This window comes from Tamandua tetradactyla, chromosome 16, assembly GCF_023851605.1.
Source record: "Tamandua tetradactyla isolate mTamTet1 chromosome 16, mTamTet1.pri, whole genome shotgun sequence".
In the NCBI taxonomy this organism is placed as follows: domain Eukaryota; kingdom Metazoa; phylum Chordata; class Mammalia; order Pilosa; family Myrmecophagidae; genus Tamandua; species Tamandua tetradactyla.
The window spans coordinates 8921288-8990510 of record NC_135342.1 but is presented as its reverse complement, the minus strand read 5'-3'; the positions used below and the strand labels follow the sequence as shown (position 1 = coordinate 8990510).

The window sequence follows — 69223 nt, the reverse complement described above, 5'->3', positions numbered from 1 at the left end:
GAGGTCCTCAGGTTATCCCTGGGATGGAGGAGACTTGCCTGGTTCTCTGAGTAAAACCCAAGAACCCCGTGGATCCGACCCGCTCGCCCTCTTAGCCACATCTCGCTCCTCCCCGCCTGAGCACTTCCTGCTTTTTTTAGCCTACAAGCCTTTCCCAAGTCGCACTTCAAACTCCTTAGAGTGCAGCCCCTGTTCACTCGTCAGATGTCTCCATAGAGGTCTCCCCTGTCTTCCCTACCTTCTGCCTTCGTCCTCTGGGCCTCCCTCCAGCAAGAAAAAACCCTCCCGGGGCCTGGGGCTGTCGTTCTGAGTGGCCGTCTGTCTCTTCAGGGTGGGCGCGGGGCGTACCTCACTCCACACGGTCACCCCACCCCTCCCGCAGCCTCGGGACCACCCTGTGGGCGGTGGGAATGGGAAGCCCACTTGGTCATTCCCACCTGAAGGGTGAGGCTGAGCCAGGACCCCCCTCAACGGGTCTGCACACCCCCACCCACTCGGGTCAGGAAACTACTACGTGTTAAGAGTGCATGTGTGAGACTCGGGGTATTTCAGCCCCTGCCTTCCGTGTTCCCAGGCTTGCCCACCCGAGCCCACCGAGGCTGTGGATCTTAGCTGGGGGTTAGGGACGGTTGCCTGCTGTGATGCTGGACTGCTCGGGTTTTGTTTGGGTTGGGGGGTTTTATCTTTTGGGTACCCAGCGCAGAGGAATTTTCAAAAAAAGCCGCTGAGGCTTTTTTTTTTTTTTAACAGCTCTTTAAAACACAAGGAAACTTAGGATTTAATAAATTAATATGTATTCCAGGAGAAATAGCTAGGTTCTATGAGGCTTTGCTTTTTTTTTTTTTTAAATCTCATACAAAACTTTGGGAAAGAACAAATGATTGGCTCCAAATGCCCAAGGAAAATTGTTAGTTTAATAAGTATTTTCTTAAGAAATGTCCATGCAATGACAACATGAATGCCAAATGATGTGCACTTAAGTATAATGAATTGCACTTCCTCCCACAACCCTATGAGATAGGTAAAGAACCATTATTGCTACCATTTTATGGATGAGAAAACTGAGGCATAGAGAATTTAAGAAATTGTTTCAGATCTCTCGAATGGTAATAGGGCAGCTGAAATTCAAATCTGAGCTGACCCTGATGTCCTACTTGAATAAAATGAAAGCTTTATGTAATAGTATAAAAATTATACCTAGTTTGAGATTTGGGATTATTTTGCTACGTCTGAGCTCATTTCAGGGTAGGGGTACAGTCAAACAAAGCCAGGAGATTCTTGAACAATGAAACATTCTTTGCTTTATGTCTTGCCTTTTCTTTCCTGATCATCATTCTCTAATGTCTAAAATGGGACAATCCACTATTTGGAGGAATAAACTGGGGGTGGGGTGGGGTGTGTACACTAACGATGGATTATTAAGCAACTCCTCATAAGAACCAGTTAGATCTCTATGTACTAAGAGGAAAAGTCGAAGATCTATGCTATGCTAACAATGGAAATTGCAGAGTAATATGTTTGGCATGAAGGGGTATGTGTCTGTGGACGTGTGTGTACATGGGTATGTCTGGATAAGAATGTAAGCAGCTCTGGAAGAATATGCACCAAGATAGAACATTGCTTACTTTGAGGGTAGAACAGGTCAAGAGAAAAAACTTTTTTTTTCCATCCCACTTTGTTTTTATTTTGTCTATCTGAACTTTTATAATAGCCAGATGATGCCTTTGTGATTAAAACGAAAGTCATTACAACCAATGATCATGGTTGTTACTAGTTTGCTAGTTGCTGGAATGCAATATACCAGAAACAGGATGACTTTTTAAAAGGGGAATTTAATGAGTTGCTAGTTTACAGTTCTAAGGCCGAGAAAATGTCCCAATTAAAACAAGTCTATAGAAATGTCCAATCACAGGCATCCAGAGGGAAATACCTTGGTTCAAGAAGGCCGATGAAATTCAGGGTTTCTCTCTCAAATGAGAAAGCACGTGGCAAACACCGTCAGGGTTTCTCTCTTGGCTGAAAGGGCACATGGCAAATACGATGTCATCTGCTAGCTTTCTCTCCTGGCTTCCTGTTTCATAAAGCTCCCCAGGAGACGTTTTCTTTTTTCATCTCCAAAGGTCACTGGCTGGTGAACTCTCTGCTTCTCGTGGCTGCGTAATCGTCTGCTCCAAAATGTTTCCTCTTTTATAGGATTCCATAAACTAATCAAGACCCACCCAAATGGGTGGAGACACGTCTCCACCTAACCCAGTTTAACAACCACTCTTGATTAAATCACATCTCCAGGGAGATGATCTGATTACAGGTTCAAACATACATAATCCTATTAGAAATAGGGATTAGAAGAAATGGATGCCCTTACAAAATGGGATTAAGATTAAAAAATGGCTTTTCTAGGGTACATACATCATTTCAAACCAGCACAATGGCATTATTCACAATTGCCAAAAGATGAAAGCAACCCAAGTGTCCATTAACAGAGGAATTAAGAAACAAAATGTGGTCTGTATTAGTTAGGGCTCTCTAGAGAAACAGAATCAACAGGAAATATTCATAAATATAAAATTGATTAAAGTATTTCACGTAATCATGGGAATGTAGAGTCCACAATCCGCAGGGCAGGCTGTGAAGCTCATGATTCTGATGGAGGGTCTGGATGAACTCCACAGGAGAGGCTCGCTGGTGGAAGCAGGAAGAGATCCTGTCTCTTCTGAATCCTCCTTGAAAATCTTCCAGTGATTAGATTAAGCATCACTCATTGCAGAAGACACTCCCCTTGGTTGATCACAAATGGAATCAGCTATTCATGTAGCCGACATGATCATGATTTAATTCTATGAAATGTCCTCATAGCAATAGGCAGGCCAGCACTTACCCAACCAGACAAACAGGTACCACCACCTGGCCAAGCTGATACATGGACCTGACCACGACAGTGGTCTGTCTATCCAGCAGAAAATTATTCAGCCAGAGGAAGGAATGAAGGTATGATACAGGTGACAACATGGCTGAACCTCGCAGACATCATGTGAGAGAAATAAGGCTATAGACACAAAAGAATAAATATTATATGGTCTCATTTATATGAAAACATTAGAATATGCAAATTCATAGAGTCAGAAACTGGGAGACAGGTTACCAGGGGCCAGGGTAGTGGTCAGGGAACGGGGAGTTAATGCTTACTTGGTACAGCATTTCCATGTGGACTGATGGAAAAGTTTTAGTAATGGTGGTGATAGGAGCCCAATATTACAGATGCAATTAGCACCATTAGCTGTCCATTTCTGAGTTTTTACATTCAGTCCTGTTGCACAATCTGTATCCTTTCAGCTCCAATTACCCAATATCTTACTCTATTTCTATCTCCTGATGGTCTCTGTTACCAGTGAAATTCTCCAAGTTTATTCACTAATGTCAGTTGATATCATTGAGACCATACATTATTGGTCCTTTTGTTTCTGGCTAATCTCACTCAGCATAATGTCCTTAAGGTCCATCCATGTTGTTACATACTTCATAAGTTTATTCTGTCTTAAAGCTGCATAATATTCCATCTTATGTAAATGTCACAGTTTGTTTAGTCAACTCTCTGTTAATGGACATTTTGGCTGTTTCCATCTCTTCGCAATTGTAAATAATGCTGCTATAAACACTGGTGTGCAAATGTCTGTTTGTTGTCCTTGCCCTTATGTCCTTTGAGTAGATACCTAGCAATGGTATTGCTGGGACATATGGCAATTCTATATTTAGCTTTTTGAGGAATTGCCAAACTGCCTTCCACAGTGGTTGCACCATTTGACATTCTCATCAACAGTGGATAAGTGTGCCTCTTTCTCCACATCCTCTCCAGCACTTGTCATTTTCTGTTTTGTTGATAATGGCCATTCTGGTGGGCGTGAGATGATATTATCTCATTGTTGTTTTGATTTGCATTTCTCTAATAGCCAGGGAAGTTGAGCATCTCTTCATGTGCCTTTTGGCCATTTGTATTTCCTCTTCTGAGAAGTGTCTGTTCAAGTGTTTTGCCCATTTTGTAATTGGGTTGGCTGTCTTTTTGTTGTTGAGTTGAACACTCTCTTTAACAATTCTGGATACTAGACCTTTATCTGATATGTTGTTTCCAAATATTGTCTCCCATTGTGAGCACCACTGAATTTTGTATTTGAAAATGGCTCAGATGGGAAATGCTGTGTTGTATATATATTACCTGAATAAAAATTTAAAAAGTCCACAGATTTGTATAACATGAACCGTGAACCCTAATGTGAACTATGGACTATGGTTAATGGTATAGTAGTAATATTGTTTCATCAATTGTAACAGAGGTACCCCACTGTGCTGGTTTGAAAGGATATATGCCCCCTAAGAAAAGCCATGTTTTAATATAAATCCCATTTCATAAAGGTAGAATAATCCCTATTCAATACTGTATATTTGAAACTGTAATGAGATCATCTCCCTGGTTGATGTGATTTAGTCAAGAATGGTTATTTAACTGGATTAGGGGATGACATGTCTCCACCCATTTGAGTGGGTCTTGATTGGTTTATTGGAGTCCTATAAAAGAGGAAACATTTTGGAGAGAGAGACTCAGAGAGAGCAGAGAATGCTGCAGCACCACGAAGCAGAGAGTCCACCAGCCAGCGACCTTTGGAGATGAAGAAGGAAAACGCCTCCCGGGGAGCTTCATGAAACAGGAAGCCAGGAGACAAAGCTAGCAGATGATACCGTATTCGCCATGTGCCTGTCCAGCCGAGAGAGGAGCCCTGACTGCGTTCACCATGTGCCTTTCCAGATGAGAGAGAAACCCTGAACTTCATTGGCCTTCTTGAACCAAGGTATCTTTCCCCGGATGCCTTTGATTGGACATTTCTATAGACTTGTTTTAATTGGGACATTTTCTCGGCCTTAGATCTGTAAACTAGCAACTCATTAAATTCCCCTTGTTAAAAGCCATTCCGTTTCTGGTATATTGCATTCCAGCAGCTAGCAAACTAGAACACCCACTAATGCACAGTGTTAATAATAGGGAAAACTATGTGTGTTGCAGGGTGGTATATGGGAACTCTGTACTTCTGCATGATGTTTCATATAAACAACTTACCTAGATAGATAGATAGTCATAATTCTCCAAATTTATTTGTGGGCTTCTATCTAACTTTGGCTAAACCACTTGCCTAACACTGACCTTTGGCCCAGCTTTTCATTCCTGGGGCCTAGACTCCCCAGAACCTAAACCTGCACCTATGGCCGCCACCCACACCCCTCATGAAAAACCCACAGCTGATTCCAAATGATAAGCTCACCATTCCCACCACCCTCAGACCACCAGTGTCTTTCCCATCGAGCATGCATTTGCTTTAAACTAACTAATACTTGACTCATGTGGGAAACCTACTACTCTCCACCCTGGACCACAATAAAGGCAGAAGCTCAAGAGTTTCCCACTCAGTTCACATGCTTCCTATCTGCTGGGTGAGTCCCCCAAGCCCATCATGTTTCCTGTCAATCCCTCATGCCCTACCCCCACCCCACCTCCAGCTCTGGAACTTATGAGGAACAAACTATCTTTTCCCATGTATTATGGCCTGGGTTTCCCAGACCTCTCCCCCGGCCCCAAACTTAAAATCCAACTTAAGCAATTCAAAATATATATAGAACAAAATTCAATAAAGTAAAAAGAGTCTCCTTGAATTCATGCTATCCATTAAAAAGAGGAACCACTCTTTTGCTGCAAGTAGTATGTTGTCAGTTTCTTTGATGTTAGGTATTTTTGTTACTGTCATTCTACATAAATCTTCTTCCCCATTCACATGCATTTCACTTTCCCTTTTTATATCTTCAGTTGCTTCTAAATTCAGAAATCCCTCCCTCATCCAGAAGTTTCATAAATGTATTTTTTCTATCTTCTAGTTTCACTGTGGTTTGTTTTTCCTTCTCTTTAAAATGTGTTGCATTTGTTTTGGGCTAGAGTGTAGAGTGGAATTGAAAAATATCCCAGAAATCATCCCTCTTGCACCTGATAAAGGCAGAATCAGATGGATGGGAGAGAAGATAGTTATCTGTGCAGTGGTTCTGGACAGATGGGGTACATTCACTGAGTCTCTACACCCCTTCTGAATCCACTGGCAGCCATGGTTCCTGGAACCTGTTCCCTCTGTCATAGCACCATCATACTCAGACTCTCTCTCCACCACCCGTGGAGATTCTTCAAAGGAAGTGTCCACAGCTGCCCAGGAAGAAATATTTGTTGAATGAATGAACAAATTTGGGGGAGTAAATCTCTGATACAGGGGCCCAATTCAGATGACCTTTTGTGATATTCCTTATATCTGGCATCTAGCTATCTAGATTGAGGTCCAGCAAGCTTTCTGAAGGCTCCTGATAGTAAACGTTTTAGGCTTTGTAGCTCACACAGTCCCTCTCACTGCATCCTTAAAGTAAGAAGACATCCACAGACAAGGAACAACCAAGTGTTAAAGCAGCATGAAAGTAAGGTTCATTTTTATCTTAATTATTTAATTATATAACCATGCAGATAGACAAGAAAGGAGATTGATATGTGTAGTTTCCTGGTTTTAATTTTTTTTAATTGTGAAATGTATATTTAAAAAAAGCAATAAATTTCTAAGTACATTTTAACAAGCAGTTACAGAATAGATTTTAAAGTTTGGTATGGGTTATAGTTCCATGATTATTTTAAAAATTTATTTATTAATTAAAAAAGCAACAACAAACACAAACATTAACATATGATCATTTTGTTCTACATATATAATCAGTAATTCACAGTATCATCACATAGTTGCATATCCATCATTTTTTAGAATATTTGCATCAATTCAGAAAAAGAAATAAAAAGACAATAGAAAAAGAAATAAAATGAAAACAGAAAAAAAAGATTATACATACCATACTCTTTACCTCTTGCTTTCATTGATCACTAGCATTTCAAACTAAATTTATTTTAGCATTTGTTTCCCCTATTATTTATTTTTATTCCATATGTTCTACTCCTCTGTTGACAAGGTAGAAAAAGGAGCATCAGACACAAGGTTTTCACAATCACGCAGTCACATTGTGAAAGCTATATCATTAGTCAATCATCCTCAAGAAACATGGCTACTGGAACACAGCTCTACATTTTCAGGCAGTTCCCTCCAGCCTCTCCATTACATCTTGAATAACAAGGTGATATCTACTCAATACAAAAGAATAACCTTCAGGATAACCTCTCGACTCTGTTTGGAATCTTTCAGCCATTGGCACTTTGTCTCATTTCACTCCTCCCCCTCTTGGTCAAGAAGGTTTTCTCAATCTCCCGATGCTGAGTCCCAGCTCATTCTAGGGTTTTTCTCAATCCCTTGATGCTGAGTCTCAGCTCATTCCAGGATCTCTGTCCCACGTTGCCAGGAAGGTCCACACCCCTGGGAGTCATGTCCCACGTAGACAGGGGGAAGGTGGTGAGTTTGCTTGTTGTGTCAGCTGGAGAGAGAGGACACATCTGAGCAACAAAAAAGGCTCTCTTGGGGGTGACTCTTAGGCCTAAATTTTAAGTAGGCTTCACCTATCCTTTGTGGCAGTTTTATGATTTTTTGTTTTTTCTTCTAGTTGCCCCAGACACTTGACACTGACAGAAATATTAACATAATGATTCAGCAGTCATATCCACTTGCTAAATCCTATCGTCTCTGTTATACTCCTTCTTTTTAAATAACATATGTGCATAAAAGCAATAAATTTCAAAGTACATTGCAACAATTAGTTGTAGAACAAATTTCAGAGTTTGGTATGGGTTATAATTCCACAGTTTTAGGTTTTTATATCTAGCTGCTCTAAGGTACTGGATGCTAAAAGAAATATCAGTATGATGATTCAGCATTCATACTCATTTGTTAAACTTGACCTTCTCTATATAACTTCACCTTCACCTTTAATCTTTCTATCTCACTCTTAAGGGTATTTGGGCTACGCCTAGTCAAACTTTTTCATGTTAGAAGGGGCTGTTGATAACATGGGATAGGGGAATGGAACTAATTATTGTTCTGGAAGGGCTGGCCCCTCTGCATTTCAGGACTTATCTGATCCAGAGACCCATCTGGAGTTTGCACGTTTTGGAGGCTTACCCTAGAACATGGAACTTTTGTAAAATCTTATGTAACACCCTAGGTGTTCTTTAGGATTGGCTGGAATGGTCCTGGTTGGGGTTGGCAGGTTATGATAGGTAGCAAGGTCTACCTGAAGCTTACGTAAGAGCAACCTCCAGAGTAGCCTCTTGACTCTATTTGAACTCTCTCTGCTGCTGATACTTTATTAGTTGCACTTTTTTCCCCCTTTTGGCCAAGACGGAATTGTTGACCTCACAGTGCCGGGTCTGGATTCATCCCTGGGAGTCATCTCCCACATTGCCAGGGAGATTTTCACCCCTGAATGTCATGTCCCACATAGCGGGGGAGGGTGATGATTTCACTTGCAGAATTGGGCTTAGAGAGAGTAAGGCCAAATTTGAGCATGAAAAGAGGTCCTCCAGAAATAACTCTTAGACATGCCTATAGGTAGTTGAAGCTTCTCCACTATACATAAACTTCACAATAGCAAGCCTCAAGATCAGGCCTGTTGATTTGGGTCCCCATATGTATTTTTTTTAGCATTTTAAACAAAATGTGCCTTTTATTAAGGACAAACAAACATTAGGGGTGCATAGGTGGTTCAGTGGTAGAATGCTTGCCTTCCATGCAGGAGACCCAGGTTCAAGTCCCAGACCATGCAGCACAACCCCTCACTCCCCACACGTACACATAAAAAGGCAAACAAACACCAAGGCCAACGAAAAAAGAGGAGAAATGGCCAAAAAAAAACAAAAGTTTTTTTTTTTTTTAACAAAGAGCCTAAGTTGCCCCTTATTGGGCACCAGGATAAGGCTCATTCCTTTGGGCATCAGCCTGTGTGTCTGTTTCTAAGCGTCAGAATTACCTATGAACAGAGAAACCAACTTTGATATGCAAAGCATCTTTTCATATTCCATTAACTCGTGGACTCCAAAGGTAAGAGAAGAGAACTCCTTTGATATGCCACTTGTAGAGAAGCAGACAGATTCATGGAGAGAGTGCTCCCCCTCTTCCCAAGAAATGGCTTACTACCACTGATCTTGCCATGAACCCAAGATTTTACTTGTGATCATCAGAAAAGTTAGCTGTGACTTTGGGCTGGTGGTGGTTGGAATGTCATTAAAGAGCTCCTTGCAGGTCCAAACAGGCCAGGTAGAGAAAATTGCGCAGAAGACATTGGCCAAGTATAATACAGTAGCTGTGTGTTCGATTGAAGTCACATGAGTGGGGAAATTGCTGGTGTAGACATGGACTTCTACCTCTCCTGGTCCCACTAGCAGGAGTTCACAATTCTTTCCTTGCAAGTGTTGTTTTAGAAATATCCTAACCTTGCTTTCATCTCCAGTACATTCAAGCATTTTGAGTTTGGGGGCAAGTTTGTAATAGGGACTTCCCACTTCTCTGAGGTGCATGCAGTGCTGCTGAACGACAGCACAGGTGGGCGGGGAAATTCATGATGAAGCCTAAGATGCTTGTTAGGCTTCAAGCCTTAGATTTGACGAGCTGCTTTGATGGTGCTCATGCCACAGTTTCCATTTCCCAGCATATTCTTGTGGAGCATCTCCAAGATGTTTGGAGACGGCCTCTGGAAAACCTCTTATGGTCTTTCCCTGGTGAACGCTTTGCTTTCCTTGAAGATGGTGTGGAGGTTTGGAGCCATATGTACCCCTAGAAAAACACGTTCTTATGCTTAATCCATTCCTGTGGGTGTGAATCCATTTAAGTAGGACATTTCAATGAGGTTAATTCAATTAAGATGGATCCTGATCCAGCTCAATCAGAATGGGTCTTACTCTGTTACTGGAGTTCTTTAAAGTGGAATGAAACTCAGATGGAGAACTCAGTCACTGAGGGAGTAGCTAGAAGCCAATCATCAATGGAACTGGGAAGAGAAGGGAGAGGCCAGTAGATGCCGCCATGTGCCTTGCCATTTGACCAAGCTAAGGACCAAGTATCTCCAGCAGCCAGCACCCAGAAGGCCATAGTCTCTGGAAGAAAGCATCACCTTGATGATGCCTTGATTGGAACTTTTTCCTAACCTCCGAATGATGAGCCATTAAATTCCCATTTTTTAAGCCAGCCCACTTCATGGTATTTACTTGAGCAGCCATGGAAACTAAAATAGATGATAATGAGGTCAAGGAGTTCTCTGCACTCTTTCCCCATGGTAGATTCACAGGGGTCCTGCTTGGAGGAGATCCAATTATTCAGATTGAGCCTTGTCTCCTTTCAAGGCTCACAAAGATATGCATTTTTATTTTTGCTTTCAGAGAAGGCAAAAATTCCCACCTTTGATTTTACATTTATACTTTTTTTTCTCTTTTATGCTCAAAAGCTTAGTTTTTTTTTTTTTTTGCCTGGGCAGGCACTGGGAATCGAACCCAGGTCTCTGGCATGGCAGGCAAGAATTTTACCACTGAGCCACCATTGCACCACCCAAGCTTAGTTTTTAATGACATTGACATAATTTATTTGTTTCATCCATATTTTAGGATCTTTATATATATATATATAATGTTTTTAAATTGTATCTTAGGAAACTTCTCTTTGAAGGATTTACTTAATATTAAGCATAATTATATACAATTTAACATCAGAAAATTATAATATATATTATATAATTACATATCTCATATATTAGGAAAACATATAAGATATATTTACAATAGTTCCAAAATGACTAACAGATTTATTAACAATCATTCTATTGAAGGCAACTTAACATTTCTTTATTTTTCGGTCCTTAGGAAATTGTACACTAGGGATGAATGGGCAAAACATTGTGTTTTAAAATCACTTAAAATAATTCTTCTATAATTATGCCCCCAACTTGATGTAAACTTAAGAGCATTCAAAATTTTTTTTGTTTTCTATGTTTGATGTTCAAAGGCTGGGCAGAGGTGTGTCCATTGGCACCACTTGCCTCTTAAGTATCTTTTGGGCCATCGTCATTAGTCCCAGGGACTCCATCTTTCAAGAGTTTAAAGTAAAAGCTCCCAAGTACTTTGGCTTCTTGATTATCCTGTTTTGGATCCTGTACATGCAGGTAAATCTCATTTTTTCCTATATGTGTCACTGAAAAATGTACCAACAAAAACATCACAACCAAAAAAGATTTCAGACTCTGCTCTGGTGTAAGTAATCACAAAATCATACAGCTCCTATTTCAGCATTCTGAACCTCTCCAGATATTTTGTGTGTGTGTAATTCACGATCTGGGCCAGTGTTGGGAATTGGATCATGTCCCCCACAAAAGGCATGTTCAGGTACAAACACATGGTCCTGGTGGCAAGATCCCATTTGTAAATAGGACCCTTGGAATGAAGGTGGACCTTAATCCAAAATGGCTTAAGTCCTTATAAGCAAAGGAAATTAGACATGGAAAGGGAAGCCCTGGGGAATAGCAAGAAGTTGAAATCCAACTTCCCTATGTGGAGAAGTCCTGATATTCTCACAAGCAGTGGGGACAATCAAAGCAATAGGCCAAGCCCTCAATCTTGGGGCTTGTTCATATGAAACATCCCCACAAAGGGTAGTCTAAGCCTACTTAAAATTAGGCTAAGAGTCACCCCCAGAGAACCTCTTTTGTTGCTCAGATGTGGCCTCTCTCTCTCAGCCAACATGACATGCAAACTCATTGCCCTCCCCCTCTCTATGTGGGACATGACTCCCAGGTGTGTAAACCTTCCTGGCAACATGGGACAGAAATCCTAGAATGAGCTGGGACTCAGCATCAAAGGATTAAGAAAACCTTCTTGACCAAAAGGAGGAAGAGAGAAATGAGACAAAATAAATTGTCAATGGCTGAGAGATTTCAAACAGAGTCGAGAGGTTAGCCTGGAGGTTATTTTTATGCATTATAGATATCACCTTTTTAGTTAAGGTATATTGGAGAGGCTGGAGGGAACAGCATGAAAATGTAGAGCTGTGTTCCAGAAGCCATGTTTCTTGAAGATGATGTATAATGATATAGCTTTCACAATGTGACTGTGTGCTTGTGAAAACCTTGTGTCTGATGCTCCTTTTATCTACGGTATGGACAGGTGAGCAAAATATTTGGATTAAAAATAAATAAATAATAAGGGGAACAATTATTAAAATAAATTTAGTAGATTGAAGTGCTAGTGATCAATGAAAGGGAGTGATAAGGGCTATAGAAAAAAATAGGGGAAACAAAAGCTAAAATATATTGGGTAGATGGAAATACTAGCAGTCAATGAGAGGGAGGGGTAAGGGGTATGGTATATATGAATTTTTTTAAATGTTTATTTCTTTTTCTGAATTGATGCAAATGTTCTAAGAAATGATCATGGTGATGGATGTACAACTATGTGATGATATTGTGAGTTATTGATTATAGACCCAGAATGGAATGATAATATGGTAAGAATGTTCATGTTTGTATGTTGCTATGTTTAAATTTTTTTTTAAATTTTTTTAAAAAGTTGGGGAAATCAAAGGAATCAGGAAGAGAATGGAGAAAAGGCTGCCTTGTATATTTTCCATGTGACAGAAAAGCCAAGAAACCTCCAAGATTACCAGTCAGCCATAAGATACTGTCCTCTGGAAGAAGCAAGCCCTCTAGTCTCTGAAACTGTTAGCCAATAAATTCTTGTTGTTAAACCAACCCATTGTTTTAGCAAGTGAGAAACTGAAACCTCCAGTGACTCCAAGGTTTTCATCCCACACAAACACAAACAGCAGGGGTCTAAACACTCAAAGGAATAACATGTCTCCCAGATCCTCCTGAGACCAAGGCCATGCAAAGCATCCTTGTCCTGTGAGCACCTTTGCTGTCCTCCCACCCGCTCCTCCATCTTTCAAGTTTATATGGATATTTTTGATAATCCCAGGTAATGACTGGTACACACCTCTGCACTAATCACTGTCAGCTTCCCAACAGCCAGCCCCCTTGTCTTTGGGAGCCACAACACCAAGGTATCCAGAGTCTTCTTTGACTGGATAAGGGATACAACATTCTCTAATATTGCCAGAAATCTTTGAATTGTCTGTTTTGGCACAACTTTTTATCATTTATTCACTTGTACTCCATAGAGTCTAAGGAATAATTATCAAACAGTCATGTTACAAGAGAATGCTAACCAAGACAGACTGAGCTTCTGTCCCAGTGATAAGTAGTAAGAATAATAGCAATTGTAAGTGGGATATTATGAAATTAAATTATGATGGAATTCTTTATATAATTGAAGTTTCACTAATGGTTGCAATAGAGATGTACAGATTCTCTGCTATAATAATGAAGCAGGTCCAGAAACAATCTGGAGATTATAAAGAAGTCTTAGAGCATGAAACTTTCATCTAACATGTTAAATTCTGTCTTATATCATCAAAAGGCATTAGAGGAAAAGTTTCATTAAATGAAACAGCATGTGAAAAGATCATTCAGGTAACTTTAAAAAAGTGTTCCCATGTTATAATGAAGTGGCCTGGGGTAAACCTGGAGGAGAAAGTCAGTTTCAGGTGGTAGAGGCATTGAAAGTCATGGTGTGGATTTTGTACGTTATGTCCCTAGGATGATAATGATCATTCAAAATAGGATTCACTGGAGGGAGACTTGCATATTTAGATATTTTCATGTAAAAAATGGCCAAACTGAACTGGAGTAAGCTTAAGAATAACACAGAAAGATATGCTAGCTGATATTTTAAGATACTGTCTAGGGTGGGTAACATGGCTCAGTGGCAGAATTCTTGCCTGCCATGCTGGTGACCCAAATTTGATTCCTGGTGCCTGCCCATGTTAAAAAAAAATGCTGTCTAGGATAAAATGTAAGGATTGTGGGACCTATAGAAGGTAACGTTCCCACTAGAGAAGGGAGAAATTGGAAGGAAAACAAGGGTATGGGTCCCAAACATGTCTGAAACTCAGCAGGGCAAATTCCATTAGATTTCAAGGTCTGAGAATCATCTACGGATAGATGTTTTGTCCTCTGGGCTGGATGGAGTGGTAGTCCAAACCCTTCCAAGTGCTTGTGCAGAAACCTTGTTCTCCCTGGACTCTGGATCATCCTTTGCAAACATTGGGGTGGTGGCCAGGCTCTCTGTAAAAGAAATCAGGCTGTTTCTTCAACATTTATCTTGGAAATCAACTCAGTTAAACATACAACTTCATCACTCTCTAGTTCTACCTTCCATTCAACATCAGAACTCAATTTCACCAAGTTCTCTCCCACTTTATAACAAGGATTTCCTTTCCAAAAAACACATTCATCACTTCCTCCTAGGACCTCATGGGAAGTACCTTTACCATCCATATTTCTACTGACAGTTTCTTCAAACCTATCTAGGGTCTTTCTGCCAAAAGTATCACAACTGTCCCTCCTCTGCCTGTTACCCAATTCCAAAGCCTTTTTCACATTTTTAGGTATTCTCCACAGGACCAGCCTGCTTTTCCTCACAAAGGGAATACTATTCAATCCCCAACATCATTATGATTCCTAATTGTCCCAAATGGAAAACAACCCATAGACCCTGTTTTAGTTTGCTAAATGCTGCCAGATATATCTGCTAAATATACCAGAAATGAAATGGTTTTTTAAAAGGGGATTTATTAAGTTGCAAGTTTACAGTTCTAAGGCCATGAAAACGTCCAAATTAAGGAACTAACAAGAGGTTACCTTTCATTCAAGATAGTCTGATGCCATCTGGAACACCTCTGTCAACTGGGAAGGCATGTGGTGATGCCTGTTAGCTTTCTCTCCTGGCTTCTCATTTCATAAGGCTTCCCTGGGGGTATTTTCCTTCTGTATCTCCAAAGGTTTCTAGCTGTGTGGGCTCTGTCAGCACTGAAGCTTTTTCCAAAATGGTTCTCTCTTGATGGGCTCCAGTAAGCAACTCCACCTTGAATTAGTGAAGACACATCTGCATGGAAACCACTTAATCAACAGGTCCCACTTACAATTGGGTGGATCACATCTCCATGGAAACAACTTAATCAAAAGATCCCATTAAACAATACTGAATCAGGGTTTAAAAACATGGCTTTTATGGGGTACACCAAACCAGCACAGGCCCATTAACAGTGGAAAGATCAATCATTTGGGATTCACAAAACAGATTCCTATATAGCAATGCTAATGAATGGTCCCAACAGCAAGCAAAAATAAATATACGAACAACTCAAAGAATGAAAGAGTCAATATACAAAAGAGTTAATGCTTTATTATTCCGCCTATATAAATTAGAAAATGGGTGAAAGTGATCTAGGCTGTTAGACGTCAGAACAGTGGTTTTGCTTGGGGAAAGTGACTGGGAGAGCAAAAATCAGGGTCTGGGGGCCTGCTAACTTTCTGTTTCTTGATCAGAGAAGCACGTTTTGTTTATAAAATTTCATGGAATTGCACACTTATGTATGTGCATGTGTCTTTAAATTAAAAAAAACTATCAGTGTTAAAAAGATAGTAAATAGTTTAGTGTCGCATGTCCTTATATTCCCAAGGTGCAGGTTAAAGGTATTAAATAACTTTAAGATGTGACTAGCTTTTAAAAGTACGTTGAAATTTGCTGACTACAGCTAATGAGAAAAGGGGTAAATTTATTATCATTTTAAAAAATTAATGCAGAAGAAGTTAATATAGAAAGAATAAGAAAATAGAACAGGTTTATTGCAATGAACATTAAAAGATGGAAAATCCAAACCCAAATAGACCTATTATTGTATTAACCACAAATATTCTAACCACTTTTTTTACCATAAACAGTCTAAATATTCCTGTTAAATGAAAGCATTTTTTACTATATTTAATTGGATGTTTTTTCAAGAGATATAGCTAAAATATAAGAATTTAAGTAGAAAACTGAAAAGACATTGTATAGAATTTTAAGTAATTAAACAACTAACTTGACAACTTAATACTAGATAAAGTAAACCTTAAGGGTAAGCACTTTGACATTACTGTCATTATTATTATTTTTAAAAATTTCTTAATGTACAATTTCCAAATATTGATTGATGGATAACAAACATAATTTGACTGATTTTATATATACATGTATATTTGTACTTACATGTATACACAAACATATACAAAAACTTATAATTGTATACAAGGTATATATGCATATATGCATCCATACAAATGTAGGTAGCAAGAAATTCTTGCTTTGTCATCTAATCTCTGGTCAGTATTTAAGTGCCCTATGTAAGTTAAAAATACGTGTTTCTCTATAAGTTTGTGGCACGAAGTATAATATATACCCATTAGATAAAATTAATTCTTCTGTTTTTCAAATTGTTGAATTCTTAATGCATTCCATCAGCTTCATAATGGGAATACAGGAAAATCCATGTTAAATCTTTCCTAAAATTGAAGAAATATGTAATTCACTCCTTTGGAAATCCACAAGTCACATACTCCACATAAAGATAATAGATCCATGATTTTCCCTCTAAATGGCTTTTCCTCCCCTGCTCCAAGTTTAATGCAAGGTTCCACCTTAAATTTACTTCGTCAGTTAAGAGAAATGAGTGTACTAGTGTTCCAGTTTGCAAATTACTGGGATGCAATATACCAGAAATGGAACGGCTTTAAAAATGGGAATTTATTAAGTTGTAAATTTACATGTTCTAAGGCTGTGAAAATGTCCAAATTTAAGCAAGGCTACAGAAATGTCCAATCTATGGCATCCAGGGAAAGGTACCTTGGTTCAAGAAGGCCAATGTGTTCATGGTTTCTCTTTCAACTGGAAAGGCACATGGCAGACATGGTGACATCTGCTAGCTTTCTCTCCAAGCTTCTTGTTTTATGAAGCTTCCTGGGGGGCTTTTCCTTTTTCATCTCCTAAGGTCTCTGGCTGAGTGGGCTCTAAAGCTTTATCCAAGATGCTTCCCTTTTACAGGGCTCCAGTAAGCAACCCCACCTTGAATGGGTGGAGACACATCTCTATGGAAACCATCTAATTAAAAGTTATCACCCACAATTGGGAGGGTCATGTCTCCATGGGAACAATCAAAAAGCTCCCAGCAGACAATATTGAATGAGGATTAAAGGACATGGCTTTACTGGAGTCCACAACAGACTCAAACTGGCACAACAATTAAATCTCTTTCTTATTAATGTGTTCAATTGGTATATTTACATAATAAAACAAAATGTGCCTTTTACAAATCTCACAGTGCATGCAACCTTATCCCTGACATCAGGTCTTCAGGAATGGTCAACAAACAAGAGATGTCTTTTGAAAATCAGCTAAACTATATTTCTGTGTTCTCCTTTGCACCATTACCATTAGATCTGACCATTTAATTAAATGTTTTATCATTTAAACATAATATTTAAAATATGCCAATCTGTTTTCATAACAATATATTTCATGTAAATGACTACCATCTTTCTAGGGATGTAAGGTACAAAACTCATAATTTGATTCCTGAGGATGTAAACTCTCAAATTGATTTACCATCCAGCCTCACCCCTGCTGCTCATTGTTCTGTGGGAAATTATTCTGTCCAGTTCTACTAATGACCTTCTCACATAGTCTTCCATTTTCTTGTAACTTTTCCAAGAATCCCATGACAACTTATTTTATGCAAAATTAGTCATTAGATTGAAAGTAATACATCAAAGACTTCTCCATAATCTCCAGATTGTTTCAGGACCTATTGTTTATGATTATATAAATTTTGAATTCCTCCACTGAAAGCATTAATAACATTTCAAATACATAAGTACATATAAGATAATTATATTATACTGCATTTACAACTGCTATTATAATTGACTGTTTATAGCAATAAAAACTCAACCTGTCCTGTTTACCACTCTCTTATAATGTGACATACATAATCATGCTTAGGACTCTGAAGTGGATGAATGAGTAAACAACTGAATGCAGTACAAATAAATATGTATAATTTAAATATTTCTCATAATATTAGGGGACTTTGTGTTCTTTATCCAAGAAAAGCAGAGTCTGGACACCCTGAAGTACTGACTCACGAAAACAATGGCACTGATGGTTGGGAAACATATTGGTTAGTCCAGAAATGTTCACCAGCCACCAACTGGGCTAATTAAGAAGCTTACCTGCAAACTGGAGGAGAGGACATGAATTTAGACAAAGGTGTTCACCAGAACAAGGATGGTTTTAGTAGCTCTGGACTCAGAGAAGAAACTGGGAGTGATATTGTTTTCTTATGAATGTATTACTTGGTATGCCAGTTGGAAAGTATTACATACCCCAGAAAAGCCATGTTTTAATCCTGATCCAATCTGTGGAGGCACCATTTCTTTTAATACTGATTCAATGTGGCAGGGTGAAAACTTTTGATTAGATTATCTCCATAGAGACGTGACATGCCTAATTGTACAAGTGACCTTTTGATTAGAAGGAGCTGTGACCCCCCATTTCAGATGGATCTTGATTAGTTTACTGGAGAAATTTAAAAAGTGGAAACATTTTGAAGAAACTTCAGAGCAGATCCAGATGCTTGGAGAACAGTTGCTTCAGAGCTGACAGAGAGCCTATGTAGATGTTTGGAGATTGAGACAGAAATAGCCTGGGTGCTAAGTAAGGACTCACAGAAATAGCCAGAACCTGAACAGAAAAAATTTCCGGCCCCCACAGATGTTAAGCTAAGAGATGAGACCCAAGAGTTTTGTCCTGAAGCAGTTCAGTGAAGACCCACAGATGCCAAGGGAGGAGCTCCCACAGGAATCAGGCTGAAAGCAACAGAGCCCAGGAGCAAGGGACCAGCAGATGCCAGCCACATGACTTCCCAGCTGACAGAGGTGTTCCGGAGGGCATCAGCCTTTCTTGAGTGAAGGTAACTTCTTGTTGGTGCCTTAATTTGGACACCTTCATGGTCTTAGAAATGTAAACTTGTAATTTATTAAATTCACTTTTTAAAAGCCTTTCCATTTCTAGTATATTGGTTTTTGACAGCTTAAACTAATATGCATGGCAAGAGGTACTCTGCAGCTGCAATTCAGGTTGTTAATCAGCTGACCTGATGATGGGGTGCACCAATATAATCACAAGAACACGTTAGGGAGCAAGAGATTTGAAGCATGAGAGTGATTTGACTAATCCCTGGGGAGGTGGGGCACATGGAAACTGGGAGAGGGCAATGTAGTCTAATAACCTAAATGATCCAGCAAGTGGATTCTTTCCCAGAGCATCACAGTTAAAGCCCAGGCTGAGTGACACCTGGGTTCTGGCCTTGAGACACTCCTAACAGAATACTCAGTCAAGTCCTAAATATTTCTGCTCTGCAAACTAAGAGAAACGAAATAGGTGGGGTGTTAAACTGCTCAATATGTGCTGACTTTCTATGTCAGTAAGAGAAAACAAATACACATAGAAGCAATTTTAATGATAAGGTATTTAAACAGTAAAATAAAGTGAAAATCTTCATTAGTTATTCACAACTGATAATATTTTTTATCAGTGGAAGGGAAAAATTTTAAGATTGCTAGAGAATCCAGTTTATTTATGAAAATTAGTTGTGCAATCAAGTTTTACACAAGAAAATGTTGACTAAGCTAAAGAAATGAGATTAAACATTCACAATAAGTAAAAATATAGAAAACAAAAAATTGGTATCATTTTCATCATGGGAGAAGGCATATAAAAAAGCCCAGAGGGACTTCCGGAGAAGATGGCGGCTTAGTAAGACGCGCGGGTCTTAGTTCCTCCTCCAGAACAGCAACTAAAGAAACAGAAACAATACGAAACAGCTCCCGGAGCCACGACAGAGACCAAAAAGACAGCGTACCCCATTCTGGAACGGCTGAATGGGCAGGGAGAATCCGCTGCGGTGAGATACCCGAGGGGCGCGCATTTTCCCGGCCGGGGTGGCTGGCGACTGGGGTCCCCTCCACCAATGTGGCTCTCCGGTCTGACTGGGAACGTTGGATAGTGGGGCCCTCCCACCACGCTTGGCATCTCGGGCCAGCTGGGCAATTTGGACCGGCACTCCCCCAAACCGCGGCGGCCGGCGACCCCCCCTCCATGCGCGATTTCCCGGGCCGACTGCGAGATTTGGATTGGCAAGTTAAAGGAGCCACAGCATCTTTTACTAGTGGGCCCCGCAGACAGACAAGTGCCACGAGCGCCACCTACTGGGCAGGAAAAGAAAAACAGAGCCCAGAGATTTCATAGAAAAATCTTTCAACCAGCCGGGTCCCACACCCAGGGAAATCTGATCAAATGCCCAGACACCAGCAGAAAATAATGGATGACGCTCGGAAAATTGAAGATATGGCCCAGTCAAAGGAACAAACCAATAGTTCAAATGAGATACAGGAGCTGAGACAACTAATGCTGAATATACGAACAGAAATGGAAAAACTCTTCAAAAACCAAATCAATAAATTGAGGGAGGACATGAAGAAGACATGGGCTGAACAAAAAGAAGAAATAGAAAATCTGAAAAAACAAATCACAGAACTTATGGGAGTGAAGGACAAAGAAGAAAAAATGGAAAAAACAATGGATACCTACAATGGTAGATCTAAAGAGACAGAAGCTACAATTAGTGAACTGGAGGATGGAACATCTGAATTCCAAAAAGAAACAGAAACTATAGGGAAAAGAATGGAAAAACTTGAGCAGGGGATCAGGGAACTGAATGACAATATGAAGCGCACAAATATATGTGTTGTGGGAGTCCCAGAAGGAGAAGAGAAGGGAAAAGGAGGAGAAAAACTAATGGAAGAAATTATCACTGAAAATTTCCCAACTCTTATGAAAGACCTAAATTTACAGATCTAAGAAGTGCAGTGCACCCCAAAGAGAATAGACCCAAATAGGCGTTCTCCAAGACACTTACTAGTTAGAATGTCAGAGGTCAAAGAGAAAGAGAGGATCTTGAAAGCAGCAAGAGAAAAACAATCTGTCACATACAAGGGAAACCCAATAAGACTATGTGTAGATTTCTCAGCAGAAACCATGGAAGCTAGAAGACAGTGGGATGATATATTTAAATTACTAAAAGAGAAAAACTGCCAACCAAGACTTCTATATCCAGCAAAATTGTCCTTCAAAAATGAAGGAGAAATTGAAACATTTATAGACAAAAAGTCACTGAGAGAATTTGTGACCAAGAGACCAGCTCTGCAAGAAATACTAAAGGGAGCACTAGAGTCAGATACGAAAAGACAGAAGAGAGAGGTATGGAGTAAAGTGTAGAAAGAAGGAAAATCAGATATGATATATATAATACAAAAGGCAAAATGTTAGAGGAAAATATTATCCAAACAGTAATAACACTAAAATTCAATGACCCGAATTTCCCAATCAAAAGACATAGAATGGCAGAATGGATTACGACCCAGCAATACCACTGCTGGGTATCTACTCAAGGGACTTAGGGGCGGAGACACAGACGGACATTTGCACACCAGTGTTTGTGGCAGCATTATCTACAGTTGCGGGGAGATGGAGGCGGCCAAGGTGTCCATCAACAGACGGGTGGCTAGACAAACTGTGGCGTATGCCTACAATGGAATATTATGCAGCTTTGAGACAGACTAAACTTATGGAGCATGTGGTAACATGGATGGACCTAGAGAACATTGTGCTGGGTGAGTCTGGCCAAAAACTGGGGGACAGATACTGTGTGGTCCCACTGATGTGAACCAACATTTGAGAATCAGCTTGGAATGTATCATTGGTGGCGGAGACTGGCAGGAGTTGGAAACAGGGTGGGATGGTGGGTGGCTGGAGCTGGGGGGATGCAGACTGTGCAGCAGGACTGGATACAAAAACTCAAGGATGGACAGAGCAATAATACCTAAGTGTAATGTAACTATGTTGGAACACTGAATGAAGCTGCACCTGAAATATGTTTTTTTGTTGGTTTGTTTGTTTGTTTGTTTGTATCTTTTGTTTTTGTTTTTTTCTTTTTTCTTTATATATATATATATATTTTATTAGTATTATTATTTTAATTCTCTTCTCTATATTGACATTCTGTAACTTTTTCTGCTGTTTTGCTAGTTCTTTTCCTGGATCGATGCAGGTGTGCTGGGAAATGATGATCATGCATCTATGTGATGATACTGGGAATTGCTGGGTGCGTGTGTAGAGTGGAATGATTTCTGAATGTTGTGTTAATTTCTTTTCTTTTTTTTGATGGATAAAAAAAATTTTTTAAAAATTGGTATCAGGAAACTATGATCATCTAGTATTTCTTAAATAATAGTTCTAGTGTCATAGGTCTTTATGTTATGACAATTCATACCAGAGTTTCATGACAGAAAAGGCAACAACTTCTAAATTGGTGGTATGCATTTCTTTAAGATTTTTTAAAAACTTTTTTATTGTATAGTATAACATATATACAAAGCAAAGAAAGAAAAAAGCAAGTTTTCAAAGCACTCTTCAACAAGTAGTTACAGGACAGATCCCAGACTTTGTCATGGGCTACTGTGCAATCTTCTCAGATTTTTCCTTCTAGCTGGTCCAGAATATAGGAGGCTAGAAGGAATAAATATTTTTTATCACCAAAATATACTTTTTTCTTTTCTTTTTTTGTGAAAAATAACATATACAAAAAAGCAATAAGTTTCAAAGCAAAGCACAGCACCACAATTAGCTGTAGAACATATTTCAGAGTTTGACATGGGTTACAATTTCACAATTTTAGGTTTTTACTTCTAGCTGCTCTAAGATACTGGAGATTAGAGGAGGGGCCAAGATGGTGGCTTAGCAATGTGCGCATTTTATTTCGTCCTCCAGAACAACTACTAAATAACCAGAAACTGTACAGAACAGGTCCTGGAGCCAGGATAGTGACTGAACACACAGTGTACGCCAGTCTGGACCAGCTGGACCAGCTGTGAGCCTCCCTGGAACTGTAGTTCCCCAAGCTGCGGCGGCTGGCGCCCCTCCCCCACATGCAGATTCCCAGAGGGAAAGGAAAGACACTCTAATGGTAGCAGGGACTGAGTCCAACCAAACACCAATTGTGGCATTAATTAACAAATTCTGACTACTAAAAATAGGCCCCCAGCTCAGGAGAACCTGGTCAAGGCGGAGGTCACTTATCGGGCTAACTGAAAAAGAGGAAAGGGGATGAAACTGAGGTTTTTGTGGCTGTTTCTATGGAGGCTTGGCTGCCTCTGGATTCAGCAGCAGGACTACTCAGGCTGCAACTGCCCCAGGCATAGGCAGAAACGGACTGCTTTCAGGGCTGTCTCCCACCTGTGCCTTCCCCAAGGGAGGGGTGAAGCCCAACTCAGGTGGAATCCCTCTCTCAAGGAATTCAGAACCCAGGGCTTGGCAATTTGAAGCCATTAAAGCCAGCCTACAACCTCTCCTCTGTCTCCACCACGCCCCCAGCAGGGAGAGCCTTCCAAAGAAAAAGGTGCCACAACATCTTTTGCTGGTGGGACCCGCAGGCAGACTAGTGTCACATACTGGGCAGGATAAGAAAAACAGAGCCCAGAGACTTTACAGGAAAGTCTTTTAAACTGCTGGGTCTCACCCTCAGGGAAAACTGATGCAGGTGACTCCTTACCCCTGATTGGAGGCCAGTTTAGTCTGGGAAAATCTGGCTGGAGTCTATAATACCTATGTAGACCCTCCTAAGGGTGGGGAGGGAAAAGGCACCTTACAAGCAGAGCAAGAAACAAGAAAACAAGAACTGAAAAATTATCCTCTGTTAAATAAAACCTAAGCTAGAGGTCCAGAAAAAGATGAACTGAATGTCAAAGAAAAGATAGACAACAAATTCTTTCAGCAAGAAAACCTTAGGTAAAAGGAGTGAAAGCAACCTCCAGAATAAACTAATTAAGGTAATTAAATGTCTAGATGCTAGCAAAAAGCAACAACTAACACCAGGAAAATTGAAGATATGTCCAAGTCAAAGGAATAAACCAATAGTTCAAATGAGATACAGGAGCTGAAACAATTAATTCAGAATATACGAACAGACATGGAAAACCTCATCAAAAACCAAATCAATGAATTGAGGGAGGATATGAAGAACGCAAGGAATGAACAAAAAGAAGAAATGGAAAGTCTGAAAAAACAAATCACAGAACTTATGGGAATGAAAGGTACAGTAGAAGAGATGAAAAAACAATGGAAACCTACAATGGTAGATTTCAAGAGACAGAGGTTAGGATTAGTGAATTGGAGGATGGAACATCTGAAATCCGACAAGAAACAGAAACTATAGGGAAGAAAATGGAAAAATATGAGCAGGTACTCAGGGAATTGAATGATAATATGAAATGCACAAATATACCACAGGATGTCAATAGGCATGCATGCATTTCCTGAGGGAGAAAAGTTCTTATCTTTCAGTGTTCTTCATACTTAACATAACCATTTGGGGTAAACATTCTCTTCCTCCCAGACTGCTCTACATAACAATCTCCACAGTTTACTGCCACCATCCTGAGACCAGCTGCTCCCAACAAAACCTGCAGGTCTTGTTTTAACCCTTGGCTCCTACAACTTAGTAGTCAGAATGTCAGAGGTCAAAGAGAAAGAGAGGATCTTGAAAGCAGCAAGAGAAAAGCAATCCATCACATACAAGGGAAACCCAATAAGACTATGTGTAGATTTCTCAGCAGAAACCTTGGAGGTGAGATATTTAAATTCCTAAAATTGAAAAACTTCCAACCAAGAATTCTATACCCAGCAAAATTGTCCTTCAGAAATGAGGGAGAAATTAAAACATTTTCAGACAAAAAATCACTTAGAGAATTTGTGACCAAGAGACCAGCACTGCAAGAAATACTAAAGGGAGCACTAGAGACAGATATGAAAATACAGAAGAGAGAGGTGTGGAGAAGAGTGTAGAAAGAAGGAAAATTAGATATGACATACAAAATACAAAAAGCAAAATGGTAGAGGAAAGTACTACCCAAACAGTTATAACACTAAATGTTAATGGATTGAACTCCCCAATCAAAAGACATAGACTGGCAGAATGGATTAAAAAACAGGATCCTTCTATATGCTGTCTATAGGAAACACATCTTAAACCCAAAGATAAACATACATTGAAAGTGAAAGGTTGGGAAAAGATATATCATGCAAACAACAACCAGAAAAGAGCAGGAGTAGCTATACTAATATCCAACAAATTAGACTTCAAATGTAAAACAGTTAAAAGAGACAAAGAAGGATGCTATGTACTAATAAAAGGAACAATTCAACACGAAGACATAGCAATCATAAATATTTATGCACCGAACCAGAATGCCCCAAAATACATGAGGCAAACACTGAAAAGAGAAATACATCTACATTAATAGTTGGAGACTTCAATTCCCGACTCTCATCAATGGACAGAACATCTAGACAGAGAATCAATAAAGAAACAGAGAATTTGAATATTACAATGAATGAGCTAGACTTAACAGACATTTATAGGACATTACACCCCACAACAGCTGAATACACCTTTTTCTCAAGTGCTCATGGATCATTCTCAAAGATAGACCATATGCTGGGTCACAAACCAAGTCTCAACAAATTTAAAATGATTGAAATCATACACAACACTTTCTCGAATCATAAAAGAATGAAGTTGGAAATCAATAATAGGCAGAGTGCCAGAAAATTCACAAATATGTGGAGTCTCAACAACACACTGTTAAACAACCAGTGTGTCAAGGAAGAAATTACAAGAGAAGTAAGTAGATACCTCGAGGCGAATGAAAATGAAAACACAACATATCAAAACTTATGGGATGAAGCAAAGGCAGTGCTAAGAGGGAAATTTATTGCCCTAAATACCTATATTAAAAAAGAAGAAAGGGCAAAAATTCAGGAATTAACTGTCCACTTGGAAGAACTGGAGAAATAACAGCAAACTAAGCCCAAAGCAAGCAAAAGGAAAGAAATAACAAAGATTAGAGCAGAAATAAATGAAATTGAAAACATGAAAACAATAGAGAAAATCAATAAAAACAGAAGTTGGTTCTATGGGAAAATCAATAAGATTGATGGGCCTTTAGCAAGACTGACAAAAAGAAGAGAGAGGACACAAATAAATAAGATCAGAAATGGAAGAGGAGACATAACCACTGACCCCACAGAAATAAAGGACATAATAACAGGATACTATGAACAACTTTAGGCTAATAAATACAACAATGTAGATGAAATTGACAACTTCCTAGAAAGGCATGAACAACCAACTTTGACTCAAGAAGAAATAGATGACCTCAACAAACCAATCACAAGTAAAGAAATTGAATCAGTCATTCAAAAGCTTCCCAAAAAGAAAAGTCCAGGACCAGATGGCTTCACATGTGAATTCTACCAAACATTCCAGAAACAATTAGTACCAATCCTGCTCAAACTCTTTAAAAAATTGAGGTGGATGGAAAGCTACCTAATTCATTCTATGAAGCCAACATCACCCTCATACCAAAACCAAGCAAAGATATTACAAAAAAAAGAAAACTACAGACCAATCTCTCTAATGAATATAGATGTAAAAATCCTCAACAAAATTCTAGCAAATCAAATCCAGCAACACATCATGACCAAGTAGGATTCATTCCAGGTATGCAAGGATGGTTCACATAAGAAAATGAATTAATGTAATACACCATATCAACAAATCAAAGTAGAAAAATCACATGATCATCTCAATTGATGCAGAGAAGGCATTTGACAAAATTCAACATCCTTTCCTGTTGAAAACACTTCAAAGGATAGGATTACAAGGGAACTTCCTTAAAATGATAAAGGAAATATATGAAAAACCCAGAGCTAACATCATCCTCAATGGGGAAAAACTGAAAACTTTCCCCCTAAGATCAGGAACAACACAAGGATGTCCACTATCACCACTGTTATTCAATATTGTGTTGGAAGTTCTAGCCAGAGCAATTAGACAAGAAAAAGAAATACAAGGCATCAAAATTGGAAAGGAAGAAGTAAAACTCATTCTTTGCAGAAGATATGATACTATATGTTGAAAACCCTGAAAAATCACAGCAAAACACTACTAGAGCTAATAAACGAGTACAGCAAAGTGGCAGGTTACAAGATCAACATTCAAAAATCTGTAGTGTTTCTATACACTAGTAATGAACAGTCTGAGGGGGAAATCAAGAAACGAATTCCATTTACAATTGCAACTAAAAGAATAAAACACTTAGGAATAAATTTAACTAAAGAGACAAAAGACCTATACGAAGAAAACTGCAAGAACTGTTGAAAGAAATCACAGAAGACCTAAATAGATGGAAGGGCATACCATATTCATGGATTGGAAGACTAAATATAGTTAAGATGTCAATTTCCCCAAATTGATTTACAGATTCAATGCAATACCAATCAAAATCCCAACAACTTACTTTTCAGAAATAGAAAAACGAATGAGCAAATTTATTTGGAAGGGCAGGGTGCCCCGAATTGCTAAAAGTATCTTGAGGAAAAAAAATGAAGCTGGAGGTCTCATGCTGTCTGACTTTAAGGCATATTATGAAGCCACAGTGGTCAAAATGGCATGGTACTGGCATAAAGATAGATACTGGAGACTAAAAGAGATATCAATTTAATGATTCAGTAATCATATTTATTTGTTAAATCCTACCTTCTCTGTATAACTCCACTATCACCTTTGATCTGTCTATCCTTCTCTTTAGGGGTGTTTGGGCTATAGCCATTCTAACTTCTTCATATTGGAAGGGTCTGTCATTAATAATGAGATGGAACTATTTGATGTTCTGGAGAGGCTGGACTCTCTAGGTTTCAGGATTTATCTGGTCCAAGGACCCATCTGGAGGTTGTAGGTTTCTGGAAAGTTACTCTTAAGATTTTTTAAATGTAAGGTCATTTTAAAAACATAGACAAACCACAAGAATGAAAAATGAAGGCAACAGAAAAAATTCAGTTTTTCACAACCAAAAAAAAAAATGAGAACAATAAAAATACATTCTGGCAGCATTAGCAAACTGAAACACTATCTTTTAAAAATGAGTCATTTAAAGAGAGAGATTTTTTTCACTCTTTTAAGTTTCATTCAACTTATAGTTGAATACTCATGAAATGTGCTTTCCATGCATAAAAATCACAGTGAATAGCACCAAATGACTTGGGGGTGTGAGTTAAGGGAGAATCTGATAATTCACATTGTGATTATTTTGCACATTGGTGAAAGATAATTCACACTTCTGAACTCTCAAGATTTCCCTTTTTAAAGAACCAAAATAAATCCAAGACACCTTGCTGACACTTCCGCACCCAGGAACAAATTGATTACTCTTTTACCTATAAAACTGAAATAGTTATGGAGCTAAAGGTTTTTGATAGCAATGAAAGTTTGTAAACTGCATTTCAGTCCCCTTCACTTGTTTCCAAAGTGCAAGGTACAAGGTTCTCATAATCTTTTAGTGGTGCTCTCCTGTAAATAACCCTTCATTTTCTTTGGCACAGGTGGCTTTTGAATGGTCTATTCTGGTATGCTGACGTACAATAAAATGACACAGGTACTGCAAAGAATGCACTTGCATGAACTGTGATAAAGGACTGGCCAGTCTGACAGGGCAAGTGGCAGATCCGGGCATCCGAGACCTTGTATAACAGAAAGCTCCATTTTCTGAGTCCCTGACTAAATGTTCAATTAGATCAACTATAGAAGTATGTCTTTCCACATCTGGTTGAAGTAAAAACCTAAAATGGAATTGCAACCCATGTCAAACTCTGAAATATGTTCTGCAACTAATTGTAGTGTTGTGCTTTAAAATATTGCTTTTTTGTATATATGTTATTTTTCACAAAAAAAGAAGGAAAAAGTTGATCGTGACAATAAAAAAAATATTTAAGCCTTCTAGATTCCTATATTCTGGAGCAGCTAGAAGGAAAAATCTGAGAGGATCATATGGTAGCCCAGAACACACTCTGGGATCTGCTCCATAACTACTTGTTGAAGAGTGCTTTGAAAACTATTGCTTTTTTATTTCTTTGCTTTGTATATAATTTATACTATACAATAAAGTAGTTAAAAAAAAAGAGTATATTAGAGCTGAGGGAATGTAGCCAGGGAAGGAGAAACTTGAAAGGTGGGAATCCTGCCCTAAGGATGTGTTCAGATCTCTCTGAAGAAGGTGTGTTTGTAGCCCAACTGGATGGCAGAGAATTTCATTGAGTTGGCCAGATCACAGCTGATCTGCAGTCACTGGAAAGGCAGAAAACAAGTCTCTGGGGTGCAGGTGTCTGAAAGCTGGTGGGTGGATGTACATAGAAGATCAACATGCCATTGCAAGTGTGAGGCCTGGAGCACATCGTTTCCCCATTGGGGTGGACAAGGGAAGGTGATCACCGGGCACAGACCAAGGTTGTGAGGCCACCAAGGGCATGTATGCTCTGGGTGCATGGCTTGGTGGAGGTCACTGGATGGCCACACAAAACCTAGACTGCTAACTTACAGTGCTGCAGGAGTTGGAAAAGAGTATAAATACAACTTCTGGAACCTGAAAGACCAGCCTCCTTCCTTCTTCAATGCCCATCCAACACCCTCAACTGGTAAACACTAATATTATGCTCTCCTTTTAGGAGAAATGCTTAAGGAATCTAGCTCATTATTATGGAGCAAGTCCTAAATGGTGAAGTTGGACTCAGAGGCAATAAAATGTTATCTGAGACACTGGGCAAATTAACCTGCTACAAATGTAGAGCAAGAATCCTATTGGGGAAAGTACACCATCGTGCTATTGTCAGCTCAAACTCTCTCCAACACTAATTAAATCACTCCATACTTACTAGGCTGGCACGGCTATCAGTTCCCCCACCTACAGCCCCCAAATAGAAGGGTGAAACCCTGGATGTCTGAAGAAGAGTAAAGAGAAGTTGTCTCAAGTACCCGGATTGCCATTTGGCTTCTGTAATGAAACCCAAACTTGTCATTGTGACCTCAGAAAAAGAATGAGTTAATTGAGATCATGGTTTTCAGAGCTAATGGAATTTCTACTTGAAAGTCTAAAAAGGGAAAGCCACTTTCCCTAGACTGGACCTTTGCCCTAAACCTTCATCTGCTGGTTCAGTTTTTAGTGTTAAATACCACATTCAAGGATCCTAGACCAGACCTAGCCCCATTAGCTGGGATCTGGGGTCCCCACGCCTGGGGCACCCTCGCTAGGTACTTGCCTAGTGAGGGTGGCCTAACATTAGGTGTGGGGTGTAGGGCTTGGCATGGTATGACTCAAGGAGTCCCACACTTATGTATTCTATGCCAATGGCACCTGCTAGAGTAAAGATATGCAATTTCAAATTATACCCCATTTGCAATTGTGCAACACTGTGAACCCTGAGTAAGGGACATGAAGCACTGGAAATGTTTTCTAGCAAGATATTTTCTATCTCCACACATTGTGCCTAGTGAGCTTTCCTTCCTTTTGGGTGCCCTCCTATGGGTATTTTTTTTTTTTTACACTTCAACAAGTAGATACAGAACAGATTTCAGAGGTTGTTATGGGCTACCATTCCACTATTTCAGATTTTTCCTTCTAGTTGCTTTAAAACACTGGACGCTAGAAGAAATTTTTTTTCTTCTTTTTGTGAAAAATAACATATATACAAAAAGGCAATACATTTCAAAGTACATCTCAACAATCAGTTGTAAAACAGATTTCAAAGTATAATATGAGCTGAAATTCCACCATTTTAGATTTTTGCTTCCAGCTGCTCTAAGATACTGGAGACTAAAAGAAATGTCAATATAATGATTCGGCAATCATACTCATTTCTTAAACCCTACCTTCTCTGTATAACTCACCATCAACTTTGATCTTTCTCCCACTAGGGGTATTTGGGCTATACCCAGTCTAATTTTTCATGTTGGAAGAGGCTGTTGATAATATGGGATAAGGGGATGGAACTAGTTGATGTTCTGGAGAGGTTGGCCTCTCTGCATTTAAGGACTTATCTGGTCTAAGAACCCATCTAGAGGTTGTAGGTTTCTGGAAAGTTATCCTAGTGAATGGAACTATGTAGATTATTATGTAACACTCTAGGTGTTTTTTAGGATTGGCTGAAATGGTTTTGGTTGGGGCTTGGCAAGCTGTAGCAGGTAGCAATGTCTAACTGCAGCTTGCATAAGAGTGACATCTGGAGTAGCCTCTCGACTCTATTTGAACTCTCAGCCACTGATACCTTATTTGTTATACTACTTTTCCCCCTTTTGGTCAGGATGGCATTGTTGATCCCATGATGCCAGGGTCAGGCTCATCCCTGGGAGTTCGCTCCCATGCCCCCAGGGTGACTTTCACCCCTGGATGTCATGTCCCAAATAGTGGGGAGTGCAATGATTTCACTTGCAGAGTTGGGCTTAGAGAGAGAGGCCATATCTGAGCAACAAAAGTGGTCCTCTAGAAGTAACCCGTAGACATGTCTACAGGTAGGCTAAGCTTCTTTGCTACATACAAAAGCTTCACAAGAGCAAGCCTTAAGATCAAGGGCTTGGTCTATTGATTTAGATTTAGGTGTCCCTAATGTTTGACAGGGTTTTCCTTGTGGTAAAGTTTAATATTCCATATTATTTCTCCCATTATTCAAATGACTTTGCCAATGCTTTTTGATTATCTGTTTAGTATACTCTGAGTTGTATCTGGGCATTAATTAAGCTATACAGGATTAAAGGCCTTCATTCTTATTCTGGTCTCCCTGGGTTTGGATTGCTTACAAGTTCTAATCAGACAGGTTGAGTTAGATTATGTGTTACAGAAAATTTAGGTTCTGGACCAAATAAACCTTTCTTCCTTTGGTCTCAAAGAGTAAACGAGGTTCTAAAATGTAGACAATGTCTTCCTTACACCTATATTCTGATTTACCCTAATCCCAACCTGATTGGTTTTGTTCTTATCTCTAAGTACCAGGTTATACATATCTACAACAGCCTTTCAAAATCCAAAAATAATAATTACCACTCTGGGCTAAATGTAGCTGCTAAAAGAGCTTATGATCTAGGCCCCTGCTTTTTAAAAGCATTTTCTAAAGGAGACCATCAGACCACACAACAATTGCTCTTTTATTTCTGGCTTATTTTGCCTCACCAAATATCCCACAGATTCATTCACAGTGTTGTATGCCCCACAACTTCATTCTTTTTTATAGCAGCACAATATTCAATCATATGAATACACCATCATTCACCGATCTACTTCTCAGTCAGTGCATCTTTTAGCCACCTCCATTCATTAGGCATCATGTATAATGTCCAAAGTCAATAGTCCATCAACACTCCCAATTTTAGATAACTTTATTGTTCCTGAGAGAAAGATAATGCTCACCAAATGCAAAATCTAAACCTCCCCTTAACTCTTGTCCCTCCCCCATTATCTACCCTTGGTGTTGCTATGGTAGTGCTGATGTTTTCCTGATAGACATAACCCATAGCATGCAACAGCAGTTTTCTTCCTATACCCCAAACTTCACACTCTTTGCACAAGATTCATACCTTTGAAGTAGTTCATGCAAGACCTTATTTATATTTGTATAAATGGGGCACATGGATCTGTACAACCGTTTTCAATCATGTTCACCTTTAATATGGTAATATTACTTATAGACCCACTAGTGAACTGCCTTCACTTCTTTCTATTCTCTTACATTTGAGTTCAAACTCATTAGCTAACGATTCGCCCATCTCTGGTTTCTGTGTATCTCTAGGTCCCCTATATTCTCTATTATAAGCTTCTGATTTTACCTTTACCATGGTCATAAAAGTGGAATCATACAGTATTTATCTTTTTGTGTCTGGCTTCTTTCAGTCACCATTATGTTCTCAAGGCTCATTCATCTTGTCATGTGCTTCAGAACATCATTTCATCTTGCTGCTGCATAATATTTCATCATATAAATACCACATTTTCTTAATCCACTCATCTGTGGATGGGCACTTGGCTTGTTTGCATCTTTTGGCAATTGTGTATAATGCTGCTATGAATATCGGTGTGCAAATGTCTGTTTGTGTCACTGCTTTTAGCTCTTCTGGGTGTATTCTGAATAGTGGCACTGCTGAGTGGTAGGGCAACTCATTATATAGTTTCCTAAGGATATGCCAAACTGTCTTTCATGGTAGCTGCACCATTATACATTCCCACCAACAGTGCATAAATGGCCCAAATAAAATGATGAAGTCTGCACACCTCACCCTATCTACCATGCCTGGTTTAAAGACCATCTGGATTGCAGCACAGGGGGAGGTTTGGGTGGAGAAAAGAGAGGGAGGGGCGGTGGATCCAGCATGAAGTGGAGAGCTGGTCTGGGGGTGGCATAGGTCAGTGGTCCCAGCGAGGCTTGCATGGGGACCCCCTGCTCACTCAAGACTTTCAGAGGAGGTGCCTGCGGGGCTGCAGAAACCGCTATAAGAAGGACCTCCTCAGCCACTTTGGCTGTGTCAGTGCCACTGAATTCTCCAACAATGGAGGCCAGCAGCTGGCCTCAGGAGGAGATGATTTCCAGGTTCTACTATGGCGCATAGAACGAGTCATCCAATCCAGAGTCAAGCCCTTACAGCTGAAATGAGAACATCATTTCAATATTTTTGCCTGGCTTTCAACAGTGGGAAGATCAAACTATTCTCTGGAGGAACTAATGAGCAAGTTATTCTCCATGATGTTTAGAACAGTGAGACCCTGGACATGTTTGCCCAGGAAGATGTGGTTTATGGCTTGTCAGTGAGCCCAGTGAATGACAACATTTTTTTGCCAGCTTCTCAAATGATGGCCAGGTTCTCATCTGGGACATCTGGGAGTCTTCCCATGGAAGGCCTTTCTTCCTGACAAACTATCCATCATCAGTCTTTCAGTGTCATGTTTAATCCTATGGAGATCCAGGTTACTGGCCACAGCCAATTCAAAGGAAGAAGTGGCACTGTGGGACATTCTAAAACCTCAGAGTTCTCTCCTCTGCTATGGTGGCAACCTATCCTTCCAAAACACCATAAGTGTGCAATCCAACAGCAGCAGGACCCAGCTCCTGGCACTGAGTCATCCGTTGCCCACCCCCTGTACTGTATGACACCCACTCCCACTGGCCTGTGTTCCAGTTTGACAATCAGGGCTACTTTAACTATTGTACTATGAAAAGCTTCTGTATTCTTCCCCCACTACATGGGACATGACATCCCTGGCATTGTGGGAGATGACTCTCAGGGATAAGCCTGGCCCTGGTACCACGGGCTCTACAATGCCATCCAGACCAAAGGGGAAAAGAAGTGTAACAAGTAAGGTATCAGTGGCTGAGAGAGTTCAAGTAGAGTCGAGAGGCTACTCTGGAGGTCACTCTTCTGCAACCTTTGGTTAGATATTGCTACCTATCATTGCTTGCCAAACCTCAACCAATACCATTCCTACCAATCCTAAAGAACAACTAGGGCATTATATAAGATTCTACAAAGTCTCCATGCACTAGGGAGGGTAACTTTCCAGAAACTTATAACCTCCAGATAGGTCCTTGGAGAAGATAAGTCCTGGCAGAGGGGCCAGCCCTTCCAGAACATCTATCCCCTTATCCCATAATATTGATAACCCCGTCCAATATGAAAAAGTTAGAATGGACATAGCCCAAATACCCCTAAAGAGTGAGAGAAAGATCAAAGGTGATGGTGGAGTTATATAGAGAAGGTAGGGTTTAACAAATGAGTATGATTGCTGAATCATTATATTAATATTTCTTTTCATCTCTAGTATCTTAGAGTAGCAGAAAGTAAAAACCTAACATTGTGGAATTGTAACCCATACCGAGCTCTGAAATCTGTTCTACAACAATTGTTGCGATGTGCTTTGAAATGTATTGCTTTTTTGTATATGTTCTTTTTCACAAAAAAGAAAAAAAGACAATTATAAAAAAAGGGAATAAAAGAAAAACTGCTCTTTTGCAGGAGATCATGACGAATACATCATTCTGGGATCTGATGATTTCAACCTGTACATGCAAATTCAGAAGCAGATGCATTCCCTTGGAACTGGCTGACCTGGGGTTTGGCAGACAGCAAAACACCTAAGAATGATTATTTCTGCCCTTGCTCCAGATGTATTCTGAGCAAAGCCTGCAGCTTTCCAGAAATTTGATTCTAGCCCTTCTGAGTTCTCAGACATGGATCATTCTTCATTCTGCTCTTGACGTTAGTGACTTCATGTGTGCAGTTGGGTGTTATGTTGATTGCCTCCTACTGGTGGAAAAATGCCTGTAGTTTAAATTTTATTTTATTTATTAAACATACCAACATACAAACACAAACATTCTTACCATATGATCATTCCATCTTACATATATAATTAGTAACTCACAATATCATCACATAGTTGTATATTCATCATTATGATCATGTCTTAGAACATTTGCATCAATTCAGAAAAAGAAAACAGAAAAAAACCATACATGCCATATTCCTTATCCCTCCCTTTCTTTGATCACTAGCATTTAAATCTACTAAATTTATTTTAACATTTGTTCCTCCTATTATTTATTTATTTTTAATCCATATGTTTTATTCCTCTGCCTATGAGGTAAAAAAAAAGGATCATCGGACACAAGGTTTTCAAAATCACACAGTCACATTAAAATGCCTGTATTTTATTCTCAGGACAGCTCAGTATAGCCATTTGTTCTGGGTGACTTATGGCATCAAACAAAAAAATGGCTATTAGGAAAATAATAGAGGACTATGCCGATGGTATTACCCAAAATTTGTCTAGTATTCAGAGGTTAAGGTAATTATTGGCTTTGCCTATTGCTGAATTAACAATATTGTTGCCAAATGTATGCCTTTAAAAACTTATTGACAGCCAATTTTGGCATAACCACATGAATAAGTGACCAAAGGCCTTTTTCCCCTTCTGGAATTTGGAAAGCATGAGTGAAGCAGCTTACCTTTGAAGCACAACCAGATGGGACAATAGCAGTCTTCCTGGACAGAGTGATGTTCGAACATTAGAAGTCATTCTGCATTTAAGATATTGCTTTCTAGGTCTTCCATCCCCATAAGGCATAGCTTAATTAGCTACAGAAATAATTTTTTTTAGTAGAATTGCATCTTTCACCTGATCTTGAAAAGATTTCATTATTAAGTCAACATGGCATTTAAAATAGAAGCAGGGATAATCTCTGAGGGACTGCTCTCTGGAATCTGTTTCACTTTTTGATAAAGAGATAAGGGAAGAGAATGAGTAATAGGAGTGCAGGGTTTTTCCTCTCACTGCTGATTTCTTTACTGACTTAGGGTATGATGATTTTAGTAATTCAAAAGGGCTACTGTTAGGCTGACTTAATAAGCAGACAACTGTGCAATCTCATGGATGGCAGGGACCTCATAAGGATTTAGGATTACAATATTAAAGCAGAGAAATGTGTGCCCAGACATTTAAGGATTGTGCAGGCCCAGCTAGTTAAAAGGAATCCATTTCTAGATTCTCAAATACCACAAGTATTTTTTCATAGAATTCATAAATTGATATTCCTCAGAAAGCATCTATTTTATTTTCCCACCTCACCTTTGTCCTTCTCCAACTTTATTTAAAAAATATGACTGTTTGAATCTTATCATGGTATATTGCCCTGAGGTGTAAAAACTTCCAAGGTACCAAAAAATCTGACGCATCATTTAATCGAAGGGCCATAAACCAAACTGCCACCCTTTCCCTTATCTTCTTAAGAGTTGCACTTACAATAAACTGATCTTTTGTATATTTAATAGGTATTTATAAAAACTTTGAAGTATCTTTGTTGATTGGAGCAACTGCATTCCAATTATATTTGTAATGATAACTCAAATCCAAGAGAAAAAAATTAACACTTAAGTGTGTGTATCAGTTTGCTAAAGTTGATGGAATGCAATACACCAGAAATGGAATGGCTTTTATAAAAGGAATTTATTATGCTACAAGTTTATAGTTATAAGGCCATGAAATGTCCAAATTAAGGCATCAACAAGAGGTTACCTTCACTCAAAGAAGGCTGAAGCCATCCAGAACACCTCTATCTGCTGGGAAAACATGTGGCTGGCCTCTGCTGGACCTTGCTCCTGGTTCTATTGCTTCCAGCTTCTGATGTCAGTGGTTTCCTCTCTAAGCATCTGTAGGCCTTCACTTAGCTCCTCCAGGATACAACTCTCGGTTCTGGCTTGCTTAGCATCTCGTGGGAAGGCACATGGCGATGACTGCTGGGCTCTGCCTGTGTCTAGGTATCTGCTCTTTGTTGGCACTCCAAGCATCTCCAAACATCTGTGTGTCTGTCAGCTCTGAAGCAACTGTCTTCCAAGCATCTAATTCTGAGGTTCTTCAAAATGTTTCCCCCTTTAAAGGGTTTCAGTAAACTAATCAAGACTCACCTTGAATGGGTGGAGTGACTTGTCCATCTAACCAGAAGTCTACACCAGCAACTGGGAGAGCCACATCTGTGTGGAGGGAATCTAATCATAAGGGTTTCTACCCTACAATATTGAATCAGGTTAAAGGACAAGGCTTTTTTTGGATACACAACACTTTCAAAGTAGTACGCCTGAAACAAGGTAATAACGTGATATTTCAGTCATGTCCAGAACCCCAAGATCACAGACAGCTATGTTTGGTCAGAAGCTCCTTGGCCCTCCTTCTGCAGAGTTTCCTGCCCTAAGAGAATGCCCCCACCTGACCAGCCTTTGATGGAGTTGAGAAAAGATTACGTAAGACAGCCACAGCAGTAGCAACTTGAGAAGGGAGCCTTTTGGTAGTGAAAGAAAGATCTGGTGTCTCCAAGTTGACCAGGTGGGCAGAGCTTAGAGAAGCTACCTTCCTTCTCGTGAGGTGATAGAACATCTAACTTGGCACAAGCTCTTTGCTCTTTTTAACCAGATATAATATCCTAGCTAAGAGTTGTCCAAATTCTATCAGAGTTTAACTTTTGACAAGGGAACAGTACATTCTATGCATTGGACCCTTAAATGACATGTTCTTTCTACATACAAAATTCATTCCATCACAATATCACAAAAGCCTTAAACCATTTCAGTAGCAATACCAATGCAATACAAAGTCAGAAATAATATAAAATCTCATCAAAGTTAGTTACAGGAATGGTCTATTCTAAGGCAAAAATTCTCCTGTGGCTGTGGACCTGTGAAAATTAAACCAAGTTATTTGCTGCCAGTATGCAAAGGAGGGACAGTCATAGGATATGTTTGTACAGGATAGGGAGAACTGAAAGGTAAACAGGGGTCATAGGACCCAAACAGCCTCCAAAACCTTCAGGACAAACTTGATTGGATTTCAAAGACTGAGAGTCATACATCCTTGGGGCTTTAGAAAGTGGCAGTCCCACCCTTTCCAAGGGCCTATGCAGTGGGGTGTGTTGCAACACTGGGGTGCATTGTGGAGATGACGTTTCTCTTGGCTCCATCCTGTCCAAGCTTAGGGGCAGTACCAGGGATCTCTGTCATCTCCAGGGCACTTGCTCAATCCCTCCATAACAATGGGATGGCAGCCAGGCTCCTTCCAATCCCTGGTTTGTGTGCTCTGCTCTCTCTGAAGCTTGGGGTAGCAAAACTCTTTCTGAGCAACTAATCGGAAGGCCCAGCCTCTGCCTTCAGGGCAAACTCATCCTCTCCAAGTACCTGGCTGTGTCCACTCTCCTGGCCTGACATTTCTTGGCTTCAGGCCTTAGCTTTCATGGGTTTGCCTCTGAAGTCATTTTTCCTTCAATTTGTCCCTTTTCTTTCCATTTTAGTCCACATTGGCAGTGGTTCTGTTTATACCGATTCTGCAACACTCTTGTCAGTTTTCTGTTAGTATGCAGGAATCATAACCATTAGATAATAGGACTTTCACAGATCCTTTTTGGATAACTCTATTTCCATTCCTGGCTTTTCCTAAAATGGCTGACTCATTCCATTTTTTGTTTAATCCTCATGCGGGGCACTATTGCCTGGGGGCTCCTTTTCTGGAAGCCCAGAATTTTCCAGACCATCAATTTCTTGCTATTGTTGGGTTTTTTTTTTTTTTTGTACCCAAGAGTTCAGTTTTCAGCTTATGTCTTTCTTGGTGTATTTCACTATAAGCTGCAAGGAGAAACCAGGCCACACTTTCCAAATTTAATTTGGAAATCTCTTCAGCTAAGTATCCTAGATTGTAGCTTTAAAAATCTGCCTTCTACCCAAAACCAGTAGTCAATTTAGCCAGATTGTCTGCCATTTTCAAGTAAAAGTCACCTTCCTTTCAGTTTGCAATGACACATTCTTCATTTCTGTCTAAAGCCTCATCAGAGGTATCTTTAGAGTCCACATTTCTACCAACAGTCTCTTCAAAGTATTCTAGGCCTTCTCTATCAAGCTCCTCACAACTCCTCCAGAATCTTCCCCTTATCCATTTAAAAAGCTCTCCCAAAGTTTGGTATTTGCAAACAGCAGCAGCACCACTCTTGGTACCAAAATCTGGTACTGCTAATGCTGCTGGGATGAAATATACCAGAAATGGAATGACTTTTAAAAAGGGAATTTAATAAATTACAAGTTTACAGTTATAAAGCTGTGAAAATGCCCAAACTAAGGGACCAATAAGAGGTTACCTTCACCCAAAGAAGGCTGGTGCCATCCAGAACACCTTGATCAGCTGAGAAGGCACATGGCTGGCCTCTGCTGGTCCTTGATCCTGGTTCCATTTCTTCCAGCTTCTGATATCAGTGGTTTCCTCTCTAAGCATCTGTGGGCTTTCATTTAGTTCCACCAGGACACAACTCAGGGTTCTGGCTTGCTTAGCATCTCATGGGAAGGCACATAGTGACATCTGCTGGGCTCTGCCTGTATCTAGGCATCTGCTCTTTCTGTTGGCACTCCAAGCATCTCCAAACATTCATGTCTCTGTGAGCCCTGAAGCAACTGTTCTCCAAACATCTGCATCTGAGGTTTCTTCAAAATGTTTCCCCTTATAAAGGACTTCAGTAAACTAATCATGACCCACCTTGAATGAACAGAGTCACATCTCCATCTAACCAAAAGGCCACATCCACAATTGTGCACACCACATCTTCATGGAGATATCTAATCAAAAGGTTTCTACCCTATGTTATTGAATCAGGATTAAAGGACAAAGCTTTCCTGGGGTACACAACACTTTCAAACTAGCACAATGTGTTAAAACCTATGATCACAAGAATTAGAGAAATTATAAAATTAAAGCAAACAAACAAAATGACATGTGTGATATTATTAAATCTACTGCTAGGATAAATACTTATCACCCTAGGCTATAGGTCTTGCTTGCTCTATCATCCTGGCCCTTTCTGTGGGAGCTAAAGTTTGCTGCTCTAGCCCTTTGGTATTCTAGGCCCTTGATGGTAGGGCGAGGTCAGAGCAAAGAGACCACGGTGAGTTACACTCTCCATTATCTCCTCCCCACCCCCATCCCAAATCCAGTAGTAGCACATGGGTTGCTTCTAGTACCTCCTTTCACTAACCCATTCATGAGAACCCCACATAACTTTTGTGCCCTTTTTTTGTTGGAATTTGTTTGCCAGCAGATGCTCTACTCAGTCTTTAACTTCTTTGACCCAGACCACCTGGATGTAGATGAGATTGAGGTGTCTTTGACTGATTTGACTTCAGCGGTTGAGTAGGTACCTCTGAATTCAAAACAATCCTTGTAGCCTGCAACCCAAGACTTTCTTTCACATTCCTTTCATTATTAGTTCTCTCTTCCATGTCAACCCCAGGCTGTACTTGAGCTTGAAATCATATAGGCCAGTTTAGGAAATGGAATAAAGGAAAGAAGAGGGACAGATTAATCAGCTTTTCCAAAGAGAATATGACCCATACAACCTTAGTTTGTTGTTTTTTTTTTTTTTCTTTTTGAGCATGCTCTTTGAGTTGGGAAAATAGGACCCTGAGATACATGTGGTGAAGTTAAGAGCAAAGGGACTTCATAGGAGGCTGAAAAGTATGGCCTCATGGGACTAGACTCTTGCAAGGTTAAAGTTGCTGGGATTAAGTTACAAGTTCAAATGTCTATGACTCTAATAGGAAAGTTCATGCATGTACAGTGCTGTGTGTTTAACACATGTGTGTACACGCAGTATCCCATGTGAGCCTCACAACATCTTTGTGAGGTATACAGGCCAGGTGCCATCTCACAGGAGGATTCTATAAGACCAAGCAAAGTTAAATAACTTGGCCAAAGTCATGGTCAGACAGTTCTGCTTCTGAAACCAACCAATAGTTCTCCTATTACATCTCAAGTCACCCCAAGTGAACAAGACCTATTGATAAGCTCCATCATATTTTAATTCTTAAAGATGGGTAGGGAATGGAAGAGAAGTATCCCATGTTCTGATTCCTCTTCCTATTAGCCTCTCCTTACATGCTCTGCATTCTGAGAGTGATGAATTTATCAGCTGGCATTCTCAGAGAGTATATATGGACCTGGGACCTCATGGAAAAAGGAGATGAAGGGTAACAAACCTTGGAGAGCCTAGACTTGAACAGGCAAATATTTAACTTTCCATGCCTCATTTTAAAAACTCTTCTTGCCTCTGCACCTATGCTGAAAGGTAAGAGAAGAATGAGGGACTGGGACCCAATTCTCACTCTTCATTATCTAGGCAAATTGCAGACATCTGTCATGCATGATAAAAATATTTTCCCTTTTTTCCTTTCTTGAGAAACTGAAATGAAGAAGACCAATTTATGTGTGATCCTCAATTGATTATTCAGTCAGTGGTTATGTACTCTGGAAGGAGCATGAAGCTCCATCTGAAGGGAATCTGCTCACTACTCATTGAAGCCAGAGCTTCCACTTTCCCATGTGATAAGGCTTTCACATGAGATGCCACATTGCTCTCCAGATCAGTCCTATCTCAGAGGTTTGGCTAAGAGGCCAAATTAAGGGGCATTCTGTTCTCTTGCAGGGGTCCTGTCCTCTTTTAATGAACTTATCCATGGCCACTGAAACACCTGTTTGGGATTTTTCCTGGAGCCACAAGCCACACAGTCTGTGAAATTTGGTCAGAAGGCCTAACTATCACTCTGAGACCTGCCCTGCTGAAATGCCCCCTCTACTTGAATAATATCCTCATCTCTCCCAGGAATCTGCAACTCAATCTGTCTCTTTGTGTCAATAGAATTGATTTAGTAAAGTAGAAATAATAGGCAGTGGCTAGGTTATGCAGGCAATGAAGCTAGGGTAACCCTTACCTGATTTATGTCTCCAGTTTCCAAATATTGATACAAATTAATTCATCTCTAGGTAGCAGAGAAACAGGAGGAGCTCCAGTTCACAAGGTCAGAAGAAAAGGAAATCAATGCTACATGTCATCCAGCTTGACCTCAGACAGGGGCTGCTAAGTCTCCTTGGAACAAGCAAACAGTTTCCTATCTCCTAAAGCACTCACATAGGCTGGTATGAGCCACACTAGAGGTCCAGGCCTGCATCACAAATGGATGGAACAGACGCAAAGGAATCTTAAGGGTGGGGAGGCATAAAACAGAGAGGATGACCCTGTAGCTCTCTCTTGTGCCATTTGGTCTCACTGATTCCACCACCCATTCTGTCCCCAACTAATTCCTCCAATCTTCTCTGGGGATCCCTATTTTCTACCTGCATTGTCTCATCATATCTAATACATACTTTAGAAGGACTCCATACACAACCCAAATATCACCTGTGTCTTGCTTCAGTCATTGAAAATCTGATGTTGTCCCAGGAATTTTGGCTAATTCCCAGAGACTGGCACTGTCCTCAATTTGGGCTTCCCTGAAAAATCTGTCTTTGCTTTTTATCAACCCAAATATAGAACTCAGTTTCCCCCTCCCATTATCCCACAAAATATCCAGTTTTACAGAAAAAACCGGAGTGTTAACATGGTCCCAACTCAGAGAAGGGCCCCAAAGAGGCAGTAACTCTGCTTCAGACCCCATGGGGGAGACAAAATTCCCACCAATGATTGCTATCATTTTTTCCTTTAAGGCTGAGATGTTGCTGGGGTCGGTCTGTTTTTGTTCTGGAATATACCAGGTAACAAGTCTGAAATTTGCCCTGGGGAGAGACACTACTGCTATCTCCCGAGGTTGTTATATAAAATCCTTGAAAAGGTTATTGAGAACCAAAGCTGATAAAAGATGTGAAAAAACTTGAAAGATCAATGAAGACTTATGTCCCAACAAAGTGCAACTTTCCCTTTAAAATACGGAAATAATCAATTCTCTGGGCAACAAAGTCCACCGAAGATTTTGACACACACTAAACTTGATAGGATGGTGCTGTGGGGTTGTGGAGACTAAAAGAGGCAGGAAGAGAAAGGGAATTACCAGCAGACTTGACAGAAAAGTCATTTCTAATGGTGAGGTCATGTTAACCTGGATAAGGCCATGACAAGTGACAGCAAATGAAAAGAAAGCACAACACAACATTTGCAGAATAAATTGAAATTTCTTAGCTTAGTGGAAAAAAAATCTTATCACTACCCACACATATAATGAATCAATTCTGAATGGATTATTGGACATTTTAGAGGTGAAAAAATGTTGTTTGTATAAGAAAACAAAGGAGAATATCTCCATGGTCTTACAATAGGAAAAAACTTCTTAAACAGAATAAAAACTATTAACCACAAAAGGGTGAGCATGACAAATGGTATTATATAAATATTAAGAGCTTCTACTCACAAAAGTGACATGGAAAGAGAGATGTAAGAGAGAGATAGATGGAAGAGAGTGAAAGAGAGAGTGCACAAGTCAAGAAAGGAAATATAGCCAGCATATATAAAGAACTCTTACAAATCAATAAAGAAAAGACAGACAATATACTAGGGAGAAAGTGGGCAAAAAAAAACAACAGACATTCAATGGCTAATAAACATGTAAAACAGTGATCAACTTCATTAGTAATCAAGGAAACGCAAATAAAATCACCACCTCATACCATCACATACCAACAAGAAGGCTAAAATGGAAATGACAGAAAACACTAAGTTTGGACAAGAATATGGATAAACCAGGAATCTCATGCATTGTTGATGGAGTGTAAAATTTCATACAAACCTTTTGAAAAACTGTTTGGCAACAACTCCTACAGCAGAGCTGATGTAAAACTCATGACTCATGAGTTCCACTACTATATATACACCCAACAGAAATTCATACATGTCACAAAACCTGATTTTAGAATTTAATACCAACACTATTCATAATAGTTCCAAACTGAAAAACACTTGTATATGCATCAACGGAGGAATGATTAAATTGATTTGGGGGGGGGTATTTACACAAATGGGAATTTGATCACCAGCAATATGCAAAGATACAGACAAATTCACAAATCACATACAGAATTCAAATAGACAAGCACAGCAGAAGCCATGCTGTGTCTTTCCATTTATATAAAGTACAGAACAGATGACAGTAATTTATGCTGTTAGATGGAAGAAGACTGGTAACTCTTAGCAATAGTGAGCAGAGGAGGCATGCGCAGGCATGGGGGGAGGTTGATGATATTGTTTTTTTTTTTTTTTCTTATTTAGAGGTTGCATACAGAGGTGTGTTCAGTTTGTGAAAAATCATTGCGCTGTGAACTCACGAACTGTGTGTATATTTTTTCTTTCTTTTTTTTTTTGCATAGGCAAGCACTGGGAATCAAATCTGGGCCTCCGGCATGGCACGTGAGAACTCTGCCTGCTGAACCACCGAGGCCCACCCTTTTTTCAATTTTTTTTTTTGCATGTGCATATATTTTTAATTAAAGATAAGCCTATTGGCAATTTTTAAAAAAGCTGTTAAGAGAGAAAACTGATTAGTGTTGCCTGTCCTTATATTGTCAGGTGGATGTTAAAAGTATTAAATAAGTTTACATTCTGCTTAGCTTTTAAAAGTATACTGTCATTTCTTGCTTAAAAACCAAGAGATATTGAATATGCATCACCCAAGCAAAAAGGGTAAAGTGTAGAATTATTCAAATAAGTTAACACTGAAGAAGTGAAGATAGAAAGAATGAGGAAATAGAATAGGTGTTATGAAGAGAACAAAATAATTTGGTAAATCCTTCCCAAATATACCCATTACCATATTAAGCATAAAAGACTAATTCTCCTGTTAAAGTCAGATATTGGTCGAATATATTCAGTTGGGTATATTTCCAGGAGCTATAGCTGAAACATAAGAATTAATGTAGATAAATCAATAACACATGCCCTGTAATTATAACTAATGAACCAGAATGGCAAGATTAATATCAGATAAAATAGACTTTGTGTTAAAATAGTTTGTCATCGTTATAATTAGCATTTTTATATTTTACATGTTTAAGGTATGATTTCCCAACACTATTGCTTGATGGGTAACAATTTGACCAATTATGTACATGTACACACAGATGGATACAAACGCCCATTTATGTATATGCATATACCACCCCTGTCTTTCAGTAGCCTGTTTCATAACTGTGCTTAGGATTCTGTGGGAGATAAAGCAATATTGTGCAAAAGGAAACCATTTAAAGTTTTCTCATAAATTTAGGGGGTTTTGTATTCCTTATGCAGGAAAAGCAGAGCCCGGATACCCTGGGGTCACGGCTCATGAGAACAAAGGGGCTGATGGTTGGGAAGCTGGCAGTGATAAGTGCAGAAGTATTCACCAGCCACCAATTGGGATTATTTGAAAGAATCAAAAAACTTTGCAGGATGAAGGAGAGAGTATAGAAAGACACAAAGGTGCTCACCAGTAAAAGGATCGTTTGAGTAGCTCTGGACTCAGGGGAGGACCTGGGGGAGAGGTGGGTCCTGTGAATGTGTTGGACCCGCTGCTGGTGCCTGTACAGGATAGAAACCATGGAGCTGCTGGCGAAAAGCATGAGTCCTAAACATAAAGCATCAGGGACTGATAACAATACTGCAAAGAGTGAATGTGGAATTTCATCATGAGCTTCCGCAGAACAGAACACCAAATCCTTTTTCTTTTTGATGGTATCATTTCTCCTATTGCCAGTTACAAACATAGGGATAATGATATTTACCAGCATGAAGAGGAGCCAGCATAGGGACATGGAGAGGCTGATGAACTTGGGAGCTTTCACTTTTAGCTGTGCCCACCTGGAGTTCCTGGGGCTGATGGTGATGGCCTGAAAGACACTCAAGCAGCAAGTGCTGCCAATGGACACACCCCTACCCACTCTGTGAATGTAGAAAAGAAGTTTGCATCCAAAATCATTAAGAAAATCTTGCAACCCAAAGGTGGCCATTGTCAGGGGAACTCCTTTGCAGAGGAGGGTTAGGGTGTTGCCTGCAATCAGGTGCTTGGCAATCAGATCTGTGCACCTTAACCGGCATCCTGAGAAGTAGAGGAGGCTGTAATGATGAAGAAAAGAGAAAATCCCAAGGATTCCAAATAACATCTGGAATAAGAAGATCACCCCTATTGCCAAATCCCTGGAGCTCACGTCAGCCAGTGCCCAGTTATGGATATTTGTCTTCAGAGCCAGCAGTTCCTGCATGGACATATCAGGCATGGGTTATGTTTGCCGTGTCAACTGAAATTCAATGTTCTCTACTTACCATTATTTCTCCCTTAAAATTCATGACTTAAAGTTTTTATTTCATTAAGAGTTTCTGAGTCTTGAATGTCTGACCTTTAAAGAACATTTACAATGTAGGAGTCAATGCTATGGAGGCGATACACGTGATGACTTCTTTGCTCTTCACAAGTCCATTAGGTGGGAATGACTTTTGCTTTCATTTTAAAGAGAAGAGAACCAAGCACAGAGAGGTTAAGTATTTGTCTAAGTTCACACAGTCTTTAGGGCAGATTTGGGACTTAACCTGGCTGGGCTGGTTACAAAGATAGAGCACTGACCCACCATGCTATATTCATAAGTGGATTGGCTGTATTGTTCTTAAAATAATCCAGATGTACATTGTCACTATATTTTTAGATTGGTGGTATCTTATGATTTTTGTTGTAACACATTTCCATGTATTTGGCAGGATTCATTCTACAGGCCAATATCAACTCTGGCAAAAGCTTTAGAAAGCCAGATAAATGTAGATGCACTGACTGCATCCACTGTAGATCCTACCCCATGACAAGTTGGATTTAATGAATCCCAGAATGGCTCAAACTTACGATATCAATGGGAAGACTCATTGGCACTTATGTCCGGATCAAAAGCACAATAGCACCTATCATAGATATTATTGAATAATTTCCCCTATCCAGTGGGACATAAAATGCTAATTATAAAATAATGTATAGTAGAACTAAATTATTATTAGTTTCAGATCATATACTTATCTATTTATTAGTACCTGAATTAAGAATATCTATTAGCATTGAGGTAAGATTTGTGAAGATGTGAAAATGGAAAATGCATATGCAAAATGGATTCTGTAAGCCATGAAATCTTCTGCAAAAACTGAACTAGTAGATTTTTTTATTGCTATTAGAATATGTTTCACATCAATAACAATATCACGTGATACGTATGCATCTGAGAGCTGCTGGCTGAAGCCCATAATTATAATGTTCACTTTTCTTTAAATGTTGCTTCTCTAACTTTAAGAGGCTTAACAGTTCCACCATGATCAACAGACTATGGATGTTTTCCCTAGAGATACAGTTACTGTCTTCATTAATTGCATCATACACCCAGAATTAGAGAAAACATTTCTATTCAAGCAATTGCCATTCAAGTACACTTTCTGCACAGGATTAGATGATTCCTGTGGATTACTCTACTTGCTTTGTGCTCTTTATTGTAAGCACAGAGACCTTCTAGACACACCTTTACTAATCCTAAAGATTTTATCTATGATTCCTGTGTTCCTATAAGGTAGGTAGATTGATTTTGGAATTAGATACCTTAAGCTCTTAAAAATCAGATTGCATTATTATTTGGATTATAAACCAATAATCATCATAAATGAGGAATTCATTAAATCCCATTAGGAGCCATCTAATCGGGGATTGGTGTTGGGTCTGGGACCGCCAATTCTCTTTACTAGCTCAGGCCATGCCTCAGGAATCATCCCTCCATCCTGGGTGGCTTTGGCTTTGACCAGACTTGGACCCAGAAGAATCACTTTTTCCCATCTAAGTACTTACCAAAACTCCTGATATGCCTCCTTCTCTTACAGACTCTGTCTCTCAGACTGAAATAGAAAATACTTACCTGACTTCTTACAGCTGCCAGGACTTAAGCTCCATGTGACAGTCATGACAGCCAGTGTGTGTGTGTGTGTGTGTGTGTCTGTGTTTGTGTGTGTGTGTGTGTGAATAAGGCTGCCAGATCCTGAGTTATGGGTTTGTGGTTTAGTGACCTCACCTCCCCACAGAACTGCAATTATCATTTCACCTGCTGTGGTCTTGACAGTACAGACTTAGGGAGCTGAGAACACTTCTGGAAAAACTTTTCTTCTTAATCGTTAATTACCAAAAAAACAATTACAAATTTCTAGTTAGCATTTCCATGAGCCCCTTGGAGTGTTTCAGAGAAGCTCCTTATTTTCCATGATCCTTGGAGACAGACAGAGTCTCACATGGAGGGGATCAGAAAAGCTGAGGTCTGACATGCAGGGGACTTGCAGCAAAGCAGGTATATCTTACTGGTTGTTCTGCTTCCCTGAGAAGTTTTTCTACTCAAATTAAGTTCATCAGATACTAATCTACAGCATCATTTATATCATAGGCAGAGAAATGAAATAAGCCTGAGTACCTTACAGAGTTTCAAAGAGATACAAGAAAAGGAAGAATATCATGCTATCAATTTACATAGAACCCATATGATTCATTTTCAAAATTCAGTCTCAATTAATTTAGACTCATTTGCACAATTCCATGCCAATTAGTATGGACATTTTAGAAGAAAATATACATTATTAATATTGACCCCACTAATGATAAGAAGTACAAACAATATGCATAGAAGAAAGAGGTAAAATTATGAACGGGCCATTTCCAAATTAAAACACAAAGAACAGATTGTTAAAATAATGGTATAATCTGCCTGTTCAACCACTGGATAAGTCAATGCTGTTTTCTCAATGTAAGAACATTGAATAGTTACTGTAATCCTCAAAACTTACTTATTTAGTTAGTTTTGCTGAATTTTAGGAATGAGCACTGGTTCTTTTATAATTAAGAAATAAAATTATGAGTTCAAATTCATCTTTTTTTTTTTTTTTTTGCTAAAAGCAAATCCACAATCTCATCCAGGTCCATGAGCCATTCCTCTAAAATTTTCATGTCAGGAATTAAACCCATAATGGTTGACAACCCAAACTCCACAAACAAACACACACACACACACACACACAGAGTAATACACTTACATACTGAGGTAAGCACACAGGTGCATAAACAATCATGCAAATACACAATCATATACACTCACATACTTACACTTGTCATCAACATTCACAGTCATGCTTCATCACACACACTCATGAATTTACTCACCACATAAAAATTCACATTCATATTCACTCATAATGACACACATAATCCCACACTACATACAGTCTCATTCACTTTTCATAAAATCACACTCAGTCATGATGCATGTATGCATGCATCTCAACGACATATTTGTATGTCAAAGAATAGTAGTAACCAGTCCTCTATGTGCCTGAAAAGGAAGCACTTTCCACCCTTTATAATCTTTCCCTGCAGCAATTCACAGGTGCAATATTTGCAACGTGCCTTATTTAAAAAGTTTTGTGAGTGTTTCTGCCTTAGGACAAGATGTGTTGGTAGGAGAACCAAGTGTGGGGGAAAGTCATTTCATGGGTGGCAGAGTGGTGTAAGAAAGAGGGCATATGGAAAGGGGGCATAGGGATCAAAAGTGGGTGATGCAGACTTCCAGAGAACGTCTCTTGTTGCTCAGATGTGGCCTCTCTCTCTCTAAGTGCAACTCTGCAAATAAACTCATTGCCCTATCCGCTACATAGGACATGACTTCCATGGGGTGCAAGTTTCCCTGGCAACGTGGGACATGATGCCCAGGGATGAGCCTGGCCCTGGCATCATGGGATTGACAATGCCTTCTTGACAAGAAGGGGGAATATGCGACAAAATAAGATTTCAGTGGCCACAAGAGTCAAATAGAGTCGAGAGGCTATTCTGAAGGTTGCACTTACGCAATTTAGCTAGATATTGCAATTGCCTTGGTATGCTAAGCCCCAACCAAAAGTATTCCTGAAAACTCTAAAGAATACTCATGGCTCTATCTGAGACTCTAGAATAGTTTCACTTAGTTTATTTTTCAGAAACCTAAACCCTCCAAATTTTTCCTATGCCAGGTAAGACCTGAAACAGAGGTACCAGTCTCTTCAAGAAACATCAATACCCCATAATGTTAACACCTCTTTTCAATATGAGGAAATTAGAATGGTCATTGCCCAAATCACATCCCCTAATGTAAACAAACCATGAAATAAAAAAAAAATACCAAATGGTCAGGGGTAAAGCTCTTATTCTGATCCAAGATTAAAGGTGAGAGTTAAGGAAAGTGGTTATTAGGACAGCGGTGGGGTGTGTATGTGTATGTACCTGATTGATTCAATGGGATAATCTGAGGTGGTGATTTTTGTCTCGACTCTCATGGGAAGTGATTTACTAAACTACTGTAAATGTAGATATTATACATTTCATCTTGCACAGAAAAAATATAATTACTGTATTAGCACAGATTTTTCCTATCTTTATATGACAAAATATACAATATTTATATGTTTGAATGATATATTTATGTGAGAAAGATTAAATGTATATTTTTCAGATGAGAGAGATCAGGGTGAGTTAGAGGTGTACTCAAATTTTTTAAAAATTAATTTTTTAATTAAAAGATTAAGAAAGAAAATAAAACATCACCATACATAATCAGTAATTCACAATAGCATCGCTTAGTTGCATATTCATCATTTCTTAGAACATTTGCATTAATTCAGAAAAAGAAATAAAAAGACAATAGAAAAAGAAATAAAATGAACACAGGAGAGAAAAAAAAAGATTATACCTATCATACCCCTTTATCCTTCGCTTTCATTGATCACTAGCATTTCAAACTAAATTTATTTTAGCATTTGTTCCCCCTATTATTTATTTTTATTCCATATGTTCTACTCCTTTGTTGACAAGGTAGATAAAAGGAGCATCAGACACAAGGTTTTCACAATCACACAGTCACATTGTTACAGCTGTATCATTATTCAATCACCTCAAGAAACATGGCTACCAGAACACAGCTCTACATTTTCAGGCAGTTCTCTCCAGCCTCTCCATTACATCTTGAATAACAAGATGATATCTACTTGATGCATAAAATAACATCCAGGATAACCTCTCGACTCTGTTTGGAATCTCTCAGCCATTGACACTTTGTCTCATTTCCCTCTTCCCCCTTTTGGTCGAGAAGGTTTTCTCAGTCCCTTGATGCTAAATCTCAGCTCATTCTAGGTTTTTTCTCAATCCCTTGATGCTGAGTCTCAGCTCGTTCCAAGATCTCTGTCCCACGTTGCCAGGAAGGTCCACATCCCTGGGAGTCATGTCCCACATAGAGAGGGGTAGGGTGGTGAGACTGCTCGTTGTGTTGGCTGGAGAGAGAGGCCACATCTGAGCAACAAAAGAGGCTCTCTTGGGGGTGACTGTTAGGCCTAAATTTTAAGTAGCCTTGACCTATCCTTTGCGGGGTTAAGTTTCATATGAACAAACCCCAAGACTGGGGGCTCAGCCTGTTGCTTTGGTTGTCTGCATTGCTTGTGAGAATATCAAGAATTCAACTTGGGGAAGTTGAATTTCTCCCCGTTCTCACCATTCCCCAAAGGGGGCTTTGCAGATACTTTTCCACTCACTGATTGAATCACTCTGGGATTCATCGGGGCATCACTCTGGACAAACCAGGAAAATCTCATGTCCTACCTGAGACTCCAAATACTTATGGCATTCAATAAAACTATCTACATAAGTTATATTAGGAAATGCATTAGTCAAAATATAAATTTTGTAACAAACAAACATTTTTTGCTTTAGTCTCACACAGAAGGTGACATTTTAAAATATTAATTACCATCTACTTTCAGTACCCTGCAATAATGACATTCCTTTGTTCTTCCTCATGCAATAACATTTTAAAAATTGTACCTTGTACATTTCACTATTATTATACACTCTAGGCACTCCGAGATTATACCATCTCAATCTTTAACATCTATCTTTCTTTCTGATTTCATTTATGTCCCCAGACCTCCTCCCTCTATCATCCTTACATGCAGCTTCATTGAGTGTTTTAACATAAACGTATTACAGTTAGGTAGTATTGTGCTGTCCATTTCCGAGTTTTTGTATCCAGTCCTGTTGTACAGTCTTTATCCCTTCAGCTCCAATTACCCGATATCTTACTCTATTTCTATCTCCTGATGGTCTCTATTACCAACAACATATTCCAAGTTTATTCACTAATGTCAGTTCATATTAGCGAGATCATATAGTATTTGTCCTTTAGTTTTTGGCTAGTCTCACTCAGCATAATGTTCTCAAGGCCCATCCATGTTGTTACATACTTCATAAGTTTATTCTGTCTTAAAGCTGCATAATATTCCATCGTACGTATATACCACAATTTGTTTATGCACTCGTCTATTGATGGACATTTTGGCTGTTTCCACCTTCTTGCAATTGTAAATAATGCTGCTATGAACATTGGTGTGCAAATGTCCGTTTGTGTCCTTGCCCTTATGTCCTCTGAGTAGATACCTAGCAATGGTATTGCTGGGTCATATGGCAATTCTATATTCAGGTTTTTGAGGAACCGCAAAACTGCCTTCCACAGCGGTTGCACCATTTGACATTCCCACCAAAGTGAATAAGTGTGCCTCTTTCTCCACATCCTCTCCAGCACTTGTCATTTTCTGTTTTGTTGATAATGGCCATTCTGGTGGGTGTGAGATGATATCTCATTGTAGTTTTGATTTGCATTTCTCTAATGGCCAGGGACGTTGAGCATCTCTTCATGTGCCTTTTGGCCATTTGTATTTCCTCTTCTGAGAAGTGTCTGTTCAAGTCTTTTTCCCATTTTAAAATTGGATTGGCTGCCTTTTTGTTGTTGAGTTGAACAATCTCTTTATAAATTCTGGATACTAGACCTTTATCTGATATGTTGTTTCCAAATATTGTCTCCCATTGTGTAGGCTGTCTTTTTACTTTTTGATGAAGTTCTTTGATGCACAAAAGTGTTTAATTTTGAGGAGCTCCCAATTATTTATTTATTTCTTCAGTGCTCTTGCTTTAGGTGTAAGGTCTATAAAACTGCCTCCAATTATAAGATTTATAAGATATTTCCCTACATTTTCCTCTAACTGTTTTATGGTCTTAGACCTGACGTTTAGATCTTTGATCCATTTTGAGTTGACTTTTGCATAGGGTGTGAGATACGGGTCCTCTTTCATTCTTTTGCATATGGATATCCATTTCTTAGGGACCATTTATTGAAGAGACTGTTCTGTCCCAGGTGAGTTGGCTTGACTGTCTTATCAAAGATCAAATGTCCATAGATGAGAGGGTCTATATCTGAGCACTCTATTCGATTCCATTGGTCAATATATCTATCTTTATGCCAGTACCATGCTGTTTTGACCACTGTGGCTTCATAATATGCCTTAAAGTCAGGCAGTGTGAGACCTCCAGCTTCGTTTTTTTCCCTCAAGATACTTTTGGCAATTCAGGGCACCCTGCCCTTCCAAATAAATTTGCTCATTTGTTTTTCTATTTCTGAAAAGTAAGTTGTTGGGATTTTGATTGGTATTGCATTGAATCTGTAAATCAGTTTGGGTAGAATTGACATCTTAACTATATTTAGTCTTCCAATTCATGAACATGGTATGCCCTTCCATCTATTCAGGTCTTCTGTGATTTCTTTTAACAGTTTCTTGTAGTTTTCTTTGTATAGGTATTTTGCCTCTTTAGTTAAATTTATTCCTAGGCATTTTATTCTTTTAGTTGCAATTGTAAATGGAATTCATTTCTTGATTTCCCCCTCAGACTGTTCATTACTAGTGTATAGAAACACTACAGATTTTTGAGTGTTGATCTTGTAACCTGCCACTTTGCTGTACTCGTTTATTAGCTCTAGTAGTGTTTTGCTGTGGATTTTTCAGGGTTTTCGACATATAGTATCATATCTTCTGCAAAGAGTGATAGTTTTACTTCTTCCTTTCCAATTTTGATGGCTTGTGTCTCTTTTTCTTGTCTAATTGCTCTGGCTAGATCTTCCAACACAATGTTGAATAACAGTGGTGATAGTGGACATCCTTGTCTTGTTCCTGATCTTAGGGGGAAAGTTTTTAATTTTTCCCCATTGAGAAAGAGGCCCCATATTAGCTGTGGGTTTTTCATATATTCCCTTTATCATTTTAAGGAAGTTCCCTTGTATTCCTATCCTTTGAGGTGTTTTCAACAGGAAAGGATGTTGAATTTTGTCAAATGCCTTCTCTGCATCAATTGAGATGATCATGTGATTTTTCTGCTTTGATTTGTTGATATGGTGTATTGCATTAATTGATTTTCTTCTGTTGAACCATCCTTTCATACCTGGGATGAATCCTACTTGGTCATGATGTATAATTCTTTTAATGTGTTGCTGGATTAGATTTGCTAGAATTTTGTTGAGGATTTTTGCATCTATATTCATTAGAGAGATTGGTCTGTAGTTTTCTTTTTCTGCAATATCTTTGCTTGGTTTTGTTATGAGAGTGATGTTGGCTTCATAGAATGAATTAGGTAGCTTTCCCTCCACCTCAATTTTTTGAAGAGTTTGAGCAGGATTGGTACTAATTGTTTCTGGAATGTTTGGTAGAATTCACATGTGAAGCCGTCTGGTCCTGGACTTTTCTTTTTGGGAAACTTTTGAATGACTGATTCAATTTCTTTACTTGTGATTGGTTTGCTGAGGTCATCTATTCCTTCTTGAGTCAAAGTTGGTTTTCATGCCTTTCTAGGAAGTTGTCCATTTCATCTACATCGTTGTATTTATTAGCATAAAGTTGTTCATAGCATCCTGTTATTATGTCCTTTATTTCTGTGGGGTCAGTGGTTATGTCTCCTCTTCCATTTTTGATCTTATTTATTTGCATTCTCTCTCTTCTTCTTTTTGTCAGTCTTGTTAAGGGCCCATCAATCTTATTGATTTTCTCATAGAACTAACTTCTGGTTTTATTGATTTTCTCAATTGTTTTCATGTTTTCAATTTCATTTATATCTGCTCTAGTCTTTGTTATTTCTTTCCTTTTGCTTGCTTTGGGGTTAGTTTACTGTTCTTTCTCCAGTTCTTCCAAGTGGACAGTTAATTCCTGTATTTTTACCCTTTCTTCTTTTTTAATATAGGCATTTAGGGCAATAAATTTCCCTCTTAGCACTGCCTTTGCTGCGTCCCATAAGTTTTGATATGTTGTGTTTTCATTTTCATTTGCCTTGAGATATTTACTGATTTCTCTTGTAATTTCTTCCTTGACACACTGGTTGTTTAAGAGTGTGTTGTTGAGCCTCCACATATTTGTGAATTTTACCTACCTATTATTGATTTCCAACTTCATTCCTTTATGATCTGAGAAAGTGCTGTGTATGATTTCAATCTTTTTAAATTTGTTGAGACTTGGTTTGTGACCCAGCATATGGTCTATCTTTGAGAATGATCCATGAGCACTTGAGAAATAGGTGTATCCTGCTGTTGTGGGGTGTAATGTCCTATAAATGTCTGTTAAGTCTAGCTCATTCATTGTAAAATTCAAATTCTCTGTTTCTTTATTAATTCTCTGTCTAGATATTCTGTCCATTGATGAGAGTCAGGAATTGAAGTCTCCAACTATTAATGTAGATGTGTCTATTTCCCTTTTCAGTGTTTGCAGTGTTTGCCTCATGTATTTTGGGGCATTCTGGTTCGGTGCATAAATATTTATGATTGCTATGTCTTCGTGTTGAATTGTTCCTTTTATTAGTACATAGCATCCTTCTTTGTCTCTTTTAACTGTTTTACATTTGAAGTCTACTTTGTTGGATATTAGTATAGCTACTCCTGCTCTTTTCTGGTCGTTATTTGCATGAAATATCTTTTACCAACCTTTCACTTTCAATGTATGTTTATCTTTGGGCTTAAGATGTGTTTCCTATAGACAGCATATAGAAGGATCCTGTTTTTTTAATTCATTCTGCCAATCTATGTCTTTTGATTGGGGAGTTCAATCCATTAACATTTAGTGTTATAACTGTTTGGGTAGTACTTTCCTCTACCATTTTGCTTTTTGTATTTTGTATGTCATATCTAATTTTCCTTCTTTCTACACTCTTCTCCACACCTCTCTCTTCTGTCTTTTCGTATCTGTCTCTAGTGCTCCCTTTAGTATTTCTTGCAGTGCTGGTCTCTTGGTCACAAATTCTCTCAGTGATTTTTTGTCTGAAAATGTTTTAATTTCTCCCTCATTTTTGAAGGACAATTTTGCTGGGTATAGAATTCTTGGTTGGCAGTTTTTCTCTTTTAGTAATTTAAATATATCATCCCACTGTCTTCTCGTCTCCAAGGTTTCTGTTGAGAAATCTACACATAGTCTTATTGGGTTTCCCTTGTATGTGATGGATTGTTTTTCTCTTGCTGCTTTCAAGATCCTCTCTTTCTCTTTGACCTCTGACATTCTGACTAGTATGTGTCTTGGAGAAGATCTATTTGGATCTATTCTCTTTGGGTTATTCCGCACTTCTTGGATCTGTAATTTTAAGTCTTTCATAAGAGTTGGGAAATTTTCAGTGATAATTTCTTCCATTAGTTTTTCTCCTCCTTTTTCCTTCTCTTCTCCTTTTGGGACACCCACAACATGTATATTTGTGCATTTCGTATTATCATTCAATTCCTTGAGTACCTGCTCATATTTTTCCATTTTTTTCCCTATAGTTTCTGTTTCTTGTCGGATTTCAGATGTTCCATCCTCCAGTTCACTAATCCTAACCTCTGTCTCTTGAAATCTACCATTGTAGGTTTCCATTGTTTTCTGCATCTCTTCTACTGTACCTTTCACTCCCATAAGTTCTGTGATTTGTTTTTTCAGACTTTCCATTTCTTCTTTTTGTTCATTCCTTGCATTCTTCATATCCTCCCTCAATTCATTGATTTAGTTTTTGATGAGGTTTTCCATGTCTGTTCATATATTCTGAATTAATTGCTTCAGCTCTTGTATCTCATTTGAACTATTGGTTTGTTCCTTTGACTGGGCCATATCTTCAATTTTTCTGGTGTGATTTGTTATTTTTTGCTGGCATCTAGACATTTAACTACCTTAGTTAGTTTATTCTGGAGATTACTTTCACTCTCTTACCTAGGGTTTTCTTGCTAGATGAATTTGTTGTCTATCTGTTCTTTGACCTTCAGTTCAGCTTTTTCTGGACCTCTAGCTTAGGTTTTGTTTAACAGAGGATAATTTTTCAGTTCTTGTTTTCTTGTTTCTTGCTCTGCTTGTATGGGGCCTTTTCTGTCCCCACCCTTAGGAGGGTCTATGTAGGCCTTATAGACTCCAGCTGGATTTTACCGGACTAAACTGGCCTCCTATTGGGGGAAGGAGTCACCTACATCAGTTTTCCCTGCGGGTGAGACCCAGCAGGTTAAAAGACTTTCCTGTGGATTCTCTCGGCTCTGTTTTTCTTATCCTGCCCTGTCTGTGGCACTTGTCTGCCTGCAGGTCCCACCAGCAAAAGATGTTGTGGCACCTTTAACTTTGGAAGACTCTCCCTGCTGGGGGCGTGGTGGAGACAGAGGAGAGGTTGTAGGCTGGTTTTAATGGCTTCAAATTGCCAAGCCCTGGACTCTGAATTCCTTGAGGGAGGGATTCCACCTGTGTTGGGCTTCACCCCTCCCTTGGGGAAGGCACAGGTGAGAGACCGCCCTGAAAGCAGTCCGTTTCTGCCTATGCCTGGGGGAGTTGCAGCCTGAGAAGTCCCGCTGCTGGATGAAGACAGTCAAGCCTCTGTAGAAAGACAGTCACAAAAACCTCCATTCCCTCCCCTTTCCTCTTTTTCTGTTAGCCCAATGAGCGACCTCCACCTTGACCAGGTTTACAGTCTCTTTCTTTTCCCTCTGGGAAGCCGCCTGTTGGGGAGGGGAGCCGGCCGCCACGGCTTGGGGAACTCACGGTTCTGGGGAGGCTCGCAGCTGGTCCAGCTGGTTCAGACTGGGTTACACTGTGTGTCTGGTCACTGACATGGCTCTGCTAGCTGTTCTGTACTGTTTCTGGTTATTTAGTAGTTGTTCTGGAGGACAAACTAAGATGCGCGCATTGCTAAGCCGCCATCTTGGCCCCTCCTCCCATATTCAAATTTTAATGTTTATAGTAATTAAGTAAGGATTATGTTAAAATGCCGATTCTGATTCAGGGGACAGGGAGTGGGGCCTGAGATTTTAGATCCGAAACTTACTGTGAAATGGTTCTGAAAAAGTATGTAGGTATATATGTATATGAATATATATCTGTACCTGTACATGTACATATACATATAAAGCAAAAGAAAGGTAACCACTCGCAGAAACTGAATGAAAGATATATGGGAATTCTTTGTACTATACTTGCAACTTTTTCTGTATTTCAAAAGAAAATTTTTTAAAAAAATGCTTTTTAAATACCAACAGGAACTGAAAAATAATGTACCACTTATCTAAACTCTAAATTAAGAGTAGGACAGAATAAACCATAATTTTAAAGGAGCTTTAAATTATTACAAACAAAACAAACAATTGAAAAAGATAAAGATGACAGTAGGCTCTTGAACATGAATAAAAACATTTTTAGGGAAAGACAATAAAAGATAAACTTCAGGGGAATCAGAAAAATAGAGACAATGGAAATGCATAAATGGTGACTACTTTACATTTACAATAAATATTAAATATTCAACTTAATCCCACAATTTTATGCATCTGGGATGAGTTGCTTTTACTTTCTAGAAATAATGCTACTAATTAACTAAAATAAATACAGAAAATCAAATTAATTTTAGTATACATACCTCAAGGGAGTGAAAGGTATATATTCCTAAATTGCACAAATTCTGATTTTTATGGACAAATTATATTCAACTCTCAAGTAACATTGAGCCCCTTTGTGTATTTTCAGGTTTGCTCTAGTATTGCTTCCTGTTGAAATGGAGCTCAAAGGATATTAAGGAATGATGAGAAAGAAAGAAAGGAAGAAGGAGAGAAAGAAAGACACAGACGGGTTCAGGGGATCTGAAGCTTGAGTTTACTTCAGACAGACTTCAGACAATTTTATTCTTAACCAGATCCTGGTTATATACCACAGGATGACAATAGGCATGCATGCATTTCCTGAGGGAACAAAGTTCTTATCTTTCAGTGTTCTTCCTTCATACTTAAAATAACCATTTTGGGTAAACAAACATTCTCTTCCTCCTAGACTGTCTTACATAAATCAGATAACATAAAACAACTTACTGCTGCCACTACCCTAATGCCAACTACTCCCAAGTAGTTCCGCAGGTTTTATGTTAATCCGATCCTATCTCCTACACTCTAGCATTATGGCAAAGCAAGTTTCCCCTTACTACTTTTCTTTTCTAGATCTTTCTGAGCTATTCTAGCCTAATAACACCATACTGTTGACTATCCAGCCTCTTCTACCCAGAGCTGATGGAACGTGTGCAAGATCCTAAATCCACCCACTGGCTCCCTCCCTGACTCTGTGGAACTTGATTCCTCTTCTCCAATCTTGCACATCAAAAGGAATCCAGCCTAGGAATCTTGCATATCAAAGCCTTCCCAGTTCCAAAGGACACATTTTCAATAGGTCCAGGTCATTAATTCATGGTGAGAATTGTTCACAAAACAGAAAAAGTCTGGGTGGAGAGAAGATAGAAAGGACAGAAGTTTCTAAAGTTGGGTGGCTCACGGTGGCTCAGCAGGCAGGAATGCTTGCCTGCAATGCCAGAGAACCCAGGTTTGATTCCCTGTGCCTGCCCACGTAAAAAATATATAAAAAAGAGAAGTTTCTAAAGTCCAGGGAACACAGCATCCAGAGAGATTGTTTCTTTGAGAAAGTAGCAAAGATAACAAATAGCTGGGAAATAAACCTGGTAGGCATGAATCTCAGAGGTAAAGAGATAAACTTTTTCAAGTTATAAAAACCAGGCATTTCAGGAGGAAGAGAAGACCACACATAAGAGTTATGGGGAGGTTCAGATTTTCTTTTTGGCGAGGGTGGGGCTTCCGGGAAGATGGCAGACCAGAGTGGAGTGAGTTCACTCCTGCCTCCTGTTAATCAAGATAGGAGATGGGGAGAAAATGTCCAGGGCTGCAGGTCCTGGGGCGTAAGCATTACAGGAGGTTCTTTAGGCAGTTTTGGGGTGTGAGGAGGATCAAGGGAGAACGGGTGGGACGGGTGACGGGGATCCCCACAGGGCGGGCTGCGGTGTACGCACAGCTGACGGCTGAGGAAGCCTCCCCACGTGGTTGCGGTGGGCAGCGCAGGCAGGGATCCCAGAGGCCAGCCATCATCCACCACAGGGCAGGCCTCGGGGTGGGGGGAGTGACCACCCCCTCCGGTGGGGGAAAAGCCTGCCCTCAGTTCCCTTATCGGCAGGTCCACCAGCTCTAGGGATCAGCTGATTAGCTGATCCCCCATGCGGTGGTTGGCCCCCCAGTACCCCGGCAGAGACCTCTAGTCAGCTGCCCCAGGCAGAGCAGCACCCCTGGCAAAGCAGCCCCTGGTTGAGCATGGGAACCTCCAGGGGCTCCGTCTAGGAGAGGTAGGGCTGAGGGAGGAGGAGACTCAAGCGCCGTCTTCTGGCCGGACCGGATGCAGTAAGTGCAGGTCGGCTGCACCAGACAGGGAGCGAGAGCTTGAGGGAGGAGGAGCCTCACTGTCAGCACCTGCTGGGAAGACGGGGTAAGTGCAGGCAAGCTAACTCCCCATCTGCCTAGGTCTTTATTTCTGTTTTTATTTTTTATTTATTTTTTTCTTCTCAATATTCTTTCTCTTCTCCCCCCTTTTAAAACATAGTCTTGCTATACATTTTTATTAGTAATATATTGTCCTTTTCATTATTTAAAAAAATTATAGATATTGTATGTTACTGTATTTTCCATTTTTTATTTCACATATTATTTTTTCTTGTTCCATTTCATTTATTTTTATTGTTACTATATATTTTTTCTCTTAAATTTTCTCTTCCTTTGGTGGGTACCAGCCTGACTTCACTCCCAATATGCCCTGGTGTGTCTCCTTTTGATTCTGGTGCCTACTAATTTTGAGGTGTATTTTGTTGTGGTTCTTGTTTTTGTGTTCCATATTTTTATTATAAAATTATTTTACTTAATTATTATTATTTTTTGTGCATAGGCTAGGAGTTCAGGTTGGGTCTCCTGCATGGTAGTCAGCTATTCTGCCCCTGGAGTACCCATGTACCCTGGCCTATTTTATAATAGACATTTCAGTTGAATCATATCCCCTACTTGAGATCTGGACCTTGATTTTGTGGAGAATAACCAACAAACAAAATGTAAAAGGAAACATTCAGCAAAAACTAAGTAAATAGAAAATTTTAGAAGAGTGAAAGAAACCAACTTGCATAATGATCATGTCAAGATTACCAAATGCCCAGAGCACAAGAGAAAATCACAAGCACACAAAGACCCAAGCAGGAATGGCCCAGTCAAATGACTAAATCAAAATCCCAGAGGGGACACAGAATATGGAACACCTATCCAAGGATATTTATAAAGAAATAAAGGATATCAGGAAGACACTAGAAGAGCATAAAAGAATAATTCTGGAGGTTAAATAGGAAAATGGACGATCTCACAGAAATGAAAGACACAGTAGACCAAATAAAAAAAATATTCTGGAGATACAGGATAGCAGATTCTAAGAAGCAGAACAATAGATCTAGAGCACACAAAAGAACAAAGAGCAAGAAAGATGGAAAAAGTGCAACTGGATCTTAGGGAAATGATAGATAACAAGAGGCCCCAACATTTAAGAATTATTGGTGTCCCAGAAAGAGAAGGGAAGAGCAAAGGGTTGGCAAAGTTAGTAGAAGATATAATTGGAGAAAACTCCCCAACCCTTATAAAAGACAAAAATGTGCACATCAAAGAGGTGAATTCCAAATAGAATAAATCCAAACAAGCCTACTACAAGACACATAATAAACAGACTTTCAGGTGTTGAAGAGAAACAGAAAGTCCTGAAAGCAGCATGAGAAAAGCAATCTACTGCATACAAGTGAAAACACATAAGACTGACTTCAGACTACTCAGCAGGCACCATGGAAACAAGAAGGCAGTAGTATGATATTATTAAGATCCTGAATAAGAAAGACTTTCAACCAAGAATTCTTTATCCAGCCAAGTTTTCCTTCAAAATCGAGAGAGATTAAAATCTTCAAAGATAAAGAAAGATTGAGAGTACTAGTTAACAAGACAGCAGTCTTCTAAGAAATACTAAAGGGAACCCTGTCAGCTGATTCAAAAAGACAAGAGAGGGAGGTCTGGAAGAGGGCACAGAATTGAAGAATATGATTAAAGATAATTTAAAGGAAAAGAGAGAGAGAAGGAAAATAATATACAGATCTGACAAATAAAAATGAAAGTACAAGATGGCAGAATCAAGAACTGCTTTTACAATAATTACTTTGGATGTTAATGGACTAAACTGACAATTAAAAGATACAGACTGACAGAATGGATCAAAAACATCATTCATCTCTGTGCTGTTTACAAGAGATCCATCTTAGATCAAGGACACAGTTAGATTGAAAGTGAAAGGATGGAAAAAGATCTATGCAAGCTGTAACCAAAATAAAGCAGGAGTAGCTATACCAATGACAGACAAAATAGACTTTATGTGTAAAGACATCATAAGAGACAAAGAAGGACACCACATATTAATAAAAGGGACAATTCACCAGGAAGATATAATAATCCTAAATGTGTATACTTCCAGTCAAGGAGCTCCAAAGTACATGAGGCACATATTGGGAAAACTGAAGGGAACTATAGACATATCAACAGTAATAACAGGTGACTTCAATACACCAGTCTCCACTATAGATAGAACAACCACAAAGAGGATCAATAAGGAAATAGAGAACCTAAACAATAAGATAATGAATTAGATCTAATAGACATGTATAGATCATCACATCCCCAAACACCAGAATACACATTAATTTCTAGTGCACATGGAATGTTCTCCAGGATAGATCATATACTGGGACATATACTGAGTCTCTATAAACTTAATAAGATTGAAATGATCCAAAGTACTTTCTCTGATCACAACACAATAAAGTTGTGATCACAAAGAACCAGAGCTTGCACAGATATATGGAGAGTACAGAACATACTTATAAATAATCAGTGGGTCTTAGAAGAAATTGCTAGAGAAAACAATAACTGTCTGGAGACAAATGATAATGAGAATATAACATGTCACTTATGGGATGTCACAAAGGCAGTGCTGTGAGGGAAATTTATTCCCCTAAATGCCTATTTAAAACAAGAGGGGAGGGCCACGGTGGCTCAGCAGGCAGAGTTCTTGCCTGCCATGCATTCAATTCCCAGTGCCTGCCCATGCAAAATAAACAAACAAACAAACAGACAAAAAACAAAAAAGAAGGCGGTGCGATGGTGGCTCAGTGACAGAATTCTCGCCTGCCATGCCAGGACCCAGGTTCGATTCCTGGTGACTCCCCATACAAAAAACTAAACAAACAAACAAACAAACAAACAAAAACCCACAAATGAGCAAAACTTGAGGATTTAACTGCTCACCTGGAGAACTTAGAGAAAGAACAGCAAACCAACTCCAAAGCAATAAAAAAAGAGAAAAAATAAAGACTAAAGCAGAAATAAACAAACTGGAGAACAGTAAAACAATTAGAAAGGATTAACAAAACTAAAAGTTGGTTCTTTGAGAAAATTAATTAATGGTCCCCTAGCTAGACTAACAAAGAAGAGAGTGAGAGGATACAAATAAAATCAGAAATGAAAGGGGGGTTGTTACCACAGATAATGAATAAATTAAAAAATCATAAAGAAGATAGTATGAACAACTGTATGCCAACAAACTAGATAACTTAGATGAAACAGATAAATTCCTAGAAACACAGAAATTGCCTATACTGACTCAAGAAGAAATAGGAGATCTCATCAAACCAATTACAAATAAAGAGATCCAATCAGTCATCAAAAATCTTCCCACATAAAAAAAAGCCCAGAACCTGATGGCCTCACAGGAGAATTTTATCAAACTTTCCAAAAAGCACTGACAGCAGTCCTGCTCAAACTCTTCTAAAAAATTTGAAGAAAAAGGGACACTACCCAACTCATTTTATGAAGCTAACATCACTCTAATACCAAAATCGGATAAAACTGATACAAGAAAAGAAAAGTACAAACCAATCTCCCTAATGAACATAGATGTGAAAATACTTAGCAAAAGGCTAGCAAATCATATTCAATGCCACATTAAAAGAATTATACATCATGATCAAGTGGGATTCATACCAGGAATGCAAGTGTGGTAGAACATAAGAAAATCAATCAACATAATATAGCACATTAACAAACCAAAAAGAAAAAATCACATGATCATATTGATTGATGAAGAAAAAGCAATTAAACAAAATCCAGCATCCTTTCCTGATAAAAAGTACTTCAAAAGTTAGGCATCGAAGGAAGCTTTCTCAATATCATAAAAGGCATATATGAAAAATCCATAGCCAGCATCACACTTAACTGTCAAAAATTGAAAGCATTCCCCTTGAGATTGGGGATGAGACAAGGCTGCCCATTGTCATCACTATTATTCAACATTTTATTAGAAGTACTAGCTGGAGCAATTATGCAGGAGAAAGAAATAAAAGCATCCAAATAGGAAGGGAAGAAGTAAAATTTTCATTATTTGCAGAGGACATGATCCTATACTTAGAAAACCCTGAGAAATTTAGAGTACAACTACTTGAGCTAATAAACAAATTCAGCAAAGGATCAGGATACAAGATTAATGTACAAAAATCAGTAATGTTTCTATACACAAACAATGATCTATTTGAGGTGACAACTAAGGAAAAAATCCCATTCAGAATAGCACCCAAAAGAATTAGTTATCTAGGAATAAACCTAACCAGGGATGTCAAGGACTTATACACAGAAAATTTTTTTTTAAGTTGCTAAAAGAAATAAAAAATAACCCAAATAGATGGAAAGATGGTCCATGCTCATGGATAGGAAGGTTGAATATTGTCAAGATGTCAATTCTACCAAACTTATCTACAGACTTAAAGCAATACCAATAGATATCTGAACAATCTACTTTGAAGACCTGGAAAAATTGGTTATCAAATTTATATGGAAGGGAAAGAGACCTCAAATACCTAAAGGCATCCTAAAAAAGAAAAGTGAACTGGGAGTTCTATTACTTCCTGACTTTAAAGCTTACTATAAAACCATAGTGGTCAAAACAGCATGGTACTGGCACAAAGGCAGAAAGACTGACCAGTGGAATAAAATCAAGATTGCAGAGATTGACAACCAAATTTATGACTTATGATTTGATCTTCAATAAGGCTCCCAAATCCACCGAATTGGGACAGGAAAATCTTTTTAATAAGTGGGCATGGGAAAATGGATTTCAATAGCCAAAAGAATTAAAGAGGACCCATACCTTACATCCTATACAAAAATTAATTCAAAATGGATTAAAGGTCAAGACTGAGATGATATGATCTAGGAATACCTACAGTGTATAATGGTCATGACTAAATGTACAAATTTAAAAATGTTTTTGCATGAGGAAGAACAAAGGAATGTCAATACTACAGGGTGTTAAAAATAGATGTTAATTCATATTTAAAAACTTTAACTTATGTGTGAGACTAAAGCAAAAAATGTTCATTTGGTACAAAATGTATATTTTGACTAGTACATTTCCTAATATAACATATGTAGACAGTTTAACTGAACACCATAAGTACATGGAACCTTGAGTAGGGCATGAGATTTTGTAGGTTTGTCCAGGCTGATGCCCCAATGAATCCCAGAGTGATCTGAACAGTGAATAAAAGAGTATTTGCAAAGGCCCCTTGGGGGAATAGTGAGAAAGGGGCAAAATTCAACTTCCTCATGTGGAGAATTCCTGATATTCTCACAAGCAGTGGGGATAACCAAAGCAATAGGCCGAGCCCTCAATCTTGGGGTTTGCTCACATGAAACTTATCCCTGCAAAGGATAGGCTACTTAAAATTAGGCCCAAGAGTCACCCCCAGAGAATCTCTTTTGTTGCTCAGATGTGGCCTCTCTCTCCTTCAGCCAACATGACAAGAAAATTCACTACCCTCCCCCTCTTTACATGGGACATGACTCCCAGGGGTATAAACCTTCCTGGCAACATGAGACAGAAATCCTAGAATGAGCTGGGACTCAACATCAAGGGATTGGGAAAACCTTCTTGACCAAAAGGGGCCAGAGAGAAATGAGACAAAATAAAGTGCCAATGGCTGAGGGATTTCAAAGAGAGTCAAGAGGGTATCCTGGGTATTCTTATGCATTATATAGATATCACCTTTTTAGTTAAGGTGTAAAGGTGAGGCTGGAGGGTATTCTAGTTTCTTAGCTGCCAGAATGCAATATACCAAAAGCAGAAGGCTTTTAAAAAAGGGAATTTAATAAGTTGCTGGTTTACAGTTCTAAGGCAGAGAAAATGTCCCAATTAAAATAAGTCTATAGAAATGACCAGAGGAGAGGCGGGGCCAAGATGGCGGCTTAGTAAGGTATGTGCGTCTTAGTTCCTCCTCCAAAGCAACTACTAGGTGAACTGAAACAGTGCAGAACAGCTCCCGGGGCCATGGCAGGGAATGGACACACAGCGTACCCCAGTCTGGACTGACTAGTCTGACTGCGAGACTCAGCTGCGGTGAGATCCCCGAGCGGCGCATGATTTCCCGAACAGCAGACGATTTCCCGAGCAGCGGCAGCTGTGGTGGCCGGAGCTCCTCCCTCCTTCCTTCCTGGGCCGGCTGAGAGTCTCGGAGAGGCAAGTTTCCCAAGCCGAGGCGGCCGGAGACCCTCTTTTGCGGGCGGCTTCCTAGTCCGGCTACGAGTCTCGGATCAGCCCAAGCCACGGTGGCCCTCCCCTGCACGTGGCTTCCTGGTCCGGTGGGGAATTCCCCAGGCCGCGGTGGCCGGTGACTGACGCCCCTCCCCCGCGGGTGACTTCCTGGTCCAGTGGCGAATTCCCCGGGCCCGCTGCGGCCGGCGACCAGCCACAGGGTCCCCTCAAGCCACGGTGACTGACACCCCCACCACGTGCGGCCCCCCGAACCAACGGAGAGAATTGGATCAGAAATGCCCAGGCCACGGAGATCGGTGACCAGGGGGATCCCTTCCAAACATGTGAGACAAACGTGTGCCACGAGCACCACCTACTGGGCAGGATAAGAAAAACAGAACCCAGAGATTTCACAGAAAAATCTGACAACCTTGTTGGGTCCGACACCCAGGGAAATCTGACTAAATGCCCAGACGCCAGCAGCAGAATATAACGGTCCATGCTCAGAAGATTGAGAATATGGCCCAGTCAAAGGAACAAACCAATAGTTCAAATGAGATACAAGAGCTGAGACAACGAATGCTGAATATATGAACAGAAATGGAAAACCTCTTCAAAAATGAAATCGATAAATTGAGGGAGGACATGAAGAAGACATGGGCTGAACATAAAGAAGAAATAGAAAAACTGAAAAAACAAATCACAGAACTTATGGAAGTGAAGGATAAAGTAGAAAAGATGGAAAAAGCAATGGATACCTACAATGATAGATTTAAAGAGACAGAAGATAGAATTAGTGATTTGGAGGATGGAACATCTGAATTCCAAAAAGAAACAGAAACTATCAGGAAAAGAATGGAAAAATTTGAACAGGGTATCAGGGAACTCAAGGACAATATGAACCACGCAAATATACGTGTTGTGGGTGTCCCAGAAGGAGAAGAGAAGGGAAAAGGAGGAGAACAACTAATGGAAGAAATTATCACTGAAAATTTCCCAACTCTTATGAAAGACCTAAAATTACAGATCCAAGAAGTGAAGCGCACCCCAAAGAGATTAGACCCAAATAGGCATTCTCCAAGACACTTACTAGTTAGAATGTCAGAGGTCAAAGAGAAAGAGAGGATCTTGAAAGCAGCAAGAGAAAAACAATCCATCACATACAAGGGAAACCCAATAAGACTATGTGTAGATTTCTCAGCAGAAACCATGGAAGCTAGAAGACAGTGGGATGATATATTTAAATTACTAAAAGAGAAAAACTGCCAACCAAGACTCCTATATCCAGCAAAATTATCCTTCAAAAATGAGGGAGAAATTAAAACATTCTCAGACAAAAAGTCACTGAGAGAATTTGTGACCAAGAGACCAGCTCTGCAAGAAATACTAAAGGGAGCACTAGAGTCAGATACAAAAAGACAGAAGAGAGAGGCATGGAGAAGAGTGTAGAAAGAAGGAAAGTCAGATATGATATATATAATACAAAAGGCAAAATGTTAGAGGAAAATATTATCCAAACAGTAATAACACTAAATGTTAATGGACTGAATTCCTCAATCAAAAGACATAGATTGGCATAATGGATTAGAAAACAGGATCCTTCCATATGCTGTCTACAGGAAACACATCTTAGACCCAAAGATAAACATAGGTTGAAAGTGAAAGGTTGGGAAAAGATATTTCATGCAAATAACAACCAGAAAAGAGCAGGAGTGGCTATACTAATATCCAACAAATTAGACTTCAAATGTAAAACAGTTAAAAGAGACAAAGAAGGACACTATATACTAATAAAAGGAACAATTAAACAAGAAGACATAACAATCATAAATATTTACGCACCGAACCAGAATGCCCCAAAATACGTGAGGAATACACTGCAAACACTGAAAAGGGAAATAGACTCATATACCATAATAGTTGGAAACTTCAATTCACCACTCTCATCAATAGACAGAACATCTAGACAGAGGATCAATAAAGAAATAGAGAATCTGAATATTACTATAAATGAGCTAGACTTAACAGACATCTATAGGACATTACATCCCACAACAGCAGGATACACCTTTTTCTCAAGTGCTTATGGATCATTCTAAAAGATAGACCATATGCTGGGTCACAAAGCAA

The 69223-nt window shown here is 39.3% G+C and overlaps 1 protein-coding gene and 1 pseudogene across 1 annotated transcript; one reads left to right on the top strand and one right to left on the bottom strand.

Moving 5' to 3' along the window:
* The first annotated feature begins 31432 nt into the window (after nt 1-31432).
* On the top strand, nt 31433-34169 carry LOC143658286 (DDB1- and CUL4-associated factor 5 pseudogene; annotated as a pseudogene).
* Nucleotides 34170-45498: 11329 nt separating this feature from the next.
* LOC143658285 (vomeronasal type-1 receptor 4-like) lies at nt 45499-46509 on the bottom strand. The gene has a single exon (XM_077130444.1). The coding sequence runs from the start codon at nt 46507-46509 to the stop codon at nt 45499-45501; it is 1011 nt and encodes a 336-aa protein (XP_076986559.1).
* Nucleotides 46510-69223: the final 22714 nt, after the last annotated feature.

Bases quoted from the DNA above. Each gene is read 5' to 3' on its own strand.
- LOC143658285 (XM_077130444.1), bottom strand. From the start codon at position 46,509: ATGCCTGATATGTCCATGCAGGAACTGCTGGCTCTGAAGACAAATATC.